Source organism: Monodon monoceros, unplaced genomic scaffold (genome assembly GCF_005190385.1).
Source record: "Monodon monoceros isolate NGI ecotype Baffin Bay Population unplaced genomic scaffold, NGI_Narwhal_1 Super_Scaffold_14, whole genome shotgun sequence".
NCBI classification, from domain to species: domain Eukaryota; kingdom Metazoa; phylum Chordata; class Mammalia; order Artiodactyla; family Monodontidae; genus Monodon; species Monodon monoceros.
Window position 1 is genome coordinate 51,731,450 of NW_021703770.1, and position 72,089 is coordinate 51,803,538.

At 37.6% G+C, this 72,089-nt stretch overlaps 3 protein-coding genes across 5 annotated transcripts; all 3 read left to right on the forward strand.

The window, feature by feature from the left end:
• Positions 1-9,299: 9,299 nt before the first annotated feature.
• On the forward strand, positions 9,300-36,465 carry ZFAND1 (zinc finger AN1-type containing 1). The gene is made up of 8 exons (XM_029223193.1): positions 9,300-9,396; positions 12,276-12,318; positions 13,277-13,316; positions 15,731-15,855; positions 15,943-16,034; positions 16,816-16,937; positions 34,168-34,323; positions 34,414-36,465. The coding sequence occupies exons 1-8, from the start codon at positions 9,342-9,344 to the stop codon at positions 34,582-34,584; spliced, it is 804 nt and encodes a 267-aa protein (XP_029079026.1). The 5' UTR covers positions 9,300-9,341; the 3' UTR covers positions 34,585-36,465.
• A 941-nt stretch (positions 36,466-37,406) lies between these two features.
• Positions 37,407-39,731, forward strand: SLC10A5 (solute carrier family 10 member 5). The gene has a single exon (XM_029222964.1). The coding sequence runs from the start codon at positions 38,211-38,213 to the stop codon at positions 39,525-39,527; it is 1,317 nt and encodes a 438-aa protein (XP_029078797.1). The 5' UTR covers positions 37,407-38,210; the 3' UTR covers positions 39,528-39,731.
• Positions 39,732-46,578: 6,847 nt separating this feature from the next.
• Positions 46,579-67,629, forward strand: IMPA1 (inositol monophosphatase 1). 3 transcript variants are annotated; one of them, XM_029223056.1, is made up of 9 exons: positions 46,579-46,646; positions 49,603-49,668; positions 50,048-50,181; positions 51,997-52,101; positions 53,299-53,344; positions 55,600-55,708; positions 57,523-57,631; positions 64,910-65,061; positions 65,949-67,629. In XM_029223056.1, exons 2-9 carry the CDS (start codon positions 49,606-49,608, stop codon positions 66,062-66,064), a joined length of 834 nt encoding a protein of 277 aa, XP_029078889.1. In that variant the 5' UTR covers positions 46,579-46,646; positions 49,603-49,605; the 3' UTR covers positions 66,065-67,629. The 3 variants fall into 3 exon arrangements, with proteins under 3 accessions (XP_029078889.1, XP_029078891.1, XP_029078890.1); XM_029223057.1 differs by having other exon boundaries at positions 46,599-46,646; positions 49,606-49,668; XM_029223058.1 differs by lacking the exons at positions 64,910-65,061; positions 65,949-67,629 and adding an exon at positions 63,927-64,502.
• Positions 67,630-72,089: the final 4,460 nt, after the last annotated feature.

Sequence of the window (72,089 nt, forward strand, 5' to 3'; positions counted from 1 at the left end):
CAGAGACACCTAAGTAACAAAAAGGAGACAACGTCTTAGGAAAAAGCAGCATTGTTTTGTTCATTCTCACTATCTCAGTCCCATCTAGTAGAGCTGTAACCAAAGAGTTTGGTTAAGATAAAGGGACCACAATAAGTAATGATTATGGATGATGCAATTCAACTGAAAACCTGTACAGAGCATGCTGCGAAGAAGTGGAATATGGGATTGAGTCTATGTTCTAGTTTTCCAAGGCTAGGATGTACTCCACATAATACAGCCCTATTTGAGCAGCATTACTCACCGTCATCAGAACCTATTTGTGATCATTAGCTAACTAACCACTGATTGTTAAAGGGGGAAAAGCATCCATTACTATGACAGATACAGCTTGCTACTCAAGATCAATAACCCAATTTTGTCTGCCATCATATTTACCCAGAAGCATCAGGTTGATGCTTTCTACCATTTTATCCAACATTGGTAGAGCTAATGACAAAGAAATTGAATATTTTTATAGGAGGCTTACTGGTCTATATCTTACACACACAGACATGGGAACTTATCATTTCCCAATAACTATAGCCAGCCACCTCTTACCATTTCCTGCCTGGCCATCCAAAGCACTTATGGCCTGTAACACATATTTTTCTCTAATCTTGTATATAGTACACTATAATAAGGATTATATTTTGTTATCTAAATATTTCATGAATCTGTTTTGGAACTTATTTTCATGCTTAGATTTAAAACCCGTTGAGAGTGGAGAAGTAGCACATATTCTGCTGGTCAGATTAACCAACCTTTACTAAGAGTATTCTATACATAAGGTTCTGGGAATGCAAGTGTAGTCTGCCCTCTAGGAGCTTACCTTATCGTGATAGTAGTAACAGGTGCCATATTTTGAGCACCTATTATACGGCAAGCACACTACATGCATTATTAATAATCCTTACATCAACCACACAAGATAGGTATTGCTGTTTCTCTTTGACAGATGAAGAACCCATGGCTCAACTGGTAACTTAGCCAAGCTCACACAGGCAGTCAAAGTGTAAGAGATCTTTCTGTTTTAAAGCTTCTGGTCTTTCTACTGTTTACATGACCTTTCTCTCCTGTGTAGTTTGGTCCAGAGGAGAAACTCATAAAGTATTTATTTCATTAAATAACATGGGGGGTAAAGAGGCTGGTATGAGGCATCAGCTTTAAGGGATCCTACAAGCATTACTGAATTCATGGAGGAGTATGTTTAAATAAGAACCTGTCCGGTATAGAAAAACATTCCCTCTGGTTCACTAACCACTATTTTTTTGTTGAGAGAACATTGAACAAGTGGAACAAAGAGACTGAAATTTATAATGAGGAGTTGCTTGACCATCCATCTATCCATGTTTATATCCAACAGCTATTTATGGAGCATGTCTCTGTTCCAGGCATTTTGCTAGATGTTGGGGAGGTGATTAAAAACAAGATAAGGACATTTTACAGTTTAGAAGAGAAGACGGGAGCTAAGCAAATTATCTCACAAATAATGGACTTTATAAGTTAAAGTTCTAATAAGTGCTATGGAGAACTTAGACATACAGAGACATGTAAGAACAAGTCGTAGAGAAAGCTGATCTTGCCCTAGGGGTCAAAAATGGTGGCTTGAAAAAGTGACATTTAAGCTGGAATTTGAATGATGAATAGAGGGTACCTAGGTATAGTGAGGGGAAATTGGTATTCCAGGGTAAGTAATCATTCATTCATTCATTTATTCATTCATTATGATTTTTTTCTGAATGCATACTATATACCCAGCACAGTTCTAGATGCTAGAGATTCAGCAGTGAGGAAAGAGAAACTAAAATCCATGCATTTTTTGGAGGCTACTTTCTATTTAGGGAATGACAGACAAATAATTAAGAAAGTAATGTACTATATGGAAAACATAAAGCAGGTAGTGTTAGAGAATGAACATTTTAGACAGTGTGTGCAAAAATCTCAAGTCTGAAGTATTAGGGTTTGAAAGAAGACCAGGGTATCTGGAGACAGAAGAGCAGAGTGCTGTGAGGTTGTCTTTAAAAGTACGCTGAGTCCAGATCACATAGGGGCCACACGATGTGCTAAGGATCTTGTAGAGCAAATGAAAATCAATAGGAAATTAGAACAAAGGAGTTAATCATTAATTTATAATTCAGTGGAAAATCTGTCCTACTCAATTTGATGTGTAGCACTTTCAAAAACACATGTGGTGTGCAAAGCAAGCTACCTTTGAATTAAAAATAATTCCCTTCCATTAATATATAATCTCAATAGGGAAAAGATAATACTTGCAAACAAGCACACCATCCAAATATATATTAGTGTTTAATCCAGGAGTGGGATATAGAGAATAAATGTTTAAATCAATGATATAGAAGCTGAAAATAACACATTATTCTTCATTCAATACTCATCTTACAAATGTGGTTTCATAAAGAGTTCTCAGCATCTAGTGTAGTTTTCATTTTCTAATCTCAATTGATCTCAGTTAATAAGGAGGTTGTTGTTCAAAAGAATGATCTTGTTCAGGATGATTTACCATGGTTAAGATGGCAAAGGAAATTGGAAATTTAAAGATCTGTTAAAAAGACCTAGATGTCAGGCTAATTGACACGTTTTGGTTACCCCTTGAAATTACATCCATTTTTAGAAGGCCAGATGAACTGTCCAAAAAAGAAGAATTACCCTTTAAACATACTGCAGAATCATCATCAAATAGTTATTTATTAAACAGCTCAACAAGCATGTACACATTCTTTCCATCAGCAGGTTTTTTGTTTGTTTCTTAGAACCAAATATTCATTGTATATAACACTCAATCACAATAAAGACTACAAAAGTAGCCATTATGGAAAACAATAATTTTGCAAAAATAAAAATTTTGTTGCCCTAATTCATAATGAAGGTCTCTGGTACCCGTGACTGAGTTTTGCCTGCATAGCTCTTTATCCATGTTTTCTCATATCTCTGTCCATCCCTGATTAGAAAGAAATTAAAGAATTTAAGTGTTATCAGATTTGGCTGTGAAGTGTTTTCTACACCAGTCACTTAATGTGTATAAAAGGAGATGTAACCCGTTTACCTCAACACCATCCTTACTGCATAGCCTTCCCAAAGTTGATTCTTAACGTCTTCATTTACCTCCAGAACTTCATTATACCCGAGTGCACTCAGGTGAGATTTTGTACCTAATGGAGGAACATATAAATTGTATCCAACCCAGCTCCTTTCCCTCTCAGGTGATAACTGTAGCCTTCTTTTCACCCAAGCCCAAAACCTTGGAGTCATTCCTGACACCTCTCTTCTCTCACCCCACATCCAATGCATCAGCAAGCCCCACGTTCAAAAACACGGCCACTCGCCACCACCAACCCTGCTAACACGCTGCTCTGAGCCACTCTTAATCTCTCAGTTAAATACTGCAGTAGACTTCTGACTGACCTCCCTATGATCACCTTGACCTTGCTGCTGTCTCCCTACACAGCAGCCAGAGTGAGCCTGGCTCAGAACCTTCCATTGACTTCCCACCTCACTCCAATAAAAAGCCAAGATCTTCACAAACATCTTCAAGCTCTGACATGAAGTGCTGCCAACCACACCCTCACTTCACCAGTGCCTCCCTGTCCACACATCCTACCGTAACTTAAAATGGGGTCTGGCTACTCTCCCCTCAAAAGCCAATAAAGAGGCAAGGTTGGTCTGCTTTATTTTGGATGCTGGCAACCGGGCGGAGGGCGGACTCCTGTCCAAAGGCTGACTTCCCCCCACTGACAAACGGGGGTAAGAGCTTTTATAGGTGAAGGGAGGGGGCTACATGCAGAAACAGCACAGTCAGCTCTGACAGTCATTTTGAAATTGGTCATCAGGGGTCTGACCGGCGTCATCTTGTTTTAAGTACAGTTAGTCTTCAGTTCCAGGGTTGGTTTGTTTCCATTTCTTGAAGGCAGTTCTCGGAATTGTGGCAGCTGGTGTCATGGACACAGTCTGGTCATCATGTAGTTAACTTCTCCACCTGATGAGGGTTTCAGTATCTGTAAGATAGCTCAAAGGATAGGGCTCAGAATACTATGTATAGCCCTGAGGAGGAACTAAAAGTCCTTAAATTTGCTTAATGACTAAACTATTATTATTTGGTCTCCTTCGGCTGTTTTCCTTTGTTTCCGTATTTTCTCACTTCTCTGATTAAACTTATTCTTTGGCTAAAGTTTTTTCCACAGACAAAAGGCAGGCAGAGGACATGGGGAGCAAGGACCGTAGGGTCCTGCTCTGTTTCACTACCATTCCCCCCAGTCCAGTCTGCTCCAGCCACACTGGTCTTCCCACTCCAGCTAGAATGCAGCAGGCTCACTCTCACTGAAGAGCCTTTGCACTGGCTGCTCTGCCCAGAAACCAGACATCCATTTTGTTCACTCCTTCACCATTTTTAGGACTTTATTTAAGTATTACTTTCTCACCCCACTCTGTTTAGAATTGCAACCCTCTCCCCTCACCCTCCTACTCCTACAGAACCCTTATTCCCTTTCCCAACTTTATTTTTCTTCATAGCATTTACCACCATCTATCATGTGCTATCTTGGTCTTGTTATTCTGTCTATGTCTCTTGCCCCTCCCCACTAGAATGCTCCCCATGAGAAATGAGATTTTTATTTATTTTACTCACCATTATATTCCCAGTTCCTAGAACAGACCCTAGCACATCGTAGGCACTCTATCAATATTTGTTGAATAAATGAATGAATGAAGAAATACAACATAAGTGATAAAATATTCAAATGATGGTATAAAATACGAAAATATTTGGAAATGCATTTCCTAGATCTAGTCATCTTTGTCATGATTCTGATACAGAAGAGACACCTATACTTCTAAGTTTTAAGTCTGAAACCAGTTTGCAAAGGTTCTCACAAAATCTCTGGCTGTCTTACCGGGGCAAAGGAAAAAACTTTGGACAGATGTTGCACCCAGCACTTTAGAAGGAAGAAATCACTTTCTCATATTAAAAATGTACTCTCTAGAAATGAATTCATATTTTAAAATATTTGATTCCTTTTCATTGGTAAGAATTTCAAGGAGCCGTGCTAATAGTAGCTGTTATTGCACATCCAAAAATCTTTTATACTTAATTAATTATATGTGACTACCCAATTTGTCCCAAAACACAATTGAAGACATCATTTCAAGATACTTTTATGTATCTTTATCAGGACAACTAAAATTATTTTTCTAAAGAATAATTGCCTGTGAAAATTCCTTCTGAGACAAACCGTTGCTAAAAAAAGATGATACTTTCCAAAACGCAGACATTTAGTGCACAAGCATACACACACAGATGCACACATTGGCTGTTATAATAATAGTGGGGATGGTAGCTTTGATGATGGGTTTTTCTTTGTTCACACCCTTCCTCAACTCTACTGATTAAGCCCTAAACATTATAAAGGCTCTGAGTTTCACATAACACTGTTTTTTGTTCTTCACAATTCTGTTGCCTTCCTTTAAATGTGCCCTAGATTGCCTCTTTCACACTTGAAGTGCGGTACTCAGGACCAAGCACAGTATCCCAGGTGTTTTTGACCAGTCAAGCAGAGTGAAACAAGCTACCACATCCATGTTCCTTGTTCTGAAGATTCTATTTTTATTAATACTGATTAAGATTATGAAGCTTCTGGTGCAGCTGAATGTCAATGTAGACTTGTTCATTCATTGATTCAGTGGACAGATATTTTTTGAGGCCTTACCATGTGTCAAGCACTGAACAATTCTAGGAAATATAAGAATGTATATTGGGGTAGGTAGAATAATTCCCCCCTCAAAGTTGTCCACATCCTAAACCCTGAAACCTGTAACTATGTCACCTTATATGGCCAAAGGGACTTTGCAAGTGTTAGTAGTTAAGGATCTTGAGATGGGGAGAGTATCCTGAAATATCCAGGAGGGTCCAATGTAATCACAAGTGTCCTTAACAGAGGAAGGGCGTAAGGGTCAGAGTAAGAGAAGGGAGAAGTGGAGAAGGACAGGAAAAGAGAGATATTTGAGGAGGACACATTGCTGGCCTTGAAGAAGGAGGAAAGGATCAGACAGGGAGGCAGGAGGTGAGTAATGTTTTTATAAGCCCTTCAATGAAATGGGGATAATAATGGCATATATCTTAAAGTGTTGTGAAGATTAAATGATTCGTTTAAGTGCCTGGTACATAATAAAATAATCAAGAAATTTTAGCTGTTATTGTTAAGTTTGAATTTAGAATATTCAAGATTTGATTTCGAATATGGTATGCAAGATAAATTGATATTCAGGGTTATAACAAATTTACAGAAAGGTACATAAACATATAGAGACAGATTAACAAAGAGTTATACAGTGAATATCTATATAACTACAACCCAGGTCCCTGTTCTCATAGAGCTTACAGTTTAGAGGGAGAGACAAACATTAATCAAATAATCATACAAACAAGTAGAAAATCGCGTCTGGAACAAATGCCTTGAAGGAGATACAAAGTGAATGTCATAAGAGCAGGATTTGTCCTAGTCAGGAAGAACAAAGAATTTCCTGAGGAAAAGATACTTGAGTCGACAGCTAAAAAAATAAAGCAGAAATTAACCAGATCGAATGGGAAATGGAAGAGCATGCCAAATAGAAAGAACAGCAGTTGTGAAGCGATGGAGGCTCCAAGGAGCACCCATTATGAAGAGGCCTTTGAAAGATAAAGAGTGAGACAAAGTTGGGTTGAGCCAAGATTTGAAAGACTTTAAATGCCAAGCAGAGTCATTCCTTCCTAGACCATGTGAGCTCCTTGAGGTTGGGTCTTAGTCGATTCTGTATCAAACCTAGAATAATATCTGATATATAATAGATGCTCAAAAGACTTGTTAAACTGAGTTGAGTGCAGAATTTATTTTGTAGCTAATAGAAGCCACTGAAGATCTTTTTTGGTCAGGTAAATTATAATCTTGCCTGGTTAGTGCTAGTAAGAAAAGTATGTAGCAGGTGCTACTTTAGCACATGGTTGATGTCCTGGAGGACTGAATTTTGTCTGTGCATTCTGAAGGCTTTCCCAGGTAAAAGGTTAACAGAATTACACTCTGAAGGTGGAATAAGAGTGAAACCTGTTTGCTAAACTGATCCAATGATAAGAATGAATGTGAGGGCACTTGTTAAAAACATAGCTTCCCAGGATCCATCCCAGACCCTCTACATCAGACCCAGGGAAGATGTAAGTAGCTGTATTTATTAACAAGCACTTTACCTGATTGTTATTCTCAAGAAAGTTTGGAAAACTCTGGCATAGAAAACATTCAAAGGAAAAGGAAAGGCATGTGCCAAGTATGAACATCTGAAGAAGCCAGAGGTATTTTATGGAAATGATTGGGAAGTAGGGAGATAAGGGGAAGCACTTATTGCTGAGGCTGGAAACTGTGAAGAGCTTTACCAGTTAAGTTTGTCCCAACTAAGCTAAAAAATCTTGTGAATAATGGAGACCCAATGGAAGATCTTAGGGCAAGGAAGTTAGTTTTTTGGGAGGAAATTACTCAAGAAATTGAAGAGTACAGGTTTGAGAGACATTTTTGAGACATAATTGAGAGCGTTTAATGGCTACTTCCATGAGAGAAGTAAGAAAGGAGAGGTGGAAAATGAATCCAAGGTTTCTAATGTGGCAGACTTCCCTTGTTAGAGAGGGGATGGTGTGGTAAGAAAGCATTCCAGTTTAGAATTAGAAATATGGAACTAGAAACCTCCAGTTTGGGAGCAAGTTCTCAGGGCAGAGAATATGGTTATGGGATCATTGGAGCCATGGGAATTTCATTTGAATGAGGATGCAAATTGATAAATGGACCAAGCACAAAATTACAAGGAAACAGGCATGTTTAAGTAGCACCTAGAGGAGAAATCAGCAAAGGAGACTAAACAGAGATGGAAGAGTTAGCAACTGTGATCTTAGCTATCTGAATCATTTAATGCTTCCTATACTCCCAAGCTAGTGAACTGAAAAAACATTTCCATTAAGATTGGACTCATAAATAAATATTTGCCACCTATCTAGAACATTTTAACAGTAAAATTCTAGAAAACCTGCCATTGGTTGATCCAATCAGCTAAAAGAAACAAACAAAATCTAGATAAGCCACTGATTCTTAAATTCAAGAACACCAGAAGTCTTTGATACTTGGATTTTAGTCCTGGCTCTTCCACTAATTTGGGCAAATTATTTAACTTCTATGAACCTGTCTTCTCATCTTCAAAAAAAAAAAAAGGCTGGGATAGCTAGATTTCTTCTGTTACTTCCAGTTCTAAAATCTAAATTTTCTCCAGAGACCCAAGCAAAGTCTGAGATGAAAATTTTAAATAGATTTATTCAAGAGCAAATCTTGAAGTAAGGATACCTATTTCCCAGCCCCACCCTTCCCTCTTCCTCAATGAATATTGATTGGGAAATATTTAAATTTATATAGGAGGCACTGGATATTTTTACAGTTCCTCTCAGTACAGCTTTGATTGTCACTCATCCACTCTGAGTCGTGTCTAGTGTCACCTAAGTGGAATGGCATCCATTTGCACCCCACCTAGAAGAGTCTCTCCTTTCTCAGTATCTTTGGAGTGGCTTGTCAAGCACATGAAGCTCCCTACCTCCCTACATCCCAATGGAATCACCACAAGCTTTCTTCAGGACGTGTGTTAAATCAGTCTGTGCTCTCAACTGAGGGACCCTATGCGGCTCAGTGCACACTCAGGACTTCAAGAGCTAGAGACATTTTTTTCCTACTAGAATGTAGAAAGTAAGGGCAGGGCAGAAAAAGAAACGTCTACTTTTTAAAAACGCTGACTCCTTTGCAAGGAGCATTTATATAATCAAGTAATACTGGTGTAGGACGAATGAGGATTGAACCAGGGTCGCTCTACTTCACTTGATTCCTGCAAATACTTGTGCCAAACTGTGCTTCCTAGAGTTATGGAGTTATGTTAATTCAAAACAAAAACAAAAACAAAAAACCCTTGTGAGGCCGTCCGGGACTCCGATTGCAGCACGGAGGAGGGAACGCACGCACGCAATCTTCCATAAAGGCAGTTGGATATTTTCCTAAGGACTGGGCGACAGGACTTCCGCCCAAGGGAAAACCGAACAGAGAAACCACCTTTTCCTCCTGCCGCCTCACTAGGCGACCCAGATGGCAAACATTCAGAACTCAGGGCACTAGGATCAGCCCGATCGCTTTCAGTACGACCCCGCCCCCACCTGCGGACTCCGCCCCTGGGCCCACCCCATTCCCAGCAGGCACCGCGCGAGCGACCTCGTCCCTCCCTGCCGCGGCTGTGCCCGCCTCTCGCGGCGCTGGGAGATGGCGGAGCTGGACATTGGGCGGCACTGCCGGGTGGAACAGTGCCGGCAGCGAGGTGATTCTGGAGCCCCCACCTCTGGTCGCGGGAGGGAAGGCCGTGGGGCAAGGCGGAGTCTGAGGAGGCAGGGCGGGCGTGTCCCTTGGGGGGGGGGTCTGCCGTGACATGTGTTGATGCCCTCTATGCCCATGTTTTTTGTTGCCCTTGAGCCTTTGGAAGAGTCTTATGGTCTCCTTGGAAGGGAGCCATGCGATTCCCAAAAACATACCTTGCAGTGTGAACTTTGATTTTCAAGTGCGCCTTGCCAAGTAGTCGCTTCGCGCCCACTCCTTTCTGATGAGCACGGGTAGGGAGGACGCTTCGGTCTGGGAATCGGGAGAGTTCCCTTCTGAACCTGCCACTGCGACCTCGGGCAAGCCACTTCTCTCCCAAACTTTTTGTTTGCTTATCTGTCAGAGCAAGGAGTTGGGTGAGATCAGTTTTTAACCTCATTTTCGCGGGCTGCTCAGGAGACGAGCCCTTAGCATTTCCTCCGGATGATCATTACGCTCTCTCAGCTCTGTCACTCTTTGATTCTGATTATCACTGATTCAGTAAACATTTACTGAGCACCTCTTTTGGTGCTGGGACCACATAAGGGTATAAAATATAGCCCTTTCCACAGAAAAGCTTTCAGGATAGTTAGCTGCTTTTTTAGAGCATTAGTAAGGTGATGTTCTCTCTCCGCTGAACTGAGAGACCTTGTGATACACATAGCCCAATCTAATAGCCAGTGGTAGTGGGGTACAGGCCTTAGAAACATCTGCAGCAGGTATGTCCTGAAGCACTAGAGCCACACAGAATGCTCAGTCTTTGGTTCCTGGCTTTCACTCCAAATGGATGCTACCACATCTGGCTCATACTACGTTGGGTGACAAAATAGGTTTTATCTCCCATTGCAGCTACGGTCATTGGCAGCAGGTAGCCACCCGATCACTGTTGAGAAGGACTCTGGGGTTTAGCCCAGAATTAGTGGGAGTGCTACAGTTGATAATGATACCTGTTGTGTGTGGTGGGCAAAAGGACACAATCCCTGCTAGGTTATTGTTACTTTCAGCACTCTGATTTGTATCTTTCACCACTGGCTGTCATCTTCAGCCATTCAGCAGGCAAGAACCAATGTTTCCTTGCAGATCTTTCATAGGGAAGCTTAGCCAGTTGGGTTTTGACTGTAAGTTATATAATTCTGGTATACCTGATTATCTCTAGCAAGTCCATAATATCTACCATTTGTGACATAGTTCATCTTCCTTTCCAACTTCAGGTGTCTCTTAAAGTGTAAATACCTGAACTGAGGCCAGGGTCTAGCTCTTTTGGACTAGTGGAGAGCAGTTAAGAGTTAGAATACGTTAAGTGAGTATCCTAAATTTCATTTAGTTTCTGGATGAGTAGAAGGATGGTGTCAAGTGTTAGGAAATTATCTTGATCTTAACTCTTACCCCTGGATTCTCTTGGTTTGTGTCTAATATTTAGTTGGTCACCAAAGTCTCAAAATAGTGAGCATGTACATTTTTCCGATTTGAAAGAGACATAAAAGTTTTGTAAAGTATCATATACTTCAGTTTCCTTCTCTTTTTGACAAATGTATACCTACTTTCTTGGTATGAAACAGATACTTACAGTATCATGCTTTCAGGACAACAGTGACAATGCATTAAGTTCGCTTTTCAGGTGAAGGAAGAACTATATTTGGGCCCTCTTGTCCCACAAGCAGAAACATCCAGCGGTCCCTTTGGGTTATAATAGGACCTCTTCTTTTTCTTTTGGGTTAAGATACTCTGTAGGGTGAGATATTTTGGGAGCAATAGTAACTTTCTCTAAAGTGCAGTGCTTTTTGTTTTCATTTTGTGAAAGTGGTGTGATTAGATATAGCCAGCCTCACTTGGCTGTATACTGTAATTTAATATGAGGTACACTGAAAACAGTTTAGAGAAGAAATGATTGTATTCAGTGATTTATGGTCAATTGTCACATCTAAGAATGGATACTTTCATGTGCTTTCCAAAAATTCATTTCCTAACTTAGTTGTTACTTAGTCCTAACTTAGTTTTTCCTCAACAGCAAGGAAAGAAACAATTCAGGACTAAAGTTTGCGGTATCAATCAATCCATCCACTGAATTTCTGGAATTTCTTTGAACACATCTCTACCTAGTCACCACAGGATTTTTCTGAGTTGAGTGTATTCAGAACAAGTTAATTGCTATAATTATTCTTGTTAATTACAGGTATTGCCTTACTATTCTTATCTTTTACATGTATCTCATTTGGTTTTTACAATTACCCTGTGTAGTAGGTGTGGCATATAGCATAGATACATACACACATATATACATATGCACACAAACACAATATACTTATATCTATGTCTATTTTTATGCATATTACCTAATAGTAGAGCTTTGGTTTTGTATACATACACATACATACACTGTATACTATATATCAAATATATATATATATATATAATATGTATGTATATAATCCAAAGCTCTACTGTTAAGTAACTTGCCTAGCATTGCTAGATTAGTAAGCAGTGGAATCAAAATTGAAACCTAGGATTGTCACTTCAAATGCAGGATTTTTGCATTATACAGTCCTCAGAAACAACACCTAGTAAATCTGGGAAACAAACAGAAAACTCACAGGACTTCTTTTTTTCTTTCTGGTTTAGCATGCTACAGCAAGTAACATTTATCTTCTGATAATCCAGTTACTTTCAAAGTGCTTGAGGTTGTGATGGCTTTTGTTTAACCACTGCTTGCTGCACTAGGATATTGTTCAAAAAGGAAAGTTCTCCTATAGCCATAGTTCAGTACTTTAAGATTCTTTTTACTTAAGAAAACTAAATCAAAATCAGTTACTGACCAGAACATATAACATTTCCCCTCAATTTTAGATTTTCTTCCATTTGTATGTGATGGTTGTTCAGGAATATTTTGGTAAGTTAAGTTTTTATGCTTTATTTGGGAATAATTTTAGTGTTTATGAGATTTATTTCTAAAAAGTAGAATGATTTAAAATAGTTTTTACTTTAGCCACTGATATCTGATATTCATTATAGTAATCACTTGGGGAAAAAAAACAAATAGACTAGTCATAGACTCTGATTACTTGTACATATATGTGGCTAGTCTTTAAACTTTCCAGAAATGGGGTGATGTGTGTGATTTTTATGTAAAAGTCATATATATGTCTTTTAATCACAAGGGGAGAACATATCCACAATATAAAGAATATGGTAAAAAAATCCAGTTATGATTATTAGTCTTTATTTTAATTAATAAAATGAAAAGAGCCCAACCTTTATATTTCTTAAATTGAGTACTATACGTCCTTTGCACACACATCATATGCAAAGTAAAACCTGGGAACAAACAAGAATTTTGGAAAATGCATTTTCTTTTCAATTAAACTTTCAAGTATCAGGCATTTAATTTATTAACTAGAGCACTGAAAGAATAAATTCTTTTCAGAAGATGATTCAGAAATATTTATTAGAAGTAAATAAAAATAATGCATATTTTAAAGTCATTCAGAACTAGAACACTCCTTTGACATTTTATTACTGATTATTTTTGAGAAATAAAAGAATCAAAAGGGTCTGCATTTTCACACACCTTAAAGCACTCAAAGTAAAGGTAATTAAGAGTGGTGAATTTTTGTACTCATATTGAAGTTGAATAGTAGTTGGGTTTTAAAACTTTTGAGACTATAGATGCTCTGTCTTTTATTTATCTGTTATTTCAGTTTATTCTTATAGGCAGAGTTGTTAATGTAGTGTGAGTGTAGTTAATCTTAAGGATACTAACCATTAAAATATCTCAAATTACTACAGTTATCTTTAAGTACATTCTTTGATTACATTTAAATAAACACTTTCTTTTGTTGTTATTTAAGCCTTGAACACAGGAGCAGGGAGTCACATAGCTGTCCTGAGGTATGTTAATATCTCCCGGTAAAACATGTTTGTATTTATGTACTTTCATTCAGAATTTGATTCAATTTAATCCCAGTGTACCACAGATTAAAATTTGGCAGACTAAACTGATTATGTAAGAGGATCTTACTTTATTTATATTATTTTTCTCAGTATGTTTTAACATAAAATAGTCTACTTGGTATTTATAAATTTTTGTTCTTATAATTCTTATTCCTTTGTACTTCATTTGTGTTTACGTAGCCTGCTTATAGCTTTAGGCTCTATATTTATAAATACATAATGGAATTAACATCCTCATCATATAATCCTTCCAGTTTGCTTCACTGTTTCGTTCATTTTCACTGGTGCCTGGTGTTAGGATTCTGTGGTAATACATTGTTCTGACTCCATCAGCCTTAGGTCACCAGGAGCAAACCTGTAGTCCAGCAAAATCTCCCTACCCTAATTTGGACCAAATCAAGAGATTAAAAAGGGCTGTTAAATAGAAGGCGAAATATCATCTTTATTACTGATAAAGAATAAGTTGAATGATATAGCTTAGTGTAGAGCCAAAAATGATATAGCTTAGTGTAGAGTCTGCAAAGGAAATCCAGAATTAGGTGGATTTGCCCACCAGTCACAGCAATGCTGCACCAGGTTAGGCTTCCAAGGAAAAAAAAAGAAAGCTGAGCCTAATGTAATTTTCTCAAATTTGTAATCAGAGAAGTTGTTCCACCTCCCTTGGATCAGAGATCAGCAGAAAGTTGAACTGAATTTACTCCATTTGGAAAGAAGCATTTACCTCACATTTTGCAGTTGATATTTATTCCTGCCCACCATTTACCAAACACTTTACTGAGTCTCTTGATTATAGAAAATTAAGGTTAAATGAGCTTCAGTCAAAATCTGGCCCTTTGAAGTTTTGGTGATTTATTTGAGGAAATAAAAATTAAGTAACATATTGGTATTATTCAGGATTACTTGGAAGAAAATACTCATATAGAGTCATATAGTAAACATATTCATGTTTGTTATACAGCTTGTAAATCTTCCCTGTGTTTTCCTTTTTCTTATATGAGTTGATTTCTATGAATGTCTCATAGAATGTCTCTCAATTAGATCTTATTAATTTAAAGGTGAAATAAAAATCTTCTACCTTTAGACCATTGGAATAAATTTGAAAAAATAGTTAAGAAGTTAATTCCAACAAGATGTAACTATCATTTATATAGAGGAATGCCCTTTGGTTATAGATTTCAAGCAATTACAGTTGACCCTTGAACAACATAGGTTTGAACTGTGTGGGTCCCCTTATACGTGGATTTTTTTCACTAGGTATGTACTATACAATGCATTGGATCTGCAGGTGCAGAACTGCAGATATGGAGAGCTGACTGTAAAGTTATACTTGGATTTTCAACTGCGTGGAGGGTTTGTACCTCAGCCCCTGAGTTGTGCAAGGGTCTACTGAGTTCATTCAGTTCTAGAAACCTAGTTACTTAATACTCAAAATAGCCTGAGTGATCTGGATTTTTTTTTATCTCGTAAAAGCTCTTTTTCCTCTGATGTAATATTTGCTAGTAATATAGTATTAAATACAAAATAAAGTATATCGTTGTGTGGGACTTCCCTGGTGGCACAGTGGTTAAGAATCCACCTGCCAATGCAGGGGACATGGGTTCGAGCCCTGGTCCAGGAAGATTCCCACATGCTGTGGAGCAACTAAGCCCGTGCACCACAACTACTGGACCTGTGCTCTAGAGCCCACGAGCCACAACTATTGAGCCTGCGTGCCACAACTACTGAAGCCCACGCGCCTAGACCCCATGCTCCGCAACAAGAGAAGCCACTGCAATGAGAAACCTGTGCACCGCAACAAAGAGTAGCCCCCGCTTGCCGCAGCTGGAGGAAGCCCGTGCACAGAAATGAAGACCCAACGCAGACAAAAATAAATAAATTTATTTTTTTAAAAAAAGAATAGTATATCGTTGTGAAAACTGTCTTTAACCCTCTGTATCATGGAAAAACATATAATTTTAAGTGTTCTTTTACATGTATTTAAGCCTCTAAAACCAGTATAGAAAGTAGATATGACTTGCCATTTGAGGAGTGATGAGCTGATTACCTAAGCGTATTATTATGGAGGCATCTTTGTATAGTATGGTACAAAGTAGAAGACTAAAATTATGGCGAGTAACTGAGTAGTCATTTTAACTTGACTTAGAAGATAAATACACCACAGTAGGAAAACTTTGGAAATGTAGAGCAGTCAGCACAGTAATCATTTCTCACATGAACAGTTTTTATAATCTATGTGAGAATGTGTGAGTTTCTCTTATAAGTTTAAGCAAAAATGATATGGATATCCAGAATAGATTTGTTGATTTGCTTTAAATGTGAAATATAATATGTCCCCCATTTTACATTTTCAGGTTACTGTAATTGAGAGACTGAAGTCAGATACACATACATCTTACCCATGCTCATTCAAGGACTGTGCTGAAAGAGAGCTTGTGCCGGTTATGTGTCCTTATTGTGAGAAGAATTTTTGCCTGAGGTGATCACTGAGACCATTCAAACTCTGTATATCTGTTTAAGTCATATGCAAATACATGAACTAGTGTCACTCTTCTGTTGCTCATAGACATCGTCATCAGTCAGATCATGAATGTGAAGAACTGGAAATCCCTAAGTCTCGTATGGCTGCCACTCAGAAACTTGTTAAAGACATTATTGGCAAGTATCTAGAAAGCTTGTTTTGTTGTTTCCCTACTGCTCTATACTCTATATGAGCTCCAGAGCCCTGCTTCTCGTGTCAGCTTGCCAGTTATGGAAGGTGTTGTTAGCAACCCTGATGGTTATAACTTGCTATTGATTTTGATGACATTCTTGTGACAGTATTTCTCACAAGGCTTTCCAATGAAAATTTGGAAATTCTATGGAAATATCCAACCAGATGTTCTCTTTTGCTGGACCATTTATATCAGCTGGTTAACCATCTTGGCTAAAAATTGTATTCATGAGGCTGAAGTAGTGGTTTACATTCTTTAAAGACTAAAGTTTAAGCCCAGTCAGCTGTCCTATGAATGCTGCTGATATTCTGACATATGAGGAAAGAATGTATCTGTGATTTAGACCAGTCTGTCTGCTACCATGTTAGTTCAGCTGAATTTTCATTTTATATTAAGGGTGTTACTTTAAATTAAATTAAATTAATCAAATTAAAATCTTCTATAACCAAATCTTAAAATTCTCTGTAGAAGTGTTAGTGATTGCTCTGGATTAAATAGATTTAAGCTGGAAAGAGGCACATAACTTGTTTTTGATGTGGAAATCACTTAGGTCAACTCAGTGGTATTTTTCCATTGATCATACCTATAAAATGAATGTGGTCTCTATATATCTCTATAATATGTAATTCATGTACATTTCAGGGCCATAGTTAATAATAATAAAAATAAAACTCTGGAAAATGTAAAAGTTCTTATTTGCTTATATGCTTACACTTATTCCTTAGATTCCAAGAGAGGAGAGACAGCAAGTAAACGACGGAAAGGTGCAAAAAATAGTGAAACAGCTGCAAAGGTAGCATTGATGAAATTAAAGATGCATGCTAATGGAGATAAATCATTGCCACAGGTTGGTCTTAGAGATTTTAGAAAACAAAATGTTCTAAACACAGCTAGAGCTCCCTTTTTACTCTTCCCTCTCATTAAGTATGAGAACCTTATATGTATCATTTCTACTATTACATGGCATCAGTCTGCATAAATAATACATAGTTTTTATGAGTTTTTTTCACTTTATAGAAACAGCAGTAAACCATATGTATCCTTCTTCAACTTTTTTCCTTTACCCTTGGTATCATTTTTTAAAACTTTATCCATGCTGATACGTTGAGTCTTGTTCATTCATTTTGATAGCTCACATTTTTCTGTAGTGTGAATATCCATTTATCCATTCTTTTAGTGAACACAATTCAGATTTCTTGTCCAAGTTGTTTGCTATTATAAACTGTTCAAAAGTGAACATCCATGTGTACTTGTAAGAACATTTCTCTAGGGCAGCTTCTTTAAAACTCCATATTGCCAATTACATTTTCTATAACAGTTCAGTACATATATACATACATACGTACCTTAACACAGTTTCAGTAAGTAACTGATGTGTATGTGTATACCTTATGTGTATGTGTATTTTCTGATATTTTTTATTCTACTTTAAAGATTGTTGATTTTGTAGCCCCTGAAGGATTGAGACCATCAAATTGAAAAACGCTACTCTAGGGAACATACCTAGAAATAGAAAAGCTGGATCATGGGGTTTGCTCATCTTCAGCTTTACTAGATATTTTCAACCTTTTTTTTTTTTTTAATAGATATTTATTGGAGCATAAGTGCTTCACAATACCGAGTTAGTTTCTGTTACACAACAAAGCGAATCAGCCATATGCATACACATGTCCCCATATCCCCTCCCTGTTGAGCCTCCTTCCGATCCTCCCTATCCCACCCCTCTAGGTCATCGCAAAGCACGGAGCCAATCTCCCTGTGCTATGCGGCTGCTTCCCACCAGCCAACTATTTTACATTTGGTAGTGTATATATGTCAATGCCACTCTCCCTTCACCCCAGCTTCGCCGTCCCACCCCGTGTCATTCAGTCCATACTCTATGTCTGCCTCTTTATTCCTGCCCTGCAACTAGGTTCATCAATACCATTTTTTTTTTAGAGCCCATATATATGTGTTAGCATACGGTATTTGTTTATCTCTTTCTGACTTACTTCGCTCTGTATGACAGACTCTGAGTCCATCCACCTCACTACACATAACTCAATTTTGTTTCTTTTTATGGCTGAGTAATATTCCATTGTATATATGTGCCGCATCTTCTTTATCCATTCATCTATCAATGGACATTTAGGTTGGTTCCATGTCCTGGCTATTGTAAATAGTGCTGCAATGAACATTGTGGTGCATGTCTCTTTTTGAATTATGGTTTTCACAGGGTATATGCCTAGTAGTGGGATTGCTGTGTCATATGGTAGTTCTATTTTTAGTTTTTTAAGGAACCTGCATACTGTTTTCCATAGTGGTTGTATCAGTTTACATTCTCACCAGCAGTGTAGGAGGGTTCCCTTTTCACCACACTCTTTCCAGCATTTATTGTTTCTAGCTTTTTTGATAATGGCCATTCTGACCAGTGTGAGGTGATATCTCATTGTAGTTTTGATTTGCATTTCTCTAATAATTAGTGATGTTGAGTACCTTTCTATGTGCCTCTTGGCCATCTGTATGTCTTCCTTGGTGAAATGTCTATTTAGGTCTTCCGCCCATTTTTTAACTGGATTGTTTGTTTTTTTGATATTGAGCTCCATGAGCTGTTTGTATATTTTGGAGATTAATCCTTTGTCTGTTGATTCATTTGCAAATGTGTTCTCCCATTCTGAGGGTTGCCTTTTGTCTTCTTGTTGGTTTCCTTTGCTGTGCAAAAGCTTTTAGCTTTTAAGTTTAATTAAGTCCCATTTGTTTGTTTTTATTTCTTTTACTCTAGATGAGTCAAAAAAGATCTTGCTGTGGTTTATGTCAGTGTTTTTCCTATGTTTTCCTCTAAAGTTTTATAGTGTCTGGCCTTACATTTAAGTCTTTAATCCAATTGGAGTTTATTTTTGTGTATAGTGTTAGGGAGTGTTCTAATTTCATTCTTTTACATGTAGCTGTCCAGTTTTCCCAGCACCACTTACTGAGAGGCTGTCTTTTCTCCATTGTATGTTCTTGCCTCCTTTGTCATAAATTAGGTGCCCATATGTGCGTGGGTTTATCTCTGGGCATTCTATCCTGTACTATTCATGTAAATTTCTGTTTTTGTGCCAGTACCATACTGTGTTGATTACTGTAACTTTGTGGTATAGTTTGAAGTCAGGGAGCCTGATTCCTCCAACTCCATTTCTCTTTTTCAGGATTGCTTTGGCTCTTCAGGGTCTTTTGTGTTTCCATACGAATTGTAAGATTTTTTGTTCTAATTCTGTGAAGAATACCATTGGTAGTTTGATAGGGGTTGCATTGAATCTGTAGATTGCTTTGGATACTATAGTCATTTTCACAATAATGATTCTTCCAATCCAAGAACATGGTATATTTCTCCATCTGTTTATGTCATCTTTGATTTCCTTCATCAGTGTTTTATAGTTTTCTGAGTACAGGTCTTTCGTCTCCTTAGGCAGGTTTATTCCTAAGTATTTTATTCTTTTTGCGCAATGGTAAATAGCAGTGTTTCCTTACTTTCTCTGTCTGATTTTTTATTGTTGGTGTATAAGAATGCCAGAGATTTCTGTGCATTAATTTTGTATCCTGCAACCTTTCCAAATTCATTGATTAGTTCTAGTAGTTTTCTGGTGGCATCTTTAGGATTTTCTATGTATAGTATCATGTCATCGGCAAATAGTGACAGTTTTACTTCTTCTTTTCCAATTTGTATTCCTTTTATTTCTTTTTCTTCTCTGATTGCTGTGGCTAGGACTTCCAAAACTATGTTGAATAAGAGTAGAGAGAGTGGACATCTTTGTCTTGTTCCTGATCCTAGTGGGAATGCTTTCAGTTTTTCACCATTGAGTATGATGTTTGCTGTGGGTTTGTCATATATGGCCTTTATTATGTTGAGGCAGTTTCCCTCTATGCCCATTTTCTGCAGGGTTTTTATCATAAATGGGTGTTGAATTTTGTCTAAAGCTTTTTCTGCATCTATTGAGATGATCATACGGTTTTTATTCCTTAATTTGTTAATGTGGTGTATCACATTGCATGATTTGCATATATTGAAGAATCCTTGCATCCTTGGGATAAATCCCACTTGATCATGGTGTATGATCCTTTTAATGTGCTGTTGGATTCTGTTTGCTAGTATTTTGTTCAGGATTTTTGCATCTATATTCATCAGTGATATTGGTCTATAATTTTCTTTTTTTGTGATATCTTTTTCTGGTTTGGGTATTAGGGTGATTGTGGCTTCGTAGAATGAATTTGGAAGTGTTTCTCCCTCTGTAATTTTTTGGAAGAGTTTGAGAAGGATGGGTGTTATTAGCTTTTCTCTAAATGTTTGATAGAATTTGCCTGTGAAGCCATCTGGTCCTGGACTTTTCTTTGTTGGAAGATTTTTTTTTTAATTTATTTATTTTATTTATTTATTTAGTTTTTGGCTGCGTTGGGTCTTCGTTACTGTGCGCAGGCTTTCTCTAGTTGAGGTGAGTGGGGGCTACTTTTCGTTGCGGTGCACAGGCTTCTCGTTTTGGTGGCTTCTTTTGTTGCAGAGTACAGGCTCTAGGCATGCAGGCTTCAGTAGTTGCAGCACGCAGCCTCAGTAGTTGTGGCTCGCAGGCTCTAGAGCACAGGCTCGGTAGTTGTGGCACACGGGCTTAGTTGCTCTGCGGCATGTGAGATCTTCCTGGACCAGGGTTCGAACCCGTGTCCCCTGCATTGGCAGGCAGATTCTTAGCCACTGCTCCACCAGGGAAGCCCTGTTGGAAGATTTTTAATTATGGTTTCAATTTCATTACTCGTGATAGGTCTGTTTATATTTTCTAATTCTTCCTGGTTCAGTCTTCGAAAATTGTACCTTTCCAAGAATTTGTCCATTTCTTCGTGGTTGTCCATTTTATTGGCATATAGTTGTTTGTTGTAGTCTCTTATGATCCTCTGTATTTCTGCATTGTCATTTGTGATTTCTCCTTTTTCATTTCTAATTTTATTTATTTGCTTCCTCTCCCTTTTTTTCTTGATGAGTCTGGCTAAGGGTTTATCAATTTTGTTTATCTTCTCAAAGAACCAGCTTTTGGTTTTATTGATCTTTGCTATTGTTTTCTTTGTTTCTATTTCATTTATTTCTGCTCTGATCTTTATGATTTCTTTCCTTCTACTGACTTTAGGTTTTCTTTGTTCTTCTTTCTCTAGTTGTTTTAAGTGTAGGGTTAGATTGTTTATTTGAGATTTTTCTTGTTTCTTGAGGTGAGATTGAATTGCTATAACTTCCCTCTTAGAACTGCTTTTGCTGCGTTCCGTAGGTTTTGGGTCATTGTGTTTTCGTTGTCATTTGTTTCTGTGTATTTTTTTATTTCTTCTTCAGTGATCTCTTGGATATTTAGTAGCACAATGTTTAGTCTCCATGTATTTGTGATTTTTACAGTTTTTTTGCTATAATTGATTTCCAGTGTCATAACATTGTAGTCAGAAAAGATGCTTGATACGATTTCAATTTTCTTAAATTTTCCGTGGCTTGATTTGTGATCCAAGATGTGATCTATCCTGGAGAATATTCCATGTGCACTTGAGAAGAAAGTGTATTCTGCCACTTTTGAGTGGAATGTTCTGTAAATATCAATTAGCTCCATCTGGTCTATTGTGTCATTTAAAGCTTGTGTTTCCTTATTTATTTTCTGTTTGGGTGATCTGTCCACTGGTGTAAGTGGGATGTTGAAGTCCCATACTGTCGTTGTGTTACTGTCAATTTCTCCTTTTCATGGTTGTTAGCATTTGCCTTTGTATTGAGGTGCTTCTATGTTGGGTGCATAAACATTTATAATTGTTATATCTTCACCTTGGATTGATCCTTTGATCATTAGGTAGTGTGCCTCCTTATCTCTTGTAACAGTCTTTATTTTAAGGTCTATTTTATCTGATATGAGTATTGCTATTCCAACTTTCTTTTGAATTCCATTTGCATGGAATATCTTTTTCCATCCCTTCACTTTCAGTCTGTATGTGTCCCTAGGTCTGAAGTGGGTCTCTTGTAGACAGCATATATATGGGTCTTGTTTTTGCATCCATTCAGCCAGTCTGTCTTTTGGTTGGGGCATTCAATCCATTTACATTTAAGGTTCTTATCAATATGTATTTACCTATTACCATTTTCTTAATTGTTTTGGGTTTGTTTTTCTGGGTCCTTTTCTTCTCTTGTGTTTCCCACTTAGGGAAGTTCCTTTAGCATTTGTTGTAAAGCTGGTTTGGTGGTGCTGAATTCTCTTAACTTTTGTTTGTCTGAAAAGCTTTTGACTTCTCCATCGAATCTGAATGAGATCCTTGCTGGGTAGAGTAATCTTTGTTGTAGGTTTTTCTCTTTCATCATTTTAATTATATTCTGCCACTCCCTTCTGGCCTGCAGAGTTTCCACTGAAAACTCAGCTGATAACCTTATGGGGATTCCTTTGTATGTTATTTTTTGTTTTTCCCTTGCTACTTTTAATATTTTTTCTTTGAATTTAATTTTTGTTAGTTTGATTAATATGTGTCTTGGTGTGTTTTTTCTAGGGTTTATCCTATATGGGACTCTCTGTGCTTCCTGGACTTGGGTGACTATTTCATTTCCCATGTTGGGGAATTTTTCCACTGTAGTCTCCTCGAATACTTTCTCAGACCCTTTCTTTTTCTCTTTGTCTTCTGGGGCCCCTATAATTTGAGTGTTGGTGTGTTAGTATTGTCCCAGAAGTCTCTGAGATGGTCTTCAATTCTTTTCATTCTTTTTTCTTTATTCTGCTCCTTGGCAGTTATTTTCACCATTTTGTCTTCCAGCTCACTTATTTGTTCTTCTGCCTCTGTTATTCTGTTATTGATTCCTTCTAGCGTATTTTTCATTTCAGTTATTGTGTTATTCATCTCTGTTTGTTTGTTCTTTAGTTGTTCTAGATCTTTGTTAAACAGTTCTTGTATTTTCTCAATCCGTGCTTCCATTCTATTTCTGAGATTCTGGATCATATTTACTATCATTATTCTGAATTCTTTTTCAGGTAGATTGCCTGATTTTTCTTCATTTATTTGGTCTTGTAGGTTTTTACCTTGCTCCTTCATCTGTGACATATTTTTTTGCCATTTCATGCTTTTTTTTTTAATAAGTGGGATTGTGTTCCAGTTTTACTGGTTGTTTGGCCTGAGGCTTCCAAGACTGGAGTTTTTAGGCTATTGGGTAGAGCTGGGTCTTGGTGCTGAGATGAGGAACTCTGTGAGCCCTCACTCTGATGAATATTCCCTGAGGTCTGAGGTTCTCTGTTAGTCCAGTGGTCCAGACTCGGAGCTCCCACTGCAGGATCTTCCGCCCAACCCCATGCTCACAAATCAAGATCCCACAAGCCACGTGTGGTGGCAAAAAAAAAGAGAGAGAACAATAACAAAGTAAAAAATAAAATTAGATTAGGAAACTAACAGATATGTTAGAAAGAATGTAAAAATAAAAATATAGATGAATCAACAACTGGAAGGTACATCAGTACTACAGTAGTAAAAAAGAGAAGAGAAAAGAAAAAAAAAGAAAAAAAAGGAGGGGGGAAGGCCTTGGCTGTGGAGAGTGGGGCCTAAGCAAGGATGAGGTTTGGGTGGTGGGCGGGGCCAATGCTCAGATCCCACAGGGCTGGAAAAGGCTCTGGGGGCTGTGGGGATGGGGCTTAGGCTCAAGGAACAGAAGGGGCTCAGGCGTGCCTCCCACTCCTGGGCTCAGAGAGCAGGGGACCTCACCTGGGAGCCTAGCAGGCTTCCTGGGCTCGAGTGGGCAGAACAGACACCCTCCTTTCCTCTCCTGCTCCTCTGGTCTGGGGTCTGGGAGGACCTCTACTGCCTGCCTCTCCTGATCTCCCTGGCCTCCTTCCTATGCCCCCAAGGACCCACACAGCCTGTAGTGGGCTTGGAGAGCAGGGGATCGGCCTGGGAGCTCAGCAGGCGAGTGGGCGGGGCAGTCGCCCTCTGTTCCTCTCCTGCTCCTCCCGGAGGGCCCCTTCCGCCTGCCTCTCCTGATCTCCCTGGCCTCCCTCCTATACCCTCAAGGACCCACGTGGCCTGTAGTGGGGTTTGGAGGGTGGGGGACCGGCCTGGGAGTTCAGAGGCTCCCTGTGCCCAAGTGGGCAGGACAATTGCCCTCTGCTCCTCTCCCGCTCCTCCTGGATGGCCTCTCCCGCCTGCCACTTCTGATCTCCCCAGCGTCCCTCCTATGCCCCCAGGACCCTCATGGCCTGGATGGAGCTTTGTGTGTGTGTGCGTGGGGACCAGCTTGGGAGCTCAGCAGGCTCCCCGGCCCCGTGGGCCAGGCGATCGCCCTCTGCTCCTCTCCCACTCTTCCCAGAGAGTCTCTCCCACCTGCCTCTCCTGATTTTCCCAGCCTCAAGGGTGCCGGTCTTGTCTGGCCTCCACTTCTCCTCCTGCCTCGGTCCCCCTACATCCTACCGGTTCACTCTGCGTTTCCTCCCATCTCCTTGGGGGTTAAAGTCCCCCACCAGTGGCTGACAGGTGCCCTAGTTGTGGGGAGATGCTAACTCCACATCTTCACACACTGCCATCTTGCCTTCTCTCCTCCTTGTCAACTTTTTATTTTAAGTAGTACAAATTTATCTCCTTCTTGTAGTGTCTGAGAGTTTCAGTGTTTCTTGCCACCGTAGGGTATTATTCATTGTTACCAATCTGATAGATGTGAAATGATACTTCAGTGAGGTTTAAAGTTGAATTTCCCTGTGACTAGTGAGGTTCAGCTACTTTGCATATGTTTATTGGATATTGGGCTTTCTTTTGTGAATTATTTGTTCATATCCTTTGCCCATGTTTTCTGTTGGGTTGTGGAACTTTTAGAAAGGTTTATAAAAGTCTATATATTCTGAATTCTAATCTTTTTTTGATTAAGTATGTTACACAAATCTTCTCTCAGTCTGTAGCTTGTCTTCACTTTGCTTTTGATCTCTTTAGTAATTCAGACTTTCTAAATTATAATACACTCAAATTTATTAATGATTTCATTAAGATTGTACTTTTAAAAATGTTATTTTCTTACATTTTCCTTTAAAAGTTTTATTTTATATTTTTGTTTAGCTCTTTATTCCATCTGGAATTTAATTGTAAGTAAGTAGAGGTAGAGATTTCTTCCTTCCCCTCCCCACCCAATGGGTTACCTATCGTTGTAACTTAAGATATTGAAGCGTTCATCCTTGTAATGACATTTCTGTCATACACCAGATTCTTTTGTATATGTGGGACTAGTCTGGGGATCTCAGTTCAGTTCCTTTGGTCTGTTTGTCTCTCTTTGCATTAATTTAAACTGTCTTAATTATAATAGCTTTATAATAAGTAGGACAATCCTCTCCACCTCATTCTTTGCTTTCAACTGTGTCTATTCTTGGCCATTTATTCTTTTGTAAAAATTTCAGGATCACTTTGTCCTGTTCTGTTAAATGGTGATTTTGATAGAAGTTGTGCTGAATTTAAAATTAGAGACAGTTGACATCTTTAAAATTTCACTCTTCCCATTCATCTCCATGGTCTATCCAACTTTATTTAGGTCTTCTTTTATGTCTTTAAGGAACATCTATAATGCTTACCATACATATTTTATATGTCTTTTCTTAGGTTTGTTCTTAGGCTTTTCATAATTTTTGCTGCCATTGTAAATGGTAATTTTTTTAAATTAACATTTTTCTAATTGTTTATTCCTGGTTGTTTTATAATGCCCTTCCATCCAGCAAATAGACTCTAATAGTTCCCATAGTTTATAGATTTCCTGGCTTGTTTTCTGTGCAGTCACATCTTCTGCAAATGACAATTTTGTGAGTTGTTTTTTTTTGTTTTTATTTTTTTTCAAATTTGCTTTTCTCTTGCTCTTCCACCTTCTCATTATTATTGTTTGTGTTAGTGCATTGGCTGAAATCGCCACAACAATGTTGAATAATATGAGTAATAGCAGGCATTTTCATCATATTTCTGACTTTTAATGCAAATTATTCTAAAGTTTTGTCATTAAAGATTATATTTGCTGTAGATTTTTGATAGTAGCCTTCCTTAGGTTAACAATATTTTTCTATTCCTAGTTTTCTAGGAATTTATATCAAGAATAGGTATTAAATTTTGCTGTAATTTTTTTTCCTCCATCTAGTAAGATGATTATGTTGAGTTTTTTTCCCTTATCAATGTGGTAAATTACATTGATCAATTTTTTTTGTTGTGAATCACCCACATATTCTGGGATGAACCAGTTCACTCTGGTATATAATTCTTTTAAAATGTGCTGCTAATCTGATTTACTAATATATTATTTAGTGTTTTGTCTTCACATTAGTAGCCAACAAATAAAATTAGTTGAGTAGCTTTCCCTCTTCTATTCTTTGAAATATTTGGGTATTATTTGTTCTTGAAGGTTTGGTAATGGTTGTTATAACTTTCAGATTTGTTGCCTTTTTTTTTTTTTTTTTTTTTGTGATACACGGGCCTCTCACTGTTGTGGCCTCTCCAGTTGCGGAGCACAGGCTCTGAACGCGCAGGCTCAGCGGCCATGGCTCACGGGCCCAGCCACTCTGCAGCATATGGGATCTTCCCGGACCAGGGCACAAACCCGTGTCCCCTGCATCGGCAGGCGGACTCTCAACCACTGCACCACCAGGGAAGCCCTGTTGCCTTTTTTTGAGGGGAGAATTTTGAATACTATTTTAATGTATTAAATAGTTCTTGGCTTATTTGGGTACTCTGTGTCTTCTGAAATATATTTTGGTAAATAACATCTTTCTTAAAAATTTCTGTTTGATGTAGATCTTTCAGTTTATTGTTATAAAATTGTTCAACTTATTTTCTTATGTTCCCAAATCTCTATTGTGTCTTTCATTAGTCATTCTTAATATTTTTCATTCGTACTTTTCTTTGATTTCCCCTTGAACAGTCTTGCTAGAGGTTTGTGTTTACTTTTTAAATTTATATTTTAGTTTCTTCAAAGAATCATGTTTTGGTTTTATTGACCTCTCTATTGTTTCTTTGCTTTCTGCTTTGCTAATTTTGCTCTTATATTATTATTTTTTTTCTGCTTTGTTTACATTCTCTCTGATGTTCTTTTTCTAACTTCTCACACTGAATAATGAGCTTGCTTATTTCAACCTACTTGTTAGGTGTATTTTTTTTTTTTTTTTGGTAACTTTATTTTGATACAGTTTCAAACCAAAAAGTTGCAAGAATAGTACAAAGAATATTTTCATATTTGTTACCCAAATATACCAGTTATTTACATTTTGTCCTGTTTGTTATTTCATTTGCATTCTCTCTCTGTCCATAGGTATATGTGTGTGCATGCTTACTAATTTTTGTTTGGCTTGATGTATCAGTTTCTAAAACAGATGGTATCAAAATCCCACTGTAGCTGTGGTTTTGTCAGGTTTTTTATTCCTGTAACTCTAATAGTTTTGCTGAGTTGTATATTATCAGATACATTGAATTTCTTCATCATTATGTCTTCTTTATGAATTTTGCCTTAAATCCAGTTTTGAATTATAATAATATTGTTTCATTACCTTTCTTTTGATGAATAGTTAACTATTATGTCTTTATCCCTTTATATTCAACTTTTCTTGTTGTTTTATTTTTAGGGTGTTTCTTGTAAGCAGCATGTAGCTGGACTTTGTTTTTTTAATCCAATTTGATAGTATCTTTCTTTTATAGGTGAGTTGAACCCAATTATATTTATTATGATCACATGTATTTGAATGTATTTCTTCCATCTTATGTTTTTTGCTCATCATCCTTTTCCTTTTATTATTTATTTCTCTCCAGTCATTTTTTGTATCGACTGAATTTTCTGTATTCCCTTTCATTCTGCTGGTTTAGAAACCATTGATTATAGTCTTCTTTGCATATCCTTAATATTTCTTTTTTGAAAACTTCTTTATTTGTTTTTAAAATTATAAAGATACATACTTTCAACAAGGGTAACTTAAAAAAATTGTATAAAAGAAAAAAGCTAAACACACCCTCCTGTGCTCATGTCCATCTCAACTGAGGATGGTTTTGCCCCCTTGGGGACATCTGACAATGTCTAGAGACATTTTTGGTTGTCACAGTTGGGCATGGGGGTGCTGCTGGTATCTAGTGGGTAGAGGCCAGGGATGCTGCTAAATGTCCCACAGTGTACTAAATGTCCCACAGTGTACAGGACAGCACCCACAGGAGAGAATTTTCTGGTCTAAAATGTCAATAGTGACATAGTTGAGAAGACGTGCTCTAAAGTATCCAAAAATATTATTCACATTACTTTGCAATTCTTTTATTACTTAAAACATAATAGCAAAAACTTCTATAGCACTAACTTTGTTCCAGGCCCTCTTCTATCACATTTAATCCTCACAACAGGCTTGTGAAATATGTACTATTATCTCTGCCTAATAGACAAGAAAACTGAGGCACAAAAAGGTTAAGTAACTTGGTAGTAACACAGCTGGTAAGTGGAGAGCTGCAAATTGAAACCAGGGAGACTGCCTCAGAAACCATGTTCTCAACACACCTAACACTTTATCTTGGAGCATGCAGGTCTATAGTTAGAACTTCTTCCCCTGTATCATTAATATTTGTGTGTGTTTATACATATATGTACTGACACATATCATTTATATATATATACGCACCCATGTATATATGTGCATATACATGTGTATAATTTTACCTGTGAAAATGGCTATTGGTATATGCATACAAAGACATAAAGAGTGTTTTAGGGTCATTATTTCATAAAAATGGCATGATATTCCTTTAGTTAACACTTTTTTTGGAATACGTGCTATATATCAGGTTCTGGGGATACAACAGTAGGTAAAACAAACCTGGGGATACAACAGTAGGTAAAACAAAGTCCCTGCCCATATGAAGTTTATATTCCAGTAGGATGAGACCGCTATTAAATATATACTACAATTTCAGATGGTGACTAAGCCTATGGATAAAAATAAAGCCCACTTCAGGTAGGTAAGATATCCTTTTATCTCTATATATTCTTCTTATGAATGCCTAACAGAAGTTCCCCCAAGGGAACTGGTATGGTTCTAAATCATTTTCTTTAAAAGCTTGGATAATTTTCCAAGTGGTGTGGATCTACTGTGACTTATATCACCATTTTCCTATTGATGAACATTCACTTCCGTTTCCAGTTTTGGCAACTGTGCTAAGAAGTTTCCTATTTCTGTGAGATAAATTCCCTGGAGTGTGTTTTCTGGGTCAAAGGGTATGTGTATTTTAAATCTTAATAGATGTTGCCAAGCTGCTTTACAAAGTTGAAACAATTTACATTTCTACCATCAGTAATTATAATAGTCAACTTTTATTGACTGATTGCACTATGCCAAGCATTGTTTTGTGGCTCTAGATTTTTATCTCCCTTAGTACTCATGACTGTCATGTGATATATTATTATCCTCATTTCACAGATTAGTAATCTGAAGTGAAGTGCTGTTAAGATCACTCACGTGGTCAGAGCCTGCCATTCTACCCTGTTTATTATTATACTGCCTCTTGTGGCCATACATGAGAGTACCTTTCCCCTCCAGTGGTTTCCAGTAGTTGTTTATCTTTTAAAATGTATTCCAGTCTAATGGCTGTGAAAAGATATTTCCTGATTGCTTTACTTTGCATTTCCTTGACCACTGTTCAGTTTGAGCATCTTTTGTTATGTTCATTGGCCATGTATGATTGCTCTTCCTTGAATTGCCCATGCATATCCTTTGATCATTTTTCTTTTAGGTTGTTATTTTTATTTCATTTATATTTTGTTTGGTCAACTATGGAAACTCTTGGAGTAGAATGGATATTAATCCTTTATCTATAATCAATCCGCTTTGGAATCTTTTTTCAAAATCTGTCAGACATCTTGATTTTACTTAGGTATCTCATTGACATATCAGGGTTCTAAATTTTTCTAAGGTCTGTCTTTCATTTCTGTTTTCTTAGGGTTTTCATTTTTTTATCTGTCTTTAATAGATCTGGAATTTGATTTTAGCATATGATATGAGCTAAGGACCCAATTTTATTTTCTTCCAGTTGATTAGCTAGTTTCTGCCAACCAATTAAAGAATTCATCTTTGTCCTATTGAATTGAAATACCAAATATCACCTTCATGATAAGTTTAAAATTTATTTTTACTAGATCAGTTTTTGGATTTCCTATTCTATTCCATTCATCTATTTCTTATTCATATGTTAATACCAAGTTGATTTGATATAATAACTTTATAGAATGTTCAATATATGATAATGTAAGTCCCATCCATATTTTTCCATAGTTTTTCTTAGCAGTTTTTTTTTTTTTGCTTTATTCATCCATATGAACCTTGTGATTATTATATACAATTTTTTTTTTAATCTCTCGGGATTTTCACGGTTGTCATAATGGGACAAGGTTGTAAGTGACAGACTCCAGCAGATACTGTTAAAGAATATAGCCTCTTTAAAGGTCAAAATGTAGAAACTGAAAGAAATCATTATAAAAAGCAAGAGAGAACACAACATGGTTTTAGGCAGAAATGTGGCTTCTCGTATCTTTCAAAGTTTCCCACAAGGATGTTGGCTGTGAATAATAGTGCCTACAGGAAGTGAGAAATCTGTCATTTATGAGAAGCCTGATTTGCCATTCTCAGGAGGATTTTATTACCCAGTTGGCCTTTTCCTTTTGATTCTGGGGATTCTGGCTCCTTCCCTACCCACAAGGTGCAAGTAACTGAGGCAAAACCTCCTTGATACATTATCAAGTGATTTCTGTGAAGTTGGGTGAAGTAAAATTCAACTTCCTGCAGCATCTATTAACAAGTCCTGACTGAGGATCATTCCTGAAGGATTCTCTGAATTTGCATTATATGATATATATTAATTTTGAGAGAAATGACATTTTTATGACATCATCTTCCTATCTAAGAACTTTACGTCTTCTCTTTTAGATCGCATTTTATTGCCTTCTGTAACATTTTATATTTTTCTTCATTTAAGTTTTATTACTCTTTGCTTATTTTCATCTCTAATTATCTTATGGGTTTTCTTTGTGAATAGAATATTTCCCTTTACCTCTATTCCTAGTACTTATTGTTAATATAGAAGAAAAAGGTCTTGAATTCTGTAATACTCATCTTATTCAATCACATCGCCAAATTCTTCTATTTATTTTAGAAGTTTTGTTTTTTTTTTTTGCCTTTGACTTCCTAGGTATACAATCACATCCCATTGACAAGTAGCTTAGTTTTTATTTTTCAATAATTATATTAGTTATTTCATTTTCTTGTATTATATTATCTATAATCTTCAGTATAATGTTTTGTAATAATAGTGATAATAGGCATGTACTTACCTTTAAAATTTTTAACGTGTATAATTAAATACCAATTCTTCTCTCAAAATCTAAAGTTACTTGGTATTGTATCCTCTTGAATAAGACAAAGAGTTTGACATGGCTTTATGCAGTTGAATATCTTCCATCCCATCATCTTTGTTCACACATGATTATTTTTAAGTCACTTGCTATTTAAATTTACCAATATATTTTTTGTTTCTTTTTTCCTTAAGACTCACTTTTATTTTGGCTAAAGTCCATTCTTTAGCAGTTCATTCATTAAGAGTCTTTGTTGGTAAACTCTTTCAGTCTTTTGTTTGTCAGAAACTGCCCTAATTTTCCCTCACTTGAGCTGGATTATCTGTTAGATTCTCTCAACGCTGAATATACTATTCATTGGCTTCTTTTGTCTATTGTTCAGGAAACTTGTGCTGTAGATCTTATTCTTGTTGCTTTTTGGGTAATTTTTCTTTCTTTTTTGTGTGTGTGTAGCTTTTAAGATTTTATCTATGATATTTTCCAGTTTCAGTGCAATGTTGCTAGGTGTGGATTTGTTTTAATTACACAGCTTGACCCTTGAGATAGATTTTAAAATCTGACTTATCTCTTACTCTTGGAAAATTATTATTTTCTTTCTGAATATTACTTACTTTTCTTCTCTTCTGAAACTCTTACTAGACATATTTTAGAGATTTGTAACTTCTATCTTTATGTCTATTTGTGCTGCCTTCTAGATGACTGCTTCCATTCATCTTCCAATCAATTAAACCTTTTTATTGAAGATTATAGAAATTTAGTGTGCTTGAATTTCTTATTTCAGAAACTGTATTCTTAGGTTTTTATATTTCTAATTGGATCTTCATAGCTTTTCCTGTTTCGTTTCTGCCTGTTTCGGTTTTACAATTTTCTGTTCCATTTTTATGAATATTATTCTTTATCTCCTTGTACATTCTAAATAACTTTTATAAATGTCTTTTTCAAGTTTATTTAGTTTCACCTGCCCAGAATAAGTTAACCTTTGATTTGTTTTGAAATTTCGGCGTACAGCTTCTGCATGTTCGTGTTGAGTAGGAGTTTCTTTCTGTGTCTCTCTTACTGTTTTCACTCACCTCTCCCTGCTAGCAGTCTCACATTTTCTTCCACAGGCCCACCTACCCATGACCTCTGTTCCAAACCCAAGTTTGAGATTGACACTTTTTGCTTCTGTTCTATGAAGATTTTCAGATTATTACAGATCCATTTACTGAGCTGGAAGGCTTTGGCTTTGTTCACTGTCAAGAGGTTATATCTGTGCTTTTCTGCCTCCCTGTATATCGGTTTTTGTAAGCAACAGCCTACATCAACATTCAACAGTAACTTCTTAAGCCTCCTTTCCTGGAGTGCACGTCCCACACAAGCTCCTGCTTTCAATCAGTGAGCTAGACGTAGGTGCCCCATCACCATGTGACACTGTTATTTCCTGTTAACCCAAAAGCTCTTCCTCTTCTGGAGCCCTGAAAGCCTGTGGCTTAGCCTGCCTACTGTCACTTTGCCTTTCTGTTTCATTTTTGGATCCTCAGACTTATTTATTTTTTTACTTTTAGGTGAGGGTATATCTTTTTAAATTTCTCTTTCAGATTAATGTTCTTGTTGCTGTGTTTTTGGAGCAAGGACTATGAGGTTATAGAGTTGGCCCAAAGCTTGAATTTCCAATGATTTCTTATTTTTCTTTTAATACTTGTTCTCTGTAATAATGCACTCCACTGGTCTCTAACAAATCTAAATTCCTTAGTGCTGAGATAGAAATTGTGTTGAATCTATTATTTCTTAGAATAATTGTGATCTTTCCCTACAACTTAGGGATCCTCCAGTTATGCTGAAATATTTACTGTAGCAGGAATTGGTCTGTAAAGCCAGCACTTCTTTAAAGCGATTTTAGGAAGAAGGGAAAATCAGAAGCCAATACCTTTGCTCCTCTTCTTGTTTTCTACATTTGTTAATTTTGCAAGAAAGTACAATATAAAGGAAGCATACAGGGTATAGAATACTGGAGGAACCATCTCCAGATTTCTGAATCTTTCTCTTTTGTTGATATGGTGCTTGTCTAACTTTTTTTTTTTTTTCGTTTCTTTGTTTTTGAAAGCCCTGCTGTCTCTAAATATGTAGTGAGGTCTTTCAGGTGAAAAGATATGTTATATGTCTCAGGAATCTTTTAATTGTAAGTGACAGAAACTTGACAGAAACCAACTAGCTTACTCAAAACAATTTTTCTTTTTCTCACATAATGGGGAGTGCTGCACTGATCTGGTCTCAAGGTATGACTGAATTCCAGGACTCAAATGCTGTTGAAAGAGGCCATCTCTTTCCTTGACTTCTCTTTCTGTGAGTTAGACTCACTGTTTTTCATTTGAGGAAACTTTTCCACATTGGTTCAGGAATGGCTGAGAGGCATGGAGGATAGCTGCAGGCAACCTCAGGTTTAATTCAGCAAGACTTAAAAAAAACTCTGGAAAAATATTGCTCCTCCCTGCCCCCAGGTTTTGAATGTAAAATCCCAGGAAAGGACCTTGATTGGCCTAATGTAGGTCACATGCCTATTTTTTCATAGATCATCCTGACTAGGGTCTTAGATCCTCTGCCCATGCATTTAGGTGGATGCTGGGGTTCTATGATTGTATTCCCACTAGAAGTTGTATCATTAGAGGGTAATCCTTCTCTGACCAGGAGAAGAGAGGAAGAAATGTCACCAGACAAAAACAGATGTCCATTTCATGTATATAATCTGTATTTTAACTTTTTATTTTTACAGACGGAAAGAATTTACTTTCAGGTTTTCTTACCTAAGGGGAGCAAAGAGAAGAGTAAGCCAATGTTCTTTCACCAGCAGTGGAGCATTGGAAGGGTCATAGACTTTGCAGCTTCTTTAGCCAGTCTTAAAAATGACAATAACAAATTAACACCTAAGGTAACAACAGGTTATAACTTTTTCCCTAAAAGTTTTAGAATACTCTATAAAGCACGTTTATTACATTATGATGTATCTCTCTCTTAACAGAAATTGAGATTATGTCACAGTACCTCAGGAGAAGCCTTACCCTTGGATCATATTTTGGAAACCTGGATTGCTAAGGAGGATTGTCCTTTATACAATGGTGGAAGTATTATCTTGGAATATCTGAATGATGAAGAACAGTTTTTAAACAATGTTGATTCTTACTTGGAATAGTCATTCAGGGAGTCAAGCTAGAAATCACGAGGAAAATTCATTGTTAATCAAATTCTTTTAACAGAATTTGAAAAATTCTATGTATTTTTTATTTTTAAAACTTGCTTTTTATTTCATATTATGTCATAATTTACATTATCGGTCTTCTGTTAAATTGGATTTGAATTTTTGTGTTTTCAGGTTTAACTATGAATTGACATTTAGCAAATTCTCTTATCTAATTAACTTTTATTAGGTTATGCTGTAATAACAACAACAAAGATATATTTCTCATTTGGTTAATGTCGGCTTTGATTGGCTGTGACTCTGCTCCATGTTGTCTTTACTCCAGAATCTAATAGGAAGGAATGACCCCTTTTGGGGACATTGCCATTCTTATGGCAGAAGAAAGAGATGGCTCTTAGAAGATAACATGTATCACTTTTGCTTTACGCAAGACACATGACCAAGCCTACCATCATGGAGCCTTAGTATCCACCTACATCATGATATATAAATTGATGTGTATACATGAATCATAGAAACTTAGAGGTCATCTCACTCACTCTTCAAAGTTTGTGGATGAGGAGTCTCAGGCCTAGGAAGGGAAAATTATTTTCTTGTTGTCACCTAAGTGCTTTGGGGCATATCTCTGATTAAAAAACTCCCTCCAGTAGGATTCACCATTTTATCTGTATCATATAGTACAGATAAGAAGAAAGATGGGATAGCTAAACTACATTACAAGTCCTTTATATATATACCAAAGCAAAACACATGCCAAAAGTAACTACATTTTACCAACACATTAAAATTAATGCTCCTGACTGATGTGTTCTATCTATACTCAGCAAAGTACTACTATAGAGAAGAAATAGAAGTTATTTCTGTTTGTTATTTGTCCCTTTCCTACTTTGCGATAGACAGGGATAGTGGCTTTAGGTTTAATTAAAGGAATAAACTCACAGTGTTCATTTCATCTCTAATTCTTTCTTCATATTATTTTCATGCAGTGAATGGAGATAACTTCTGACTTCTATCAGCTGCTTATACATTCATTTATTAACCTAGTTATTCAAGTACCTACTAAATGTAAGGATTTGATTCCAACTGCCGTGGTGGATACAATGAGGAGATGTATACGTACTTAAAACTATAATACAAAGCAGTGTGGCAAGTGCCAAAGAATATATAGAAAGTATAGCTATGTTCTAATAGCTCTTTTATCAGAAACCATAAGACCAGAAGTAGAAATAATCTTTAAATATGTTCCCAGATACCAGAAAGTTTTAATACAAATACCTTAGCATCTGCATAATTACTTGCACATGGTAGATGACCAACACATGTCTCATGAATTGAACTGAAGCTAAATATACCAGAAAAAATACCAATGCGGGTTGAAAAGAAGGGAAGTAAGGTGAGCAGAGATTGAGCTACACTTGAGACTAAAGAAGAGGTCCTGTCAATGATTAGAAAAGAGACAAAGCAGCATGGAGGGAAGGACTTAACGTCATCTGGTCCCAGATAGTGGAGCAAACTAGTCTGTAAGAGACACAGGTGCCAGCATTCTTGGAGGCTCTATGGACAGGAGCTCCGGCCTGAGAAGTCTCCTAAAGAGAACAAGATTGTGGGCACGAGAGGAAGTCCCCCCAGTGTCTCGTTTCCAAATTACTCTGAAATCAGACATCTTTCTCAGGCTTTCTTTTAGGGCTTTCAGTTGAGTCCGCTTAATATAATTCTAGGGTTGGCTGTCCCCACCCCTCCTTAGAATCTTTCTACCCGCTCACAGGCAACTAGAATTACAAGCAGAAAACCCACAAGTAGAAAAATGTTTTAAATTCAGATAAATATCGAACTACAGTATGATACAAATGAGCTTAAGCTTCATATAATCAGCCAGTAAATACACATGAATAATAAATTACTAGATTTTTCCCAGATTTGTCAGATTTTATTCCAGGCAGTTTTCAGATAAGAAGCCTTGGAGAACCTGAAGAAGGGTAAAGGCTACAGATGGAAGGATCTGAGGAAAGTAAAATTTACATTCCTCACCTCTTTGACCTGGGCGACAGAAATTGTGAATTAAGATATTTGGTCACATAACTGTAAAGATAGCTTTGGTTTCATAAAGTTCTTTTCTTATGTTTGTTTTGTTTTTGTCTTTTTTAAACCAGGGAAGTTCTCTGGGAACTTAACTGAAATATCACAGAAACATTAGTTCCAGTCCCTATTTTCAACATTGGTATAGTGTATTTTGTTTTTCTCAATGTGGTACATGGAAATAAAATTTATGGACTCTAAAGTCTATTGTATTTGAAAGATTAACCTACATAAGTCAAAATTTCAAAAACTTGTAAAAATATCCAATAAAAATTGCTTTGACAATTTTTGAGGAGCAAACATTTTATGATCTAAAATACTTAATGTGTAACTGTCATTGTTGCATTTGACACAGATTGTGTCATGATTACAGGAAGGATCTGCTGAAATGATTATATGATCAGAGACTACTAGATCTGTAGGCTCAGTAGTAGATAACTGTAGTGGGGGTTCTTTGTTGTTCTTTTTTTTTTTTTTTCTGCTTAGCATCAGAAGCCCCTCCTCTTGTTTGGGAAACAGAAAGCATTTGTGAATCTGTGGGTTGAAGTTCAAAAAGCCTGACTCTTTTCCTTACTCCTTATTCCAAGACAGGCATATGACCTAAGTTGGGTCAATTGAATATCCTTGCCATAGCTGTGAGTAAGGATTAGTGTTACTAGGAAGGAATAAAAGATTAGAATTAGTCAGTGGGCTTCGATTGCCCCATTGTGTCAGGGTCCAAGTGTCCAGCAGCAGTGGTCCCTTAACCAGGCTGTACCTTTGGCCATGGATCTGGCTATGTGCTCTCCCTAGGTTGCCAAGCTATCTGGTAATCATCCAGGGAATTTTTTTTCTACCTAAGGACACCACAAACCGTTTCAGTTTTTGCCTAACGGATACCATCACTGTTTAGAGTCGTGGGAAAACCCTAACTAGCCTGAGGATGCTGCAAGGCCAATTTATGGGCTCTGCAGTTTCCTAAGTAATGATAAAGAGCCACCAAGGCTAAGCTCCAGGAGGGAAGAGTCACCTAGCTTGATTACTGTGGTATACTCAGCTCCCAGCTCAGGGCCCTAGAACACATATTCAGTAAATTTTTACTTGATTCTGACCTGAATGAATAAAATAGTAACACCCACCTCTAGGCCTCCTCAACATCTATTTAAAATTTTTGGATCCTGTCTGCTTTTAGTGTAGATTTTCCTGAGGAAGGAACAGAACTCAAAAAAAGATGACACTAAGGTTTTAAAATCAAGTAAGTAGGAGGCTGTTTTTCCAGTGGCAGAAATGAAGTCAGGAGTAAAGATTAGGTTTCTGCTGTGATAAATTGAACCTGTTAAATGCTATGACTTTGACATTTCGTAACTGTAGGTTAAACCGTTATGTCACTCATTAGATAGCTCTGTATTTGTTTGAAAAGTACAAGAGTCCCTCCTACTGGACTTTGATCTAGCAGAAACAACTGTTACCTAACAACCTCAGACCATCACTGGAACACCTGTATGAAGGACGTTCTTTAGTTTATTTAAATGGTTTTGCACATGTAATTTATTTAAGCCTTCCAAATGATTAGAAAACTTTTTATGGTCCTGCTTTTGTTGTCTGTGACTCTTGGGGAGGCAAAGAAATCGTTTCTCAGTTCTCTGAACATAGAAAAGACTGAAATACTATTTTTCACAAAGACTGAAGAAACTGTCATTGTAAGGTCAAGTTACAGAGATAAACAGCCAAACTCCAGCTACCTCTTTGTGCAACTAGAAGATCCTAAAATGCTCCAAGTGGTGAATGTGACTAAGACCTTATCAGATGTTACCAACTTTACCATAAACCTGGTGACAGATGAAGACGGGGAGACAAATCTGACCATTCAATTGTGGGATTCTGAAGGTAGGCAAGAAAGACTCATTGAAGAAATAAAGAATGTCAAAGTCAGAGTGCTCAAACAAAGACAAGACAGTCTTTTCCAGACATCAAACCTTATTGATAGAAATATCCTTATGCTTTTTCTGCCAATGATACTGTTAAATAAATGTGCGTTTGGTTGTAAGATTGAATTACAGGTGTTTCAAACAATATGGAAGAGACCTTTGCCAATAATTCTTGGGGCAGTTATACAGTTTTTTCTTATGCCATTTTGTGGATTCCTTTTGTCGCAGATTTTGGCATTGCCTGAAGCACAGGTTTTTGGATTTGTAATGACCTGTACCTGCCCAGGAGGGGGTGGGGGCTATCTGTTCGCTCTGCTTCTAGAAGGAGATGTCACTTTGGCCATTTTGATGACTTGCACATCAACGTTATTGGCCCTGATAATGATGCCTGCCAATTCGTGCATATACAGTAGGATGTTAGGGTTATCACGTACTTTGCATATCCCTGTTTCTAAAATTATGTCAACGCTCCTTTTCGTACTTACACCTATATCAGTGGGAATAATCATCAAGCGTAGACTACCTGAAAAAGCAAACTTCCTGGAGAGGATCATTAGGCCTCTGAGTTTTATTTTAATGTTTGTAGGGATTTATTTGACTTTCAGAATGGGATTCATGTTTCTAAAAACAGTGAACCTAGAGGTGCTTCTATTGGGTGTCTTAGTTCCTGCTTTGGGTTTGTCGTTTGGGTACTTTTTTGCTAAAATGTCTATGCTGCCTCTTCCTGTTTGTAAAACTGTTGCTATCGAAGGTGGGGTACTGAATAGTTTCTTAGCCCTTGCTATTATTCAGCTTTCTTTTTCACGGTCCAATGCAGACTTGGCTTCTGTGGCTCCTTTCACAGTGGCCATGTGTTCTGGATGTGAAATTTTACTGATCCTTCTGTTCTACAAGGCTAAGAAAAGATGTATCCTTATCATAGAAGAGAAAAGAAAGAAAAATCCCCCGGTCTAACAGTTAAAGCTTTACTGAATTTTCCTACTCTGAATGAGGTACTGTGGGAGAATCAAAGAATATCTGAAATGATGCCTGCTCTCAACTCACTTATGATCAGATTGAAAACTTGACATTAGGGGAGAAATATATACATACATATAATCATATGTGCTAAACACCCAATGAATAGTACAGACAGTTAAATGTACAGGAATTCAGAGGAAGGAGACTACTTTTCAACTGTGTTGGCTTGGAAATGTTCTATAGAGTTGGATTTGAATATAATACTTTATTATGGTCTCTTGAACTGGAAAGAACAATAAAAAAAAAAAGTCCTCCTATAGTGATTATGATATATCCCAAGTATTTATGGAAGGGCTGCCCTTCCATAATAGGCATTTGGTAAATGCTCACACAGTGAATGAATATGTAAATTCATATTTGGAATCAATGTCTTAAACTAAATATAGCATTTCTGCTCTCATAATTGTACTTGCTCCTGTCGTCCACGTCTCCCACTAAAGACGTTACCATTTACCCTGAAGCACAGGGTCACCTCTTCCCCCTCTTCTCCTTTCTTCCCTCTTCTTTTTACAGGCAATTTCCTGTAATATCTTTTTATCAGTCTCCTCTCTATTCCCAGTACTACCACTTTTGTTCTGCCCTAGATTGCTGCTTCCCTAAACCTTTCTTACCTGGCTTTTGGCCTCTCTGTCCACTCTCCAAGCACTGGCAGATTAATCTTCCTAAAATCTAACTTTGATCATGTGCTTTCCCTGCTACAAAACTTTTTGCCTCTTGAATAAAGTCTGTATTCCTTAGTGAGGCATTTTGTACACTCTGCTCACTGACTTCACCCTAGCGTTCCAGTTTTATCTCCCCTCCCACTTCTTTACACGCAGTCTTTGCTCCAATCAACAGATAACTTGATAACTCATGACTCTGCCTTTGTTCACACTGTCCCTGAAACCTAAGGGGACCACGTCATCTCTGTCTATATTTTGACCACTCTCACAGACCTGGCTCAAATACCACCCTTGCCATGAAGCTTTGACTAATCCCCCTTAGCTACCGGGAACTGAAATTTCCTCTAAATTCTCATCACAATTTTTTATGCTCATAGTTCTTAGCCAACCTGGCTTGCATTACAGCTATTTGTGTTCCTATCGTATCCTCCCTATTTTGCTATAAATCCTTGAACATGCAAATTATAAACATAATATAATATGGAAACAATATAACAGAATATTAACAGTACAATATAATAGTATGAACAGTATAAAATAATAATATAAGCAATAGAATACGATAACAATATTCATTTTGATACTCCCCATAATATCTAGCATATTTCCTGTGTGCCTATTCAAATAAAGTGTTGAAGCACAGACTAGGGCCCAAATGAATAGTATACTCATTTTTATACCACTGTTGAGTTTTCAAAAGCAATTTTTAGTATCTAGTTCCAGTTTGCACTTCTCTCCAAAGAAAGTGAAGGCATCAAGAAAGAGAAATATCACTCTAAATAATTCTGCTTCCCGCATTTCCCAGGCCTTTAGTTATAGGCAAATTACTTAACCATCCTGTAGTACCATTTCCTTACATAGAAAATGGAGATAAGAGTGTAAACTCCATCAAATTGTCATAGGAATTAAATGAGATCATATTGACAATGTACTTAGAACAGAGTACATGCTCAGCAAGTGTTAGCTGCTATAATTATTTTACCAGACTTTAAACTTTTGACCCTGATATATCTACTGTTGGTTTGAAATACTAATCTGATAACTCTGCATAGAGCCTAAAACTTCGAACATTTTCCTATTAGTGTTATTCACCATCTTACTCATAGTATTAGGGAATTTTCGTTCAGTTTGCCAGCTGATAAGACAACCAAAGTCCTTTTTTTCTTATTTCGCCAAATCCAGTATGTTAATACCAAGATTCATCAAAGTGCTGGTTTGGCATGGTGATGGATTGTTATTATTCATTTTATAAAATGTTAATTGCCTACATGAAATACTTTACTACTGACCCCTTTAAATGGAAATCTCCACTTAGGGGCTTAAAATATAATTAAGCTTGCATAAATTTGACTTATGTACATTTTCATGAACATATTTTACTGATTGGGAGACAAGAAACTGCCTTTCTAGTTGCTCTTTATCCTTAACTTTGTGGTCTCGAACAAGACACTTCTCTGCAGTTCAGTTTTCAAATCTGTAAAATGAAGAGATTCAACTGAGGTTTAAGATCTTGCTTAACTCCCAAGCCTGTAATTCTGGCATAAAACTCTGGGACATTAACACCATGGGCAGGGCAATGGGTTCAGGTTGACAAGAATAACCACTTACAGTTGCTGTTTTCTACTTAAAGCAACAACCAAAATATAAGTTTCTTGAGGGCAGGGACCACATATTATTCTTTGAATTCCCTACAGTTTTTAACCAATACTTTTAATTGAGTTGGTGCTCATAAAACATTGAATTAATTAATCATTAATGTCTATGAAAGTCAATATCATATACTCTAGGGCCAGATTATGCCGGGGTCTGCAATTCCAGCTCTGTCACCAACTGGGTGACATTGGTCAAGTTACTTAATCTCTCTATGCCTAAATTCATGTGGAAAGTGGGGATAATGATAGTACCTACCTCATGATATTGTTGTGAAGATTAAATGAGTTAGTATTAATAAGGTCCTCAGAATAATGCCTAACACATAGTAAACTCTATAATTATTATGGTTACTCTCTGCATGTTTGATCTTGCACCTTAAAAGCAGATGAATGTGTACAAATGGAATATCTTTTATTTATCTTATGGATGTATCATGGAAGATTGAGATTTTTATGTAGGAAAATTTGTCTAATTTGGATGGGGATGAAGTTATTCAAGCTATTTATTTATTGTTTAAGAATGAGAGGCATAAAGCAGGCTAACTAATTGCTTGAGTTCATACCAACCATTTGTCCAACAATAATCAGTATCAAGGCTGCAAAGAACAAAAGGCTTTATTTGAAGTCTTAAGAATTGCAATTCAGGAGACACAGATTTGGGACTTCCCTTGTAGTCCAGTGGTTAAGACTCCACACTGAAGGGGGCCTGGGTTCAATCCCTGGTCAGGAAATAAGATCCCACATGCTGTGCAACATGGCCCAAATTAAAAAAAAAAAAATTATTTTAAAATTAAAAAAAAAGAGAGAGGGAGAGAGACAGGAGACACAGATTCGGGTAAAACTGAAAGAGTATTGCAGGGGAGAGAAAGGAGCTTATGCAGGCAAAAGCCACAAGATTGTTCAAGAATTATGACTGACCCTGATTCAAGAAAGGAAATATTTGTCCTTAAGGCTCTCGTGAGTTATTTTAGGGTAAGGGTCCAATAAATATCTTGAGTTTCTGGAACATTGGGTAGATGTTCTGGATGCACGTGTTAAGATAATAAGTGGTCAAAAGTTTCATTTGGTCTGAGACATGCATAAGTCACACTTCCTCAATGGCCTTCTGACTCCATTTTAGAGAGCTCTCTTAGCAATACCAACTCCATTTTTATTTTCCTTTCACACATTTTACACAGCCATGATTGGTTAGACAAAAGATCCAGAGGTAGAGGGATAAGCCATTTTTTAAAAAATAAACTTTCATTCCAACCTTTAATAGAGATGATTCTATGATACATTTTTTTCCAGAACTAAAAACTCTGTCTGTAATTCCAACCTATGTTATGTCAAAACGTGAAATCTTGTTAGGTATCCTGAAGATTCCACCCATAAGGAACCTGCATTTTGTGTTTATAAATTTTTGTCATTTTTAATCAAAGTTCACTGAATAATTAACTATTAATTAAGAAGGTCTTGGTAGGTGGAATCTGTATATGTTTTTGTTTTTGTTTTTGTTTTTGTTTTTAGTGAAAGGAGTTGCCATTTAAAAGAAGTCAGCTCCAGAGACTAAATAGTTAGCAAGATACCCAAGATTGCAGGGGAAGAATTCATCATGAAGGGTGCTCTTTATTATGCAAATACAAGGCACCTATCACTCATGTAGGTGATGACCAGAGCATTCTGTGGCTTGACAAAGGCCATCCTTCCCAGAACCCCTCCACGAATAGTCAGGTGTCCGGGGAGGTGTCAGGGGCATTGGATCTGGCCTGTCTTCCATTTTGAGGTTTAGCATAATTGGAACCTCTGTCATGGATGCAAGTCCGCTGGTAGGAAAGGATATTAAAGGCCCCCAAGAGGGAACTCCGCATCAGGGAAGTCTGGAACAGTGATCTGGTCACCACGCCAGGGAGCAGATTTTGTCCTGGTGTAGTGTGTGGCTAAGGCTGGAACCTGACCCCTCTGTAACCCCAAACCACCTTGGCACAGCAGACAGTCTTCGGGGTTGGGAACACCAGCTGCAGATGTGACTATAGCTTTAACAGTTGCCCTTTTGGGAAGCCAAGATCAATGCACTAGGTACCAAGGTCTCTGCAGCCATCTGAATCACTCACAGCACTGGACAAAAATCTTTTGGATTGTGTGGGACCACTTTGCAACACTGCCAAAACCAGATCGGAGCACTAGACCTCCCTGTGTACTAGAGGATTCTTCATTTTACTTTCAGTCAGGCATTTGAAAGCAGAACAACCTCCTTGGACTGAAAAATCCCTGAGTTACTTGAGGACAATTGTAAAATAGCAGCTGAGGCTCCTAGAAAAAGATTGTACTTCTTGCTCATTAGAGGTAGGAAGCTTGAAATGGTTTTAATTTGAAGGAATGAGATATTCTATCTATCTTCTCTTCGATTACACCGATTATAGCAGCTTTGTGTATTTAAATGAGACTTAAAGAGGACTCAAATGACATTTCTGCAAATGCCTGGAAAATTTTATTTGGTTAAAAACCGACACTTGTCACCAGAGTTGGCAAGATTTTTATTTTAAGATGACTGACAATGAAGAGCCAAAAAGCTAATTTCTAAAGTTTTTTTTTAATCAAGGAGACAAAAGCATCATTTGCTAGACGAATTGAGGTGTTCAAATCAGATACTTAGAAGGAGACAAAGTTCTGGCTTTTTGTGAGGTTTGAGAATTGGTCCCAGACTTCATGTCATTCATTTTTGAGAACTCTCATTTGCAACACGTTGGTGACAATATCCTGTCTTCTTCTTTTTTTTTTTTTTTTGCGGTACGCGGGCCTCTCAGTGTTGCGGCCTCTCCAGTTGCGGAGCACAGGCTCCGGACGCGCAGGCTCAGCGGCCATGGCTCACGGGCCCAGCCGCTCCGCGGCATGTGGGATCTTCCCGGACCGGGGCACGAACCCGCGTCCCCTGCATCGGCAGGCGGACGCTCAACCACTGCGCCACTAGGGAAGCCCCTATCTTGTCTTCTGATCAAGCTAAGAGAAGCAATCACTGCAAATGCAAGGAGCCAAATAACCTGTTTCCCTGATCCTGTTGTGGCTAGGACATCTTCTACCTGTGCACTGCCTTTTGCATTATAATAGTAAGACTATATGATGCCAGACCTGTAATTTCAAGAAGAGGAACTTTTTTTTTTTTGTGGTACGCGGGCCTCTCACCTTTGTGGCCTCTCCCTCCGCGGAGCACAGGCTCGGGACACGCAGCCCCAGCAGCCATGGCCCACGGGCCCAGCCGCTCCGCGGCATGTGGGATCCTCCTAGACCGGGGCACGAACCCACGTCCCCTGCATCGGCAGGTGGACTCTCATCCACTGTGCCACCAGGGAAGCCCGAAGCGGAACTATTTTAAGGACCATAGACTAGTCCTTGTATTTCATGTGATGCAAGCTTATCATACTATGTATTCCCTGAATATGGACTTTGGAGTCAGTGTGTTCTACTCTTTGCTCTTGCTGTGTGACTTGAGGATAAATAACTTCCCCTGAGCCTCAGTTTCCTCGTCCATATGATGAAGCTGATCATATCTTCTCATGGAACTGTTGCAACCTTTAAGTAAAATAATGCATATGAAAACAAAAGTGCCTGAAGCATGGTAAGTCCTCACTACATGGTTACCAAATGAATTATTGAGAATAGGGGCAGTTGGTTCTGGCCAATAAGTGTCTGTCTGTCTACCTATCATAGGTTTACTATAGTGTATATTGTTGAGGAGGAAGAAAACTTTCCTCTAGGAAACCTTCTAAGTTCTTCTGGCTGGTCTAAGAATTAAATTGACATGAGACAGATTTAATAGGAGAAAATCATTTAATTTTATACATATGCGAATCCCCCACACATAAAGGGGCCAGAGACCCCACGTGCATGAGAGGGTCAGAGGCAGAAAAGTAAAATGAGGACTACATGCCATCCTGAGCTAAGGAATGAGATGGGTGCCTGGGGCTTCCAAGGACAGGAGGATGATAAGAAGAAAAGCAGATGTTTGGTAATTAGATATTTGCCCTACCATATAGATGGGGCCCTTTAGATAAAGCATATCTCCAGTAATAACTCTTTTCTGAGAAAAATTTCCAGTTTAAATTCTTCTAGGTAGTTAAGGGAGGGAGAGTATTTTCTCTTGCACTCACCAGGTCTCAGTTGCCTTTAGCTCAAAAATAATCCTCATGCAAAAATGGAACATTTGGGGGACGCTCCGTTATGAACCCCTACAATATGTATATAGTGTAGGTTTACCCAGCATAGTTTTAACAAATAAAAGTTGCAAAGCTAGAGTCGTATCTCCAGTTTGTGTTTTGCCAAAAGGGTAGTATGGAATAAAAGACTGGGACAAAGAAAGGGAAACAGGAAAATTGGAAGGAATGGAAGACATAAGGGATGGGCAAAATAGAGGAAAGGAATTTTTTAAAAATTACAGAAGAATGTACAGACAGGAGAAAGAAAGTCAGAAGAACCACAGACGAAAAAGAAGAGGTCAGATCTGGAAGGACCAGGCAGAGGGGGACGGGTCAGGAAGCGATCACCAGCGCAGCTTGGGGCTGGGGGTGGGGCAGGGAGTTGGGGGTTGGAGGGCTATGCTCCGTTGTGAGGCGGGGCCAGAAGAAGCCGAACCCCGTGGGCGGGGCTGCAGGGGTGGGACTTCCTGTCGGAGGCGTTACCAGCCTGACCCTCCTCTCTCTCCGGAAGAGGCCAGCGTTGGATGCGGCTGGTATCCTAGTGAGCCTCAAGCCCTTCACCCCGAGGTGAGACTTTCCTTCCTGCGATCCAGCACCAGCCCTTGCGGGGGGTCGTCGGGCGCTGCGGGCGCGGGCGGCTCTCCGGAGTGGTTTGGAGTGGGTGGGCTCGGTCAGCGGTGCGGGGTGGCGCCCAGCGACAGAGGCCGCAGTTGGGGCGCCTTCACCCCTGCTGTTTTGTCTTGAGCCGCGGCCGAGTGACACCAGGAACGGTCCCTGCGTGTGTAGCGGTTTCGCCCCGGGGATCTCGCTGAACCTTTGCGGCAGCTTGTGTAGAATAATTCCCTCTTTTTCATTTTACCGATTCCAAAGAAGCTCAGAGAGACCTGGCATACGTCCAGGGGCGTGTAGTCCCGGTGTATGCCCCTGATCCCGTGCTGTCCGCAGTCCCGCTGCTGGGGACAGGTGGCAGGAAGGTGGCATGGCTCCCACCGCAGGGAAGATGGTAACCAGGACAGAAAAAGTTGAAAATGTTTCATGTGTTTGTCTTTGAGAAAGTGAACAAAATGTGTTCCTTTTTGAGATATACTCAAAACTGGTTGGAAAGATAAGGCATGCATGCAAATGACCGAAATGTAAGGAAAACATTCCTGAGTGCCCTAAGAGTGATGTACAAAGTTTTATGGGGTCTTCCAGGCTTGGGTGTCCTCTGAGCTTCTCATGGCATGTTCCATCCTAAGGAGTGTCATTCAGACTCAGGACTCAGTTGTTGCCTACTCAGGTGACTTGCATATTTAAATCTGCAGGCCATACCTCTCTTCTGAGGTCAGGATGCATACAGCCAGCTGCCTAATTGACATCTCCTTTTGGTTTCACAAAGGTTCCTCATCCTCTACTCATTAAACTTTTGTTCTCCCGACCTCCTACCCAGATCCCAAATTTGACTCTTCTATTGCTCCGTGTTTCAGTAAATGTCACCATTATCCATTCAGTTGCCAAAGTGAGACATCTGGGCATCATTAAACTCTTCCTCTCCCTCATACTCCATATCCAATCTATTGCTAAGTGCCCTCAGCTTTACCTCCCAAAGCAAATATCCCCACTGTCTACTCTTCCCTCCACCCTCTAATCCATTCTGTTCAGCAGCCACAATGTAGTGATTCCTCATGGCTCTCAAATCAAAATCTTACCTCTAAGGCCTCCCTGGGGATGAGCCCTACTATCCCCCGGCCTCACCCCTCCCCCATTCCTCTTGATCTCTGAGCTGTCACACTTAGGCCTTTCAGTTGCTCTTCACATACCAGGAGTCCTGCAGTTGAGTTAGTTAATACCTATTCTCTTGTCCGTCAAAACTTGGTTGAACCATGTTCTTAGGGAAACCGTATCTGGTACCTGAAACCAGGTCAGAGTTCCCCTGTTACATGCTTCTCATTGCACTTCTGCGTAGCCTTTATTGCATTTGTGATGTTGCATGTGGTCTGTGATTTTTTTTTTGATTAATACCTGACTATCCACTAGAGAGTAAGTGTGAACTCTGCCTGTTTTTCCTCACTGTGATGCATTGCACAGCATATAATAGATATTCAGCACATAGCTCTTGAATGGTTAAACAGATTATGACTTCTGGGTGGAGAATCCCTAGAAGAAAGGGTAGCTTTTGAAGTGAGCCTGGAAAAATTGGTAGGAGATATCAGTGCTGTTAGTACAGGGAGATATGAATGGCTTAAGCAAAGTTTCTGGCTAGAAAGCAGATTCATAGTGAGAACATCTAGTTCTGTTTAAGCCTAGAAGAAAGAAATGGGAGTAAGTAAGAATGAAAAAAAAAAGGCTGGAAACAATTCTTGAAGTGCTCTAAGCAGTTACTCCTATAACTCAAAGAGTGGCTTCCTTTTAAAATTATTTAAATGCTCATATCAAGAAGAAGAAGCAACTAGCCGAAACAGCTCAAAGTATCTGTCCTTTGTCCTCCCTTCCCTTCCCCTCCCTCTCTTCCCCTCCCCATTCCTATACTGTGAGCACCAATGATTGGGATTTCCGACCAGTCTTCAAGGTGAAACTCTGTGTAAGTTATTCTCAAATATAAAGATGACAAAATTAGGGTTGTTTTATAAATGATCCACATTTTTCTGAGTCTGACAGCTTGAAAAGCTTCACCGTCCTGGGTACAGGTTTGAGAGTGTGGTCAAGCCAGTGGTGAGTTAGTTTAGTCTTCTCTTCAGAAGTCAGTGGGAAGCTGGACAGTTCAGAAGACAAAAATGTGTTGTTTTTTTTCCTCTCTGAAACTTGGGGAAATTCCTTTTTTACTTTATTGTTATTTTTTTAGTCCTGGAATTTTCTTTCCTCAGAATGTTATGATAGAAAGAGAAGTGGACTTTAAATTCAGAATTGAGTTCGAATTCTGACTGGGTCATCTGTCTAATAAAGCAAATTATTTATAATCACTGAGCTTTAAGTTCTTCATCTTTACAACCTCATTAAAAATAAATTCGCATGTATAAAGTACTGAACTACCTGACATTCAATTAGTACATGTGCCTTCTACCCCTTCCCTTCAAAGCTTCTTTAATTTCTATCTGTGGCTAGTGGAATGCACGGGTGCCAAAACTGCAGATACTGAAAACTGTCTGTGTTCCCTGTGTTCTTTCTCTAATTTTCACTTTATTCTTAACCCAAACATGCACCTGTCTTTTAAGATATTTCTTGTATCCTTTCTTCTCCATTCACTAGACCAATGCTGTTTTTTAAAATGTTGTATGGTATGGGCACTTTGGGAGACACTTTTATAGAATACTTTTTGTTATGAAAATGTTTCTACAGTAGAAGTGAAGTAATTTAGATAAAAAGTGTTTCTTAATGGACCTGTGAGTGAATACTGAAAAAAACTGAACTCTAGAATCAGGTAGAGGGTAAATCCTGAATAAAAGTATTTTGCAAATTGAAGTGTTTTTGTGAACTAACTAGTCTATGATTAAGATTTTTAGAGATTTGTAACTGCTGTATCTTTGTACGTGTTAAATCTGTTCAGAAGATGGCTGATCCTTGGCAGGAATGCATGGATTATGCAGTAACCCTAGCAAGACAAGCTGGAGAGGTATGAACTGAAATCTTTTCAGCCATGATGTGTTGAATGTGGACAGCGTGTGGTTGCCTTGTTAAACAAAACATATACTTTGATTAATCTGTATTTGTTTTCATTTTATTAAACTTTAGTGGAGTGATACTTTAATTTAATGTCATTAAACTTTTTGTGATGACAGTTGTGAATCTAAAATAGGATGTAAGATTCTATGATTTTATACCTAGAAGGTCATAACCCCTAAGGATTTATTTTATTTACACTGTGATAAGAAATATTTAAGAATATCATTTAAGACAGATTGAATGTTTCAAACCATTTCTGTATTTCATCTTTTAGTTTGATTTAAAATGACTTATGCTTTTCCTATTTGCTTACCAAAAAATCTTTTTAGATGGCTCGTGAAGCCCTAAAAAACGAAATGAATATTATGATCAAAAGTTCTCCAGTTGATTTGGTAACTGCTACTGACCAAAAAGTTGAAAAAATGCTTATCTCTTCCATAAAGGAAAAGTATCCATCTCACAGGTATTTCTTATTTCAATTTCTTGTGATAAAAATGAAATCTAGGTTGGAGTCAATAGTACTAGACAGAAATTTTGATTTTAGACTCAGTAATTGACTATACTTAATTTAAGCTGAACGGGAATTTATTTGGAGGGTGTTGGGCAGCTCAGGAGCCCTGAGAGCAGGGCTCAGGTGGGAACCAGGGAGGAAGGCAGAGCTGGTTAGGATTGGGTTAGGGTTAGGGTTAGGGTTAGGGTTAGGAGCCATTGCTTCAGATGCTGCTGGTAGCCTCACTCCTGACCCTGCTCACTTTGGATATCTTTACCCCATTAGCTCAAGATTACAAACCCTGGGCAAGAACATCTGCTAGCTGAACTGAGATTGTTTGCCTAAACTCACACTTCCAGGGAGCAGTGAACAGGGGCTATTTGGATTCCATTATAGTAAGAGGAGTGTTTGGATGCTGGGAAGTTGACGTGACAAGTGGCTGGCATAGACAAGATTTAAAAGTTCAGTTTTATTCTCTATATTGCAAATTTTTTAGGTGCTAAAGTTATGGTAGCTTTAAGGAGTTTGAGAGAAAATACTAAAATCAGGGCTTTCTTTATAGGCACAGAAATATAACCAAAATATTGTCATCATTTTAAGGGTTTAACATTGTCATTCTCTACTTCTTCGTGATCATGCCATTGGCCATTCCTGGTATTTTAGTCACTGAGGAGAAAAAAAATGTTTAAAGCTAAATATATGTCTTCTCAATGAAAAGGTTTATAGCCAAGAGAAAAAGATACAAGAAAATTATGATAATGATTATTAGGACTGTTCAGTATTGAATAAAGGACATAAATAAAAAAGAAAGTAGCAACGGAAAGAAGAAATCCAGTGAACTCAGACACCATTTACAGAATTCACCTGAGATTTACTGTGTAGCGTGTTTTAGGAAAGCATGTAGACACAGTAATTTTGGTGGGTGATTTGCTTTCTCATTGACTTATTTAATGTTCTGTATATTATCTATTGCTGTATAGCAAGTTACCCTAAAAACTTAGCAGCTCTAGACAGAAAACATTTATTATCTTAGAGTTTTCTAGGGTCAGGAATGTGGTAGCAGTTGGGCTGCGTTGTTCTTGCCAGGGTCGCGTAACGTTATAGTCAAACTAACTGTGGGTCACCTCAGGCTCAACTGGGGCTGAAGGGGCCATTCACTTATGTGATTGTTGCTGACTTCAGTTCCTCATGGGTTGTCTGCGGCAGCTCCGCTCAGTTCCTTACCATCTGGGCCTCTCCACAGAGCAGCTGATAACATGGTGGCCGGCTTCCCCCAGAGCAACAGAGGGAAGGGGAGGGAGGAAGAAATAGAGTGAATAAGATGGAAACCTCAGTGCCATTTTGTGAACGAGTCTTCCAAGTTGCACGTTGTCACTTCCACGTTTTTCTATTGGTTAGAAACGAGTCACTAAGTCCAAATTCACACTCAAGGCAAAGGGTGTTAGGCTCTACCTCTTGAAGAGAGGAGTATGAGCGAATCTGTGGACTTATTTTTAAAACCTCCACATTTCCTTAGTAAGTTCTCATCTGCAACAAATTCCCTTTTCAGCATGTGTGCCTTCACTTATCCTGGCATTACATTTGAGAGTTTCAGATTCTGTTATTTTTCACATGACTTTGTTCTGGGGGAAGTAAAACTTTCTCACTTTCATCAGTCTGCAGGAAAAACAATAGAAAAGTGTAGTGTACGGACTTTTGTTATGTTTTATAGTAGACCCTGGGTAGCTTAAGGTTTGAAAATTGTTGAAAGCAATGTAAAGATTCAGAGTTTGTCATTTTTGTTTTTAGTTTCATTGGTGAGGAATCTGTGGCAGCTGGGGAAAAAAGTATTTTAACTGACAGCCCTACGTGGATCATTGACCCTATTGATGGAACAACTAACTTTGTACATGGGTATGTTTTAAAAATTTTAATATTGTAATTACTGTTACTGTATTAACTGAATGGACTGTTGGATCTTTTGTTCACAAACATATATACTTTAGAGAATTGTGTAAATTGTAGAGTAGTTTGTAAGTGTATTATGCATAATTTTCATCAGCTATGGAAGAGGTGATGAAGTATTAATGTTGTAGACTTGTCCTGTGCAGGGAAGTGCCCTGTTCACCATTCTTTTTCTCACTGTTGAAACCACATAAAAATGTATGCAAGCAACATTGCTCCTTTGAGATCAATTAAGGAAATAACTAACTCAATACTGGAGTGTTGTCTATATAGAATGGGTTCAATCCAGGAGAAAAAAACTGTTAAAAAGAGCATGGGTTTTAAGATGTGTGAATCGTGACCTTGAGCAAGTTCTTAATCTTTCTAGGCTTCAGTTTTTGTTTTTTTTTCATTCTATAAAATGGGCACATTAATGGTACCTGCCTCATAGAATTGCTTGTTGATGCGACTCAATGAGTTGTACATTTATATAAGAACTTACTCTAGTGCCTGGCACAAAGTAAGTATATAACTCAGGATATTTAGAAGAAAGCCTGATAGAATTGCCAGTGAGAGTTCAAATGAGTAGCCTAGTTTGGTGGGATGACACATAGTTGTTATATTTGAAGTTACCATGTAGCTAGCTGTATGTATCTTTACTAATAGAATTGTTAAAGCCATAAAGCTAAGATGTAGAATCGTTTTGTGATGGAATGTTAATGTGGAAAGATGCTCATAATATTATATAACATAGAGAAGATTATAATATATAGTATGATCCCATTTTTGTTAAAATTAAAACTATATTAATGGAATTCTACATTTAAATGGTATGAAATGGCATACAGTGCCAAGTGGCCTTCCCACTTCTGACCCCAGCTTCTCAGGACCCATCTCTGGAGGTGACCATTGTTATCAGCTTCTTGTGAATCCTTTCAGAGATGTCTCATGCCTGTAGAAGCATCCTGTATGTATGCATCTGTATATTCTACCCTCCCCATCCCCTACGATTTACACAAAGGGTTGCATACTGTACACACAGTTCTGGGGGAGGAGGGATAAGACTGTTCATATGAAAAAAATTGTAAGCAGTTTTATTATGAAAAAACATGTTTGTTGAAAATAAGTTCTATTTTGATAAATTTATGTGTGTTTTTTTTTTTTAAGATTTCCTTTTGTAGCTGTTTCAATTGGCTTTGTTGTTAATAAAAAGGTATGTTGTTTAAATTTATGGGTGGTAAAATGCCTTGCTCTCATTTTTTGAGAAAGAGTAAATGTGTCTCCGTAATAAATTTAGGTTTGTCTCTATTCAATTTATGTAGCTGCATTATTTTGAAATAAACTCCAGAACTGTTAAACTTGTCATGATACTTTTTCCAGTGAAGAAAATGTAATGTTTTCTGAGAAGATTTTATAAGGAAAAAATACACACAAATAACTGAAATATGATTCAGTATTTAATCACCATTATATATATGATAGAGTCAGATAAGATAGGCGTTGATGTAGGGTCTAAAATGCTTAATGGAAGAGGTGTGCTTTGAGCTAGGAATGCTTTAGTGGGCATTGTGAAGGGAAACATCAGGAAGTGGAAGGGGCCAAGCATGGTTAGAAAATGCAGACTATGTTCAGGAACCTGAACACTTGCTGTATCTAAAGCCCAGTAGAGTACAATCTCTACCTGTTGCATTTCCGTGTTGTTTGGGTATTTGATTGATCAAAACACGAATGATGTTTACTAACATCTTACATAACTGTCTTCAAGGGGCTTGCGATATATTTGATCAGCATGTACACAAGAGAGTTAAGGAATCTCTGAAAATAAAAACACAGATTAGTGCAAATGAAATCTTAGGCACAGGATTGTGTTAATCACTGAGAACATTCAAAGGGAGATAGGTGAGCATTTCTCAGTTAATCAGCCCTGGGCTGTTGAACTCCCAGTTCAGTGCAAAAGTTACATGTGTGAACAGATAAAGGTAATATGTGGTGGAACTGTGAAAAAAAAAAAAAATACTATGAGAACATGAAGAGGGTGTAACCAATTCTGCCAGGAGTTGTTTGGGGAAATCTTCATACTAAATGTAATGGGTCTTAGAATTTAGTCATGTGAGTTGGGTCATAGCAAATTAGGGGTTTGCCAGATAAAGAAGAAAAAGAAAGCATTTTAATCAGAAAGAACAGTTTGGAGAAGAGCATGATGTGTGTGGGGAACGGTGAGATGTTCATTGTGGGCAAACCTCTGGAAATGGCAGGAGCAGAACCAATGAGGTGAGTTAGTTGTGGTCTTGCCGTGAGGCACCGTGGCCTGTCCATGTCAGAACATTTAGATTTTGTTTTTAGGTGGTAGGAAACCAGTAGAGGTTTTCAAGTGCAGAGTGACAGATAATTCCAGCAATGTAGAGGTCACACCAGAGGGGCAGGTGATTCTGAACTCAGATGGAGGTGGGGAGAGTGGCTGAGGAAATGCCAAAAATCAGGAAGTGTTTTCAAGATAAAATTGGAAGGAAGTGACTAATGGGGAAGGAATGAGGCGTGAGTGATCAGGTAGTGAGTGAGTTTGACTTCCTCAATTGAGGTTTCTGCAAGCCTAGGTTCTGAAGCACAGCTACTGACCTGTTAAGATGGGGTTGGTGGGAGCCACAGTTAGAGAGGTAGTTGAATTTGTGGACTGGAAAGAACAAACCTGTAAGAATCGAGAGAGCTAAAAGGGAAATGGAAGAAGAGGAAGAATGAAAAACTCTGGGGAACACAACTTTTAGGGGTTAGGCAGAGAAGAAGGTCATAAGAAACTGTGACACCAAGACAGATCAGTGAGTGTAGTAGGAGGTCTAGGAGAATACTGCCAGGAACACGGAGTATGGGATTAACTGGTGATGGTCAGCAGTCTCCAAATCTTCAGAAGACGCATTTGGTCAGCAAGAGTGCGTTGATGATCTCTTTGCAAGGAGTTTCAGGAGATGCGTGATCAGAGAAGAAGCCAAATTGTAGTGTAGTAAGAGAATGGGAGATGCAAAGTCTAGACCACTCTTTGGCAGTGAAGAGAAAAGGAGAAGGTAATGTTTTGAAGGTTTTGTGAGGGAGGAAGAAATTTGGCGAGAAGTCCCGGAATGAAAGTCCAAGAGAGGAGGGATCTGTTGATGGAGCAGTTTTTCAGAGAAGTTTAACAGGAAGAAGGATTCACCCTAGAAAACAGGAGCAACCTGTCTTCATCTGAGGCAGGAGGGAGAGAGGTCAAGGTGGGTGCCCTTAAATTCAGAAATGGATGAGACAGGAGTCAAGTGTTTAGGTCTGATGACTTCTTTCCTCTGACTAAGCTGGGAATTAGCATTTTAAATATCCCATGGTTTAGCCATTTGAAAACATTATTAGTATACCAGATTTTCTTGTTACTTTCTTAGAAAAAGTATGGATGACATGAGAGAGAATACTCAGGTTTGGTAAAGGAAACTTGCTTTCCTTCTGCAGATGGAATTTGGAATTGTATACAGTTGCATGGAGGATAAGATGTATACTGGCCGGAAAGGAAAAGGTGCCTTTTGTAATGGTCAAAAACTACAGGTTTCACGCCAAGAAGGTTGGTTTATCCTCTCATTTTTGGTGTGATTGATATTATGTATTCGTATGCTACTGTTTTTGAATGTTAACCTGTAGAGCTCTCCAAGTGTTAACTGATTCATAAATTGTGTCTGTTTTCTCTGTACTTTTTAATTGTGACCACAATTTTGGATGTAGTAGTGGAAGCAGGGGAAGCAAGTGCGATGGAGCAGAAGACACTTGAGGCTTGCGTTTTGTCAGGGGCTGGGGAGGAAGATGAGTAAGAATGACTCTCTGCCCTCATGGCCTTCATGTTTTATTGCTTCAGCCACTGCATCTCAAATTCTTTGTAGAATTCCTTTGTTCTGATGCCATTGGGCCCAGTTATTAGTAAATTGAGGGGGAAAAGGCACTTCAAGTTGGGAATCATTAAAAATGAGGCATAAAACTATTATATATAGGATGCATAAACAACAAAGTTCTACTGTATAGCACAGGGAACTATATTCAATATCTTGTGATAAGCCATAATGGAAAAGAATATGAAAAAGAATACATATATATGTATAACTGAATCACTTTGCTGTATAGCAGAAACTAACCCAACATTCAGTTATACATATATATTCTTTTTCATATTCTTTTCCATTATGCTTTATCACAAGATATTGAATATAGTTCCCTGTGCTGTACAGTAAGCCTTGTTGTTTATGCATTCTGTATATAATAGTTTGCATCTGCTAGTCCCAAACTCCCAATCCTTCCATCCCCCTTGGCAACCACAAGTCTGTTCTCTATATCTGAGTCTGTTTCTGTTTTGTAGATATGTTCATTTGCGTGATATTTTAGATTCCACATATAAGTGATATCATGTGGTATCTTTCTTTTTCTGATTTACTTCGTTTAGTATCATAATCTCCAGGTCCATCCATGTAGCTGCAAATGGCATTATTTCATTCTTTTTTATGGCTGAGTAATATTCCATTGTATGTATATACCACATCTTCTTTATCCATTAATTTGTTGATGGACATTTAGGTTGTTTCTGCATCTTGGCTATTGTAAATAGTGCTGCCACGAACATAGGGATGCATGTATCTTTTCAAATTATAGTTTTATCTGGATATATGCCCAGGAGTGGGATTGCTGGATCATACAGCAACTCCATTTTTAGTTTTTTGAGGAACCTCCATACTGTTTTCCATAATGGCTGCACCACTTTACATTCCTGCCAACAGTGCTACCATTTAATTTTAATTTTTGTCTTTTTCAAATCTATATATAAATTATTTAATTTCTAGATTCCACTTTTTTTTTTTTTTTTTTTTGCGGTACGCGGGTCTCTCACTGTTGTGGCCTCTCCCGTTGCGGAGCACAGGCTCCAGACGCGCAGGCTCAGCGGCCATGACTCACGGGCCTAGCTGCTCCGTGGCATGTGGGATCTTCCCGGACCGGGGCACGAACCCATGTCCCCTGCATTGGCAGGCGGACTCTCAACCACTGCACCACCAGAGAAACCCCCTAGATTCCACTTTAAAAAAAAATATGTAAGACATTTGCTCGTTTCCCACTAAATGTGTCATGCATACAGGCAGATTGGTTATATTCTGTACTTTTGGGGGGGTGGTGTAAGGAGCTAGACTCTTTTTGTTGATTATAAAAATGATGATAAAATAACTAAAAGATAATAAATTGATAAGTATTTTAATATTTAAAGCCTTAGAAAGAAACAAATATGATACAACTAGGAAGAGGAATAAAAATGTCCAATTTGTTCTGAGTTACAAGTGTCAAATTTTTTATCAGAATTCTTATTAATAAACTCTAATGATTATTTAAAACATTTTCTTTTAGATGTTACCAAATCACTCTTGGTGACAGAGTTGGGCTCTTCCAGAACACCAGAGACTGTGAGAATTATTCTTTCCAATATGGAAAGGCTTCTTTGCCTTCCCATCCATGGGTAAGCTCTTTTCACTTTTTCCCAAAAGTTGAACATTCTTTGTTAACATTATAGATAATTTGACATTCTAAGGAATGCATTTTTCTTTAGAAATGAAAATTTTAATTAATAGACATGGGATCAGTACCATAATTCTAATTTTATAATGTAATTTTTAAAACTTTTATTTGAAAATAATTTCAAATTTAACAAAATTTTCGGAAATAAAAAACTACAAGAAACAGGAGTATACACTTTATCCAGATTCACCTATTGTTAACATTGTACCCCGTTTGCTTTATCATTTTATCATTCCTTCTTTTCTCTGTGTCTGTCTCTCTCTCCCTCTCTCTGTGTATGTGTGTGTGTGTGTTTGTGTAAATATACTCCTTTTTTTCCCTGAACTATTTCATGGTAAATTATTTAGATCATGGCTCTTTACCCCTAAATACTTCAGTTTGTTATTTCCTAAGAATAAGGATACTCTCTTCCATAACCACAGTACAATTATTGACTTCATGAATTTGCTCTTTATCTAGTCTACCATCCATCCATATATAGCTTTGTCAGTTGATCTAATAATGTCTTTTATAGCATTTTTCTTCCTCCAGTGCAAGATTCAGTCTAGTGTCAGTATTATGTTTAGTTGCCATGTCTCTTTGGCCACCTTTAATCCAGAACATTTCCACAGCCTAAGTAATTACCCACTTCCTCTAAGTTTTCAAGTTATTTGCATAGAGGTATACAAGGTAGAATCTTATAGTTTATTTCTGGCCTCTCTGTATCAGTAGTTATTTCCCCCTTATCATTTCTTATTTTGTATATTTGTGCTTTCTTCTTCTTTTTAAAAAGTCTTGATTAAGTTACTTGGTGGTTTGTCTATTTTATGTTTTTTCAAAGAACCAGGATTTTGCTTATTAATCTGGTCTACTGTTTTTCTCCTCTGCTTTATTATTTTCATCATTGTGCTTTCTTTTTGTTCATTTTGTTGTTTCCTTTATTTTTTCCTTTTTAAGTAGAGAATTTATTTTTATGATTTGATTTTTATTGATGTAAGTATTTAGGCTATGAATTTTTACCTGATTACTGCTTTAAATGTATCCCATAGATTCTGATGTGTTTTCATTTCAATTATTTTTCACAAAATTTGTTACTTCTGTTTGTATTTCCCTTTTCACCCAAGAGTTGTGTTCTTAAATTTCTACGAGGAAATGACTTTTTTTGCTTTTTTTAATTTCATTTTTAATGTGTAGTTTTATTACATTGTAATAAATATATATTATGGAACTTTATGTTTTCTTTGTGCCCAGTATATGATCAGTTTTTGTGGAACTTCCATATGCACTGAAACAAAAGTACATTCTGTATTGTACTTTGATGTTTGAACTTGAAATCTGCTTTGACATCAGAATTGTGCCTGGTAAATCTTTGTCCACTCTTATTTTTAGTCCTTTTGAATCACTGAGTTTTAAGTGCATCTCTTGAATACAGCATAGAGTGGAGTTTTGCTTTATAATCAATTTGAAAATCTTTTTTCTTTTCATAAAAATGTTAGGCTTACTCATTTATTGATATTGACCGTTTTGTTTGGTCTCTTTGTTGTATTACCTTACATTGTAATTACTTTGTATATTATGTTATAGTTACTGTATTTATTTGGTGTATCCTCTCTGCTTTTTTTCTTTTTAGAAATAGAAATTTATGAAAGGTTCAATTTTATTCTAGCGTGTTTCTTTTATATTAAAACTCTTTATAATGCTCTTAATATTCTCTTTTCTTACTTGACCATTTACTCTCTGTAAAGGCTCCAGAACGTTTTGGCTTCCGCCTGTTACCTATATGACATTCAGTGATTTTACTCTACTTTCCCCTTTTTCTCTCCCTTTTCATCCAGTTTTTTAAGTTGCATTCTTTCTACTTTGTCAGACGTATTATTATTACGTATTCTTTCACCCACGGTCCCATCCTGTGGTCTTAGTTTTTCCATGAAGTTCCACAGTCCTTCCATGAAGTTTTCCTGGTGTCAAAAGTTCATAAATAACAGAATTAAAACCAGCGAATCACTGAAGTATAATTAGTAAAAGTTTATTGTGCACACACCAAAAAGACAGTTTGCAAACCAGGAACACCCTGACCAAAACATGAAATGAGGCTCAGGCATATATTGTTATAAAGCAGCTTATAAAGTGGAAAGCAGTGACTATTTATTCTTCACAGTGATTGGCTATAATAGAATTTTTTTAAATGATAGGGAATTGATTAGTGGTTACCTCATATCAGCCTTGAGAAACAACTTAAGTTTTGCTTGTCATTTCCAGAAGCATAAGCAAGAAATGACCCAGGTTGAGTTAGTTTTGCAAAATATGCTAAATTAAGCTTTGTTTGCATGACTAAACTGGTTTTGTCTGCTCAGGGAATTTTCAAGGCTGGTCTCTGTTTGTTTTTGATTTAACACCAATCACCTTTAGATTAGATGAAGCTCATCTCTTAGTAGATTCCTTGAGAAGGGCACATGTACACAGTATTCCATGAGATCTGGCACATTCCAAACTGTTTTTCTATGGTCTTGAAACGTGAAGGACAGCTTGGCTGGATAGAACATCTTTAGTGAAAGAAAGTATAAAGTACATTTCTTTTTTTTCTTTTTTTTTTAGAAATTTATTATTTTTTTATTTACTTACGTTTTGCTTCGTGGGTTTTCTCTAGTTGCGGTGAGTGGGGGCTACTCTTCATTGCGGTGCGTGAGCTTCTCACTGCGGTGGCTTCTCTTGTTGCAGAGCACGGGCTCTAGGTGCACGGGCTTCAGTAGTTGTGGCACGTGAGCTCTAGAGCGCAGGCTCAGTAGTTGTGGTGCACGGACTTAGTTGCTCCAAGGCATGTGGATCTTCCCGGACCACGGATCGAACCCATGTCCCCTGCGTTGGCAGACGGATGCTTAACCACTGCGCCACCAGGGAAGTCCTGAAGTACATTTCTTAAAAATGCTATTACAGGGCTTCCCTGGTGGCGCAGTGGTTAAGAATCTGCCTGCCAATGCAGGGGACACGGGTTTGAGCCCTGATCCAGGAAGATCCCACATGCCGTGGAGCAACTAAGCCCGTGTGCCACAACTACTGGAGCCCCCGCTCGCTGCAACTAGAGAAAGCCCATGCGCGGCAATGAAGACCCAACACAGCCAAAACTAAAATAAGTAAATAAATAAAAAACCCAAATTAAAAAGAAAAAGCTATTATACTGTTGCCTTGCTTTGTATGTTATGAGAAATCTGATGCCAATTTAATCTTGGCTTTTAAATTATTTCATTTTTTACTTGGAGGCTCTGAGAAAAATTTTTTTCTTTTAATCTTCCATGGCTGACACTTTTATAACAGTATATCTTGGAATTGCTCATTCTGGGATGTTTTCTCCCTATAACAGGTAGATTCATATCTTTTTTTTTTTTTTTCTGGAAAGTTTTCTTGAGTTTTAGTTTTAAGTATTAGTTCACTTCTGCTGTTTTCATTTTCTTCTTCAGAGACACCAGCAGGAACATTAAATCTTCTTTGTTTCTTCCCTTGCAGCCACTTTCTCTCCGACCCATTTTACTTCTTTCTTTTATCGCTTTTCCTCACTGCCCTTTATTAAGTTTTCATTTGCATCTGTTCTCTTTAGGGGACCTTGCGATTTAGTCTTCTTTTCTGATAGAATTTTGTCTTTTTTGTCCCACTTCTTTTCTGAGTTCAGTCATCTCTTGTTTTATTTTTTCCTTGTTTTATTCATTGCTGTGCTTAATTTTTTGCAGAGACACTTCATGAGTCAAAAAAACCCCAAACACTTTTATTAGCAATGTCTGATGTTTCACAGTAGATTTGTGTGGATGTGTCTACTTTTTCTATTTCTGTTCACTTTGCGATCTGGGTTCCTGGTTTCAGAGCTCCTTATCCTGTCAGTTCTACCCTTCTGTATAGGTTCTGTTATGAATTTCTGCTAAGTGGTGGTGGGAGGTGAGGATTGGCATGTCTTGTTTCTCTTTCATTTCTCAGGATCTTTAATTTTTTCACTCTTAGCTCCTGCTTTTCCTTCACTTTGTCCCAAGAGATACCACCTCCTTTTATTTTAAATTGAAGTATAATTATATATTAATTATAAATGACATTTATGAGGCAAAGTAAATCATTATGGGTCAATTTCCTTTGTGTAATTTTTTAGGATTTGTTTAATGAAATGCACTGTATTTGTTTACTTTAATGATGTTTTCTGGTATCATGCTTTAGGGAATAATTTCTTCATAAATATAGCTACTATTTTTTGAGGCTCTTTTATGTGCTAGGCCCTCTGCTAGGTGCTTTACATCTGTTGTTTCTAATCATTGCAGCCATAGCCAAGGTAAGTTGGTATCTCCATTTTGATGACAAGAAAGCTAAAATTTGAAGAAGAAACTTTTTCAAAATTATAGTTTTTAAGCAACTAAGTAGGGGAGCAAACTCAAATCTTTGTGATTCTGAAGATAGTCTTTTTTACTCTATACCATCCTAGCTGTATAGGAGGATCAGACAAACATAGAATTCAGGACACATATGCAAAATCTAGACCACAGCCTCAATTATTTGGTAATTAATAATATTTAGTATTATTTGTCCATAAAAGAATATGCTTTCTGATCAAAAGACCTCTTGACTGAGAACCATTGATACACATCAAAAGTAGACAGAAGCATAGCCTATATGCTGTGCTGGAAGAACTGCGTATAGCATTGTTCTTCCAGCCTAGGGTTCTATGTTTGAATAGAATACCAAGAGATAATTTGTGAGCTATCTTGGTATTTTCTTTCTATGACATGAGATGTGAACTATCACATACCCTTGAGAAGAGGAGGAAAATACACCATTATTTATAAACTAAAAAAAGCCACTAAAGTTAATTTGGGTTTATATATTTGGAAAGCAGTCAAACACCTATGAAAGTTTATTGAGGTTGCTAGTTCTTTCTTAAATTTGATATATAGTAAGAATATAGGCAGTAAAATGTATTTGAAATCAAGAGCATCATGTAATTCTGATCTTTTTTAAAAAAAAAATGCTTTGGCATGAAGGATGTACTCAGGTGCAGTACTTTTTTTATTTTTAAGAAACAAAACAAATACCACATTAGTCATCAATTTCCCATTATTTCTTTTTTTTTATTTTAATTTTATTGGGGTATAGTTAATTTACAGTGTTTTGTTAGTTCAGGTGTACAGCAAAGTGATTCAGTTAATACATATACATATATTCATCCTCTTTTAGATTCTTTTTTCATATAGGTTATCCCAGAATATTGAGTAGAGTTTCCTGTGCTGTACAGTAGGTCCTTGTTGGTTATCTGTCTTACATATAGTAGTGTGTGTGTGTTCATCCCAGTGTGTGTATGTTCATCCCAAGCTCCTGATTTATCCCTCCCCACTGTGTCTCCCCTTTGGTAACCATGGCTTGTTTTCTATATCTTTAAGTCTGTTTCTGTTTTGTAAGTAAGTTCATTTGTTTCATTTTTAAAAATTAGATTCCACATACCATATGATACCACTCATATGTGGAATCCCCTTATTTCTTTAAAAATAAATAGTGAAGGAACTCACTGAACAAACCTAACTGCTTTATTTTCAGAGGTTTAAACAACTAAAAAAGAAGCTTGAGTAAAACCCATTTGAAAGTAGTAACTTACAGACATGATGACCTCTTTTTCTTAAACATTTCAGTGTGTATATTTTTGATAAAAGGGACATTCTTTAACATAACCACAATTACTAAAATCAGGAAATTAAGTTTGATACATTATCTAATATAGTGACTTAATTCGTATTTTGAAAGAATTCTAATCCAAGATCCAATCCAGGATCATACACTGCATTTAGGTGCCATTTCTCATCAATTTCTTTTAACCTGGAGCAGTTGCTTAGTCTATCTTTTATGACCTTGACATTTTTGAAAAACATAGGGTAATTATTTTATAGTATGCCTTTTGATTTGAATTTGTTGGGTTTCCTCATGATTAGATTTGGGTTATGCATTTGGGGCAGGAATGCTACAGAAGTACTGTTATTTCCTTCTCAGTACATTATATCAGGAGGCACATGGTACCTTTTTGTCCCATTATTGAATATTAACTTTGATCACTTGGTAATGATCTTGCTATCTTTCCCATTGTAATTATTGTGTATCTTATAGGGAGATACTTTGATATGTAAATATCATTCATCCACTCATTTTAGCGTTTATTTTTTATTTTTATTTTATTTATTTATTTTTTTTGCGGTACGCGGGCCTCTCACTGCTGTGGCCTCTCCCGTTGCGGAGCACAGGCTCCGGACGCGCAGGCTCAGCGGCCACGGCTCACGGGACCAGCCACTCCGCGGCATGTGGGATCTTCCCGGACCGGGGCACGAACCCTCGTCCCCCGCATCGGCAGGCGGACTCCCAACCACTGCGCCACCAGGGAAGCCCTAGCGTTTATTGATGATTCTTTCCTGAATCAGTTATTATTATAATGGCTAATAAAGTAATGTCTGTACTTACCTTAACTTGATATATTTCCAAGGAAAAGCTACTGTGAGAAGGCAAACCTGAAATAATCTTTCCGGGCAGGCCTAGATCTAAGCAGAGCCCACCAGTGCTGTTATCTCTTTGGTCACATATACTGATGCCCATGCAGTTGGGGATGACCAGGAGTACATTTTCACCCTTCTATAAACTACTTGTATTGTGGGGCTATTGTCCCTGGGTTTAGACCACAATGAATATACATGCATGCCATGATAGTAGAATTATAGCATTTTCTTCAGTTTTTTTTTCTTTTTTTTAATTAATTTATTTTTGCTGTGTTGGGTCTTCGTTTCTGTGCGAGGGCTTTCTCTAGTTGTGGCAAGCGGGGGCCACTCTTCATCGCGGTGCACAGGCCTCTCACTATCGTGGCCTCTCCTGTTGCGGAGCACAGGCTCCAGACGCGCAGGCTCAGTAGTTGTGGCTCACGGGCCTAGTTGCTCCGCGGCATGTGGGATCCTCCCAGACCAGGGCTCGAACCCGTGTCCCCTGCATTAGCAGGTAGACTCTCAACCACTGTGCCACCAGGGAAGCTCCAGCATTTTCTTCAGTTTTTTTCCCCAAAATATCCTTGTTTTAAAGTTTATATTATAAATGATTGCTTCATAAGGATTAGTTTTGTCATTTATATAATGCATCATGACTGTTGCATCAGTCAACACTTAAAAGAAACTGAAGTTAAGGAGGAATGCCTTATTTGAAATAATTTCTTTTTCTATCTTATTTTTAAAATGTTATTTGTTAGAATCCGAGGTGTTGGAACAGCAGCTCTTAATATGTGCCTTGTGGCAGCTGGAGTTGCAGATGCATATTATGAAATGGGAATTCACTGCTGGGATGTAGCAGGTGCTGGTGTTATTGTGACTGAAGCTGGTGGAGTACTCTTGGATGTAACAGGTAAAATTATGGGACGGTAAAGCATTTTTCTTTCCATATCTGTCGGACCTTCCTCTATATATGGCTTTTTTCCTTTAATGTTTGTTACATGTTATACCTCGGCTCTTAAGGCAAAAACAGCCATGTAATTTTCTACACAATCAAAATAACAAACATTGGGAGATAGAGGCAAGGCTAAGGAGCTAATGGTAGCATGGGATTAATAATCATAAATGGCTTAGCCTCTTCAAATATGAGTATCAGGAACTCTGAGAGGCTATAGAAAAAGTCAAGAAGGTCACTGAATCTGAGAATTGTACCAAGAGTTCTCTGAATGGTGACCATGGTGGTGGTTGAACATGGACTTCCTCCACCATCACTTTCTGCCTTGAGCCTAGAGGGGCTACGTATTTCCTCTGCGCTGGTGGTGAGATTTTTAAAAGTAAGAGTGAACCTGTGTTAAAATAATTCATCAGTGGCCTGGGAGAAAGGTGGCCTGGGAGAAAGGCAGCAAAGTATTAAGGAAATGGGAAGGAGAGTGGAGTGAAAATGCATTGGAGTCAGATTTTCTGTCCATAGATTCCCAAACATTAAAGAGGTAATAAGAGTAATAAAAAGAAGAAATAGAACACACAAACGGTGAAATAGAGAAAAGATGACATTTTCCAGACTAGTGTGATTGAGATACCAGTTCCCTCCACAACTGGTATTTACTAAAAGAAGGTGCTTAGAAACTCATTTATGTATTATCAAAGCTTTAAACATTATGGTTATATGACAGCATAGATCTTTTTAAAGATAGTCAAAAGTATTAAAATGTTATGATTGACCATAGTACATATTGCTATGCAAGTTTTATAGGAATTACTTTTGTACAGGATATAACCATGTTCCGTATTTGATTTTAGGTGGACCATTTGATTTGATGTCACGAAGAATAATTGCTTCAAACAATAAGACATTAGGAGAAAGGATAGCCAAAGAAATTCAGATAATACCTCTTCAAAGAGATGATGAAGATTAATTCTAACAGCTTCACACATTCAATCACAGTTGCATCTCTCCAGGTTTGCTGATGGTGTTACAAAATTCAGGACATCTGTTTCACTTGAATAATATGATTGGTTTAAATTGTCTTCGATGTCCCGATTAAAAATTGCAACTTGTTCTGTATTTTACTAAGAGTAGGTATGCAAGAATGGCTGAAATGTTTGTTTCATTGTTTTAAAAATTTTTGCGTGTTAAGAATGTACTTTGGGAAAAATATGCAGGCAGTTGATGAGACAGGTATCACATCAACTGAAATGTGTCAATTAGCAATTTAGAGTTTCTAAGTATTTATGAGCCTCTGAAATCTTGACTTAACTATTTATGTGCGTATGCATTCTTAATTAGAAAGTTAACTTTTTGGAAAATTTTTTTTCTTTAGTTCCAAAAGCCATACTTAACTAAATTTGTAAGAAGTATATAATGAGTACTTCCTAGACCAAGATTTCTTTCTTTGCAGAGAACCTTGTTTTATTAATCAGTGTAGCACCAAACATGGTACCTGTTAAATAGTAGGCAATCCAAAAATAAGCATTGAAAGAATTAATATTTTAAAGGTAGCAATTCCTAGTTGCTACATAAAGTAATGAGCTCATCATTCTGTAATTTTACTTCAGGTTTGGAAGTAGAAATTATCTGGTCATCCTTTTTATATTTCACATTACCATTCCTTTTAACATTTCACATTACCATGCCATTTCAATTAACTGTACCTATACGTCCTGATACCTTTCAATTACTGTACCTCCTGATATCATTTGTTATTGTGGGCATTTCTGCAGTTTATATGTTTTTCAAAACACTGCATTGCAGTATATGTTTGGATTTCTTTAAAGTCCATATATAAAAGAGAAGAAACAGTTTCAGAAAAGCACTTTCATCAGGTACCTGATGTAACTAGATACTGTACGACACTTTACTAAACTCAGAATTCATGTTTTCAAGATGATCTGGCTGAGCACAGGAACCTGGCAGATATACTGCATTGTTAATATTGAACTATTTCTTTCTTCCCAATCTCCTTATTTACCTTTGTTGATTCTATTCAGCCTTAAAATATTCCTTAATAGTATTTGGCTTCTTAAACTCAAAAAGAAAATTGTTCTGGTTCATAGATATTTTTAAAAGAATAACTTATTGCTTAGCCTTGTCCTTTGACACATGAACAGTATTAAGTTTTGTTATAGGCTCATGTGAGCCTTATATTTGATGAAAGGAGAAGTGCTTCTATAAAGTTTTCAAGACAGGATTTTTTTTTTAATTGTCATGCACATGTAATACATTAAATATCTATGAACCTAAGATTTGAGTATTATAATTACTGTATTTGTACTGTTGGTCAAATGCATCTCATACTGTATTATTCTAAGACAGGTTGTTTTGCAATTAAATATATTGTGATTAAGAATATGATCATGAATAAAATTTTAACTAAAAAGTATATATATGTTATAGCCAGGGTTTATAGTCTTCCCAAATGTACACACACACACACACATAAAATATACACACTTGAACACCCCTCCTTTTTAAATAAAAAATGAGCTCATTCTATCATGTACTTATGTGTGAAGTGTTCTTTGGATTCAATATGAATTACTAGCTGTTCCTAGAAATGATTTACAATGTCTGGGTCAGTAGTTTGCCTGTGATATATATCATTTTGACTCAGTTGTCCTTCATTTCAAGATCTAATCTAGAGCCTAAGATACAATGTTTAAAGAAAGAAAAAATAATCATTTCGAATTGTTTCTATTTGCTTCAAGTTCATAACCCCCTATCTTTACCCTGCCTCATTTGGAAAAATTAATTCTTTTGTTATCCAATTAATACATACACATAGTTCAAAATTTCAAATAATATACAGAGCTCAGAAGGAAAAGCAACATTTTCCTATCCCATTCCACCTCACCCCTAAGTTGATCTCCCCAAACTCTTTAAGTAGTTTCTTTTGGTATTTACCTCCATCTTAAAAAAAAAAAAAAAAGATAAACATATTCTGTTACATCTTTATTTATTGACTTTATTAATTATCTATTAACTTGCTATTATGGAAGATGAGGATTTTGTACTCTTAACTCCATGAATTACTTTTAGCTCCTCCTTTCTATTCTTCTAGTATAGTGATATCTATTATTTGTTGTTGTTGTTAAATTTATATTCAGTGTTTAACTTAGGACTTTTATTCACTGCTAACTAGCAGTGTGTTATGATTACATTTTCTTTCCTGTGCAACTTTTTGTTCTTTCTGAAGTTGACAGATTTTCCACAGGACTGTAAGTGTTTTTTGTTTTCCATTTGTTCAACCATAATCAGGTATTCTCTTCTATTAGTACTATTTTCTTTTCCTCTTGAAGATAGATCTTTTGGGGCCCTTTTCCTTTTCTTCTAGTCTGATTGGTTCCTGGCTAGATATGCTGCATGGCAGTCCTTCTGGGGGCTTCCCTTTGCTTCTAGAAGATAGCAGAGGAGAATATCTTCCTGACCTTTGTAGACAAAGAACTGGTAAATAGGACACAAAAAGCATTATGCATAAAGGAAATAATTGATTAATTGGGCTACATTAATATTAGGAACTTCTGCCATCAAAACACACCAGACAGTCAGAGGGCAACCCACAGAGTGTAATACATACACCTGACAAAGTATATCCAGCGTATATAAATAACTCCTACATATCAAGTTCCAACAAACCCCGGACGATACCAAGGGTTGATAAGGATGTGAAGCACCTGGCCGCCTCTATCAGTCCAAAGTTCTGCCCTTTTTGAAGTGGCCAGTGATGTCCTAATTTAAAGAAGCCAGATCTTTTATGCTATTAATTTACTTGACCTCTCTGTAGTTTTTCATCTCACCCATTCTCTGGGTTTTTAAAATTACATTTGTCTATTCTCCTCTGTCCACTTCTTGTCAGTCTTATTTGCTGACTCTTCTTCCTCTGGTGAAGATACTGTGCTATTAGAGAGCCATTCTTGGTCCCCGCTTCTATCGAGTCACTCAGGAAACTCATTCATGTCCCTGACTTCAGCTATCACAACCATTCTGCTGAGTCCCAAATCCAGATCTTAACTTAGTGCCCACATTTCCCTTGTGAGTTCTTACCCTTCATCTCCATCTCCTTGCTGGACGGCCCCTTCTGAATGCCCTCTACTTTTATCAGCCCAACATGTCTCTAACCAAACCAATTAAATTTCTGCTCATAATTTTCTGCTACTGTCCTATATACATTCCCTCCCTACCCCATCCTCTCAAATAAGAATCTGTTATATTTGATGTGTCCTTTCCACTAGTCTTCCACTGCAATTTGTCAAAACCAAGTTTTTCATAATATTCCCCTCTCCCCACCCCCCAGCCCCCAATATTCCCATTGAATACTCCAGCCAAACAAACACTTGCTCTTCACTGGACTCCTCTGAGACTTTTCAGATCATATTCTTTCTGCCCAGTATTATTACAGTAATACTGATCACTTTTTATGACTGTAAAGATACCTCTAAGTCACAATGATTCCCCTTTCACTGGGAACTGCCCCCGACACACAGGGCTGTCCCTACTGTTACCATGTCTGTAGGTGATATGGTTCTGCCCCCTGATGAATTCATGAGATGACATCTGACCCAAGCAGGACAAGTGAAATTTGCTAGGGAATTGGGCATTTTGAACCCAGTTAGGAATACGAATAGAACAGAAATTAGGAATGATTCGGAATAACTTATAAAGTTGAGGTCAGTACTGAATACGAAGTCACGTGCTTTTCAGGGAGTGGCTGACCCTCAGGCTGTGCCGGGCATCAGCATTAAATCCCACAAATCTTCCAGTTTAAGAAGAATAGAAATAGGCCATAGTTACACGTTCTAATTTCTAGTATTCCATGTTATATATTTATATCCCTTAGGTTGTTTATTCCCTTAAATAACTCATAAAATATCCTTGGTAATAAATATTGTTATTAATAGTTAGCATTTGTTGAGCCCAAAGTACCATAAATTATGCTAAGGGCTTTTCATTCATGATCATATTTAATTCTCACAATAACCCCAGGAGAGGTTATTATCCTCATTTTACTGAGGCACATAGATGTTATTAAACCAATTTTCCTGCTCAAGGCCATACAACTAAGTGGTGGAACTCATGTAGAGATACAGCTGAGTCCACAGTCTTAACGCACCACCCAGTGGTCCTCTCCCTGGCTATACGTTAGAATCACCTGGGACATGAGCCTCACGGAGTGAATCTGACTTACTAGGTCTGGAGAGTGGCCTGGCCATCTGTATTTTTAAAAAATTTCCCAGGTGATTCTCAGGGTAGCGCAAATTGGGAACTGTTTGCTCCAGCGTGCTGCTTCCCAGAAGTAACCGATGTTTTAGAAGTAGCCAACTCACCTGCCCACACACTCCCTCAGCTCCACAAACCTCAGAAGGTTTCATGATATAATTTGATGTCTTAAACTTGAAATGTTGCTTTGAGTCATCCCTCTGCCACCGAGTGAGCCAGATTTGAAAATTATTGTACCAGCCTTTTTTATTTCCACAAATTAACACTAGATGGCAAACTACACATAGGGAATCATCTTACGTTAAGCATTTTTTATCTCTGAAATATTTGATTTTTTTCCTTCAAATAACCTTATTAGCCAATATCTGAGTTTAATAACATAGTATTAAAACCAGGGGGATTTTTTTCATAAATTGAATTACTCTGTATTGTGGATCAACTCATATTCCCTTAAGCAGAACCATAGATACCCTAGATGTACACTATGGCCTTAATTTTAGTTATTTTTTCAACTTCATCTTTAAAAAGGGGTTCATTAATTATAAACGTGTATAAAATGAAATATTCGCAAACACTTTTCTACCAATAGATTTTAATGTCCTGTCAAAAACTTGACTCATTAATTAAAACGTTTACTAATGCCCTGCTTACGTTTCCTAGGAAGTTTGTGGAAAGCCAGCCCTGCAAAGCCGGGGTCACTTAGACAATGTTATATGCCCACTTTTCCTAATGGCTCCCTCATTTTCTTGGAATACAGTTTAAATTCCTAAGTATGGATTAGAAAACCATTCAAGATCTGGCCTGACTCTCCTGTTTTCTCAACTTTTTCACTCCCAGCCCCACATATAACATATAGAGCTCAGACTAGATTTCTTTCATCTTTAGCAACATATCTTCTTCTGTTTCATGAATGTTCACTACAAGCTGGGATTTGTTTGTTTCATAGCATTCTCTCCCACCTTCCATTTTGAAGCCCATCTCAACCCACCTTCACATGTTTAACTTCTACTTACATATTATGTCTTAGCTTACGTGTAACTTCCTCCAAGAAGCCTTCCCTGACCACTCAAGTATGGTTTTGTTTCCTCTCTTTAGAGTTCTGCATTTCCTCATTTACGTACTTAGCACACCATGTTATAATTACCTCTTTTGTGTCTGTAAAGACCTCAAACACCATGGAGGCATTCTTCGTTACTCTTGTATTCTCATCAGCTGTCTCAGTGCTTGGCAAATACCAAGTCCTCTACAGGTATTTACTGAACAAGTGAGTGAGGTCTCAATATCTAATAGCACCCTTATGCCATTTTGTACCCAGGTTTGAGAGCAGTAACTTTTATGCACACCTGCAAATAACAAATTGTCTAAAACCAGCTCAAATTGTCCCTTTCCTAGAAAAACAAAAGACCATCCCATCTAGTTATTGATTTATTTAAAAAACAAGACAAAACAAATCATCTAGAAAGCACCCCCAGAGTCTTATAGATTTACTTCAGATTCAAGGTGACAGGATGTGAGATGTGGAAAATAAAATGGATGTCTCTTTTGCCACAAAATTGGAAGAAAAAAACTTTACATGATCATGCAAAGTTTATGTGTATAGAGGATTTCACCACATTGAGAACCTTTGATGATTTGGTTCCACTAAAAACAGACTTAGGTCTTCACAAAATTTCCATAATAAGGAGGAGCTCGCTTCCTTCCTTCCTTCCCCCTCCCTCTGCTTCCTC

Excerpts from the sequence above, each read along its gene's own strand:
- IMPA1 (XM_029223056.1), top strand. The coding sequence starts at position 49,606 with ATGGCTGATCCTTGGCAGGAATGCATGGATTATGCAGTAACCCTAGCA. Across the intron at positions 53,345-55,599 it reads GCTTTGTTGTTAATAAAAAG|ATGGAATTTGGAATTGTATA; the intron begins GTATGTTGTTTA and ends TTCCTTCTGCAG. Across the intron at positions 65,062-65,948 it reads AGTACTCTTGGATGTAACAG|GTGGACCATTTGATTTGATG; the intron begins GTAAAATTATGG and ends ATTTGATTTTAG.
- ZFAND1 (XM_029223193.1), top strand. The coding sequence starts at position 9,342 with ATGGCGGAGCTGGACATTGGGCGGCACTGCCGGGTGGAACAGTGCCGG. Across the intron at positions 13,317-15,730 it reads AGTCACATAGCTGTCCTGAG|GTTACTGTAATTGAGAGACT; the intron begins GTATGTTAATAT and ends TTACATTTTCAG. Across the intron at positions 34,324-34,413 it reads ATAACAAATTAACACCTAAG|AAATTGAGATTATGTCACAG; the intron begins GTAACAACAGGT and ends CTCTCTTAACAG.
- SLC10A5 (XM_029222964.1), top strand. The coding sequence starts at position 38,211 with ATGATTAGAAAACTTTTTATGGTCCTGCTTTTGTTGTCTGTGACTCTT.